This window comes from Zalophus californianus, chromosome 16, assembly GCF_009762305.2.
Source record: "Zalophus californianus isolate mZalCal1 chromosome 16, mZalCal1.pri.v2, whole genome shotgun sequence".
NCBI lineage: Eukaryota > Metazoa > Chordata > Mammalia > Carnivora > Otariidae > Zalophus > Zalophus californianus.
In genome coordinates this window covers 5,174,624-5,246,712 of record NC_045610.1, presented here as the reverse complement: position 1 = coordinate 5,246,712, position 72,089 = coordinate 5,174,624, and the positions used below count along the sequence as shown (strand labels likewise).

At 44.7% G+C, this 72,089-nt stretch overlaps 1 long non-coding RNA gene across 2 annotated transcripts; it reads right to left on the bottom strand.

Annotated features, from left to right (window-relative positions):
• Nucleotides 1-34,455: 34,455 nt before the first annotated feature.
• LOC113938992 lies at nucleotides 34,456-48,255 on the bottom strand. 2 transcript variants are annotated; one of them, XR_003525081.1, is made up of 4 exons: nucleotides 48,115-48,255; nucleotides 38,215-38,401; nucleotides 36,791-36,936; nucleotides 34,456-34,588 (listed from the first exon to the last, which is right to left on the bottom strand). It is a non-coding gene; the product is annotated as an uncharacterized LOC113938992 (long non-coding RNA). The 2 variants fall into 2 exon arrangements; XR_003525082.1 differs by lacking the exon at nucleotides 38,215-38,401.
• Between the last annotated feature and the right edge of the window lie 23,834 nt (nucleotides 48,256-72,089).

Sequence of the window (72,089 nt, the reverse complement as noted above, 5' to 3'; positions counted from 1 at the left end):
ACATGAAGACAGAAACCAGCCTGAATGGAGAACTGTTAGAGCCCTTGGCCCCCTGGCCAGGAGCTCGGAAGCAAGGAAGGGGACCAGTCCAACTACCAGAAATGTATTTTGGCAAAGTTTGACGGAGGTCCTATCACCCAGATTCGGAGATATTTTTCCTTGGAGATCCCATCCAGTACTCTTATCTTCTTGTCGTAGGGTTGTTAAAGATTTTATTTACTTATTTCAGAGAGGGAACGGGGGAGGGACAGAGGAGGAAGGATAGGAAGAAGGAGAGAATCTCAAGCAGATGCCATGCTGAGCATGGAGCCCGATGCAGGGCTTGATCTCGTGACCCTGAGATCATGACCTGAGCTGAAACCAAGAGTCCAATGCTTAACTGACTGAGCCACCCAGGTGCCCCTTGTTGTGGGTTTCTAAGGCACCTCAAGGCCTATGACAGCACCTGACTATGAGCCCTGGCAAAACCCAGATGGATCCAGAATCTTGGCACTGAGACTATTTGATGGATCCATGCATAATCTCCCAACAGCAAGCAACAAAAGACAGGGCAAATGCAAAGGACAGAAATCCTACTTATTAGGGGAATGGTGAAAGCAAATACTGTGACATCAGAAGAAATGCGGGCTAAAATCACCAGATAGCCCGTCTGTTACATACAGAAATGCAGAGTTTTCTTGAGCAGCAATGGGATCTAACCCAAAGGAAAAAGAGAAACAAAATACTAGCCAAGGGAGACTTGATTTCAGGCCGCTGCCCCTTAATGGGAGCCCAGGGTTGCTTACCCCAACTCAGTCCCAAATAGTCCCCAAAACACAGCATAGGCCCTGTGACTGCAAAGTTAAGGGCATTCACAGATCGCTATTTGAAATTTTACCTAAACCTTGTTAATCAGGCCTCTGAATTGGGAATAAAGTTTACACTTGCGTTCCCGGCAACGAAAGGTTTGCAAAGTAAAATGGATTGCATAAATCCTATTTAAGGGAATTACTAGAACAAACTGATTTTAAGGACTTTAGCACATTAATCATCGGAATAAAGATGGATACAACCAATTATCGTTGGGTTTCAGAGAGTTTCCAAAGTGGACCTCCAGGGCCTCCACTCAGAAACGCTTTGCCAGCAATTAATGTTGTGTGTGTGAAATCCGGTATAAGAAGCTAAGGGCTTTTTTGTTTGTTTGTTTGTTTGTTTGTTTTAAAGTAACTCAGGGGGTGCCTGGGTGGCTCAGTCGGTTAAGCGACTGACTCTTGATTTCAGCTCAGGCCATGATCTCTGGGTTGTGAGATTGAGCCCTGCGTCGGGCTCCACGCTGGGTATGGAGTCTTCTTGGGATTCTCTGTCTCCCTCCCTCTGCCCCCACCCCACGCTTGTGCTCTCTCTCTCAAGAAAAAAAAAAAGTAACTCAGATTAGCCCACCCCCAAAAAGAAGCTTATTCCACTTTAAACAAATCCAATCTATGGAGAAAATCTAGAATTATAAAACAAATAATATACCATTTAAAAATTGCTGTAACACTCCTGTAAACAGAAAGCTTCTCTACGGAATCTAAAATTTGACTCTTTCCATAAAATAAGCTTAAGGACAACTTCTTTGAAAGATGTCAGTTATATAGAGTGACCCATATCTACGGGGCAGATTTATGTCAGCAAGTCTGGGACATTTTATGCACTCTCCTGTGAGTCCTGCCTGGTGTGGACAAGAGTCTGAGGCTTTGTATGGGTGGCAGCTACCCTTGGTTTGTATGGGAAAAAAATGGCTCGTCCTGCTTGCTGCTAACTGGAGTATGTGAACTTCTGTAGGAATATTCACCCATTTCTATATCAGCAATATTGTATCGAGCACCTGTGATGCACATAATGTATTCTTGTACATCTATATGAATATATACCTGCAGCACATGGAGTGTTCAGCTAATGAGCTCCATCTTTAGGGACTCATAATGGACCTCTATTAACGTTTCTGGCTGATCGGTATCCGTTTCTATCTTCTGACAGTACCCTAATTTCCTTTTGAGGAGTCACCTCTTTCTTCTTAAGATTCCTCATGGAAGGACACAATCAGAATGTCTACCCTCTCCTGGTCAGGTATTGGGCTGGGCCAGTAGGGCTCTCCCTCTTTAACTTAACGGACTCTGTTGGCAATTCTGTGCCATCCAGATATGGCCATTTTGAACAGTCTCTCTCTACCACAGAATGGTAGCCATGCTTCTGCTCCCGATCTGTCCATACTGATGAGGCCAGCTCCTCAGCCTTTCCTCTTCTTGTGAGTCTCTAATAGTCTTTCAATACATTCCCTCTTGCTGAAGTTTGCTAGAACCAAGTTCTGTTGCTTACAACCAAATCACCACATGGTGCTAGATCTTGAACCACTATACTGTGCTTCAAAACCTCTCTCCAGCAAAGTAGCTAAGCCTCGCCCTCCAAAATCGGTGCATTTTCTAGCTGCCTTAAGTGACCTGATTTGGGCCTCCTTCCCTACAGTTTTAGAGAAAATAGTGTCCCCCCCCTCTTTCAAATTGATCCCTCCACTCAGTAGGGTGACCCAGGTTTGCCTGGGACATCCAGTTTTAGCAGTGAAAGTCTAACATTCTGGAAACTCCTGCAGTCTCAGCAAAGTGGATCGTTGGTTACCCTAACCTAGAGCTTTTCTCTCCTCTCTTTCTGCACAATGGTGGAAGCTTTTCCCTTCACCAACAAACCGATGTTTTGCTCTGATTACCTCTCACTCTTCCCATGCTCCCAGAGATCTCAGAGTCCCTCTAAAACTCCACATACCTAACCTTAAAACTTCACCCCATCTTCTCTCCAAACACCTCAAAGTATCCAAGTAGAGATGCTCTGTGCTGACTCTTCAGACTCAACATATTCTGAACTAGATCCATTCTCTGCTCGCAAACACTGCATCCCCATGTGGGTTGGCACTGCACTTCGGAGGCAACGTGTCCAAATGGCACTATGACCGTAAATACTGGAATTTAAAATACACATGCCACATTCAAATAGAGAAACACATGCGTGTGTGTACAGGAAGGAGGTATGAGGACGTTCTTTACACCATTGTTCATAATGGCAAAATGGAAACTGCCCAATAGTGTATCAATAGAGAGTAATATATACATAAACTAGGGTCAATCCCTACTGTGAAATCCCATGCAGCAATTGGAAAGAACAATAACTGTTATCTTGTACAGAGCTTATGATGTTGGGGTTCCATGCTCTCAAGTGGAAAGAGAAAGGTCTAGGGATGCCTGGGTGGCACAATCGGTTAAGCATATGACCCTTGATTTCAGCTCAGGTCCTGAGATCGAGCCCCACATTAGGGTCCATGCTCCACACGGAGTCTGCTTGAGATTCTCTCTCCTTCTCCCTCTGCCCCTGCCGCTTGTGCTCTCTCTAAAATAAATAAATAAATCTTAAAAAAAAGAGAAAAATACATATGAAAATAATAAAACTTTATCTCTAAGCAAGGAAGCGGGTTTGTTGGGAAGTTGTCAATAATGGTTGTGATGTTTTCATGTCTCAGTGAGGATAATATTTGCGTATATTATTTAAGTAATAATAATTCATTAATAAAAACATGATTATCCCACTCAATTTTCCATATTGGCTAATACTGCCATTCTTCTTTAATCACCCAGACTCAGATCCATAATATTAGCTTCTGACACTTCTCTTTATTTCTTCTCTGTAATCAATGAGTTCTCAAGACCCATCAAATCCTTCTTGAGATTGGTGTTGGAATCAATGTGTTGGAAATTGCTGTTAATAGGTAAATGTTACCTGAAAGGAGTAACAGATAAATGTGTAAACATGCAAATCAATAACAAATACCTTGGTTGGAATTAGTTTGTTTCATCAGTATCCACAGCTTCAGCAATGGAATGGAGGGACAGAAGCAGGTGGGAGATGAGGAGAGCAGCAGCCCCCGGCCCTGGGAACCTGATGGGGGTGGGAGTGGGGCTTCAGAAGGACAAAGATTGAGGAATGAGGGCTAAGAACAATTTTTGCTAAGCACCTGAAAGAAGACATTTATGTAGAAGAGATCCTATAGGAAATTCTCAGGAAGGTTTTCAAATCTCAGAACAGAACACAGAGTATGGGACTAAAAAGGTCTTAAGGCTGTCTAGTCTGACCCACCACTGGGTGCACAACTTGAAGCCAAGATTAGTGCTTTTTTTTTTCTTCTTGGTATCCCGAACGCTTGGCAAGGTCTGGCACAAAGAAGGGGTTCAACATACTTTAGTTAAACGGATGACATATACAGATAAGGAAACTGAGGCACAAGAGGTACAAGATCATTGGTCTCAGCTCAAAGAGCAGGGAAGGGCAGACCTGGAAATCAACCCTAGGTCTCCCCACTCCCTGATCCGAGCCCCCTCATTATATGGATCCATTTCCCCAGTTGCTGCCATACAAACCCTTGGCGGGCATGAGGCATGCCCACGTGATTCTTTTCTACTCCACTGTCTTAAGACTCATTTGTGAAGCATGAGTGTTCTCTACCCCTTTCAGTAGCCAAACACCAGGGCATCCGCTGCTCCACCCTGCTCCTAGCAGAGGGAGTGGGCAGCCTGCCTCCGTGATGCTTTATCAGTATAGAATGCCGTGCTTCCAGACTCCATATGACTCCCTCTGACTGCCCACAAGGTTCCCCAAGGGCCCGCAGGGTGACAGGAAATTAGAAAGTATATTCATTCAGTGAAATAAAATCTTCCCTCCCACCTTCTCTTGGGCTCTGGTTTCCAGGCATTGAGTAGAATCGAGGCTCTGTTTTAGGACCAGAGGCTCTGGCCATGTGGCAGGAGTCACACAGGCTCCCCAACAGAACATATAGTATGTTTTGGATTGTTCTCCCTGTTTCCAAACCTCACAAAGTCTCTCCTACCTGGGCCCACAGAGAGATCCCCATTCAGCCTTCAGGACTCCTCCCCTCCTAAGAAGCCCTCCCTGCTTCCCCTCAAAGCCAAATGCAACTGCTCTCTCCAGGCCATACTGAAGAAAATCTGGCTTTCCTGGAGGTAGGACCTCTGTCCTTCAACACTGAGGGTTCATCGTGGAACCCACCTGTGTCTTCCACGAGGTGCAGGTGGACAAAATTTTTTGAAAACATCCCCATGAGAGCTGAGCAGAAAATGCTGTATTATATTGACTCGCAGACAACAGAAATCACTGTGTAAAAGGCTCATTTCCTGCATAAAAGTAGTGGCTTTGACCCAAACAGTCTACTGTAGTCCCCCAAAAGACAGCTCCCCCTCGCAGGGGTAGAGCAAGAGACTCCAGGCCCCTCCCCATGGACAGGAGCTTCAAACCCTGCTCATCTTCACCTTCACTTCAGGGCAAAGCTTGAGGGGGGAGAGGGGATGGTGATGGGGAGAAGGCTATGGGCAGAACTCAGCATCTGGTGAGGCCATCAGAACAGTGTGGGCACCCCACTCCTGGTACCAGGTCACATCATTCAGTTCTCTGCTGCTGATCACCATGGTTGCACTCCTTAGGTGCCCTGAAACCTGCACCAGCCCTCAACCTCCAGGAAGAAACTCAGCTAAGGGCCAGGGAGAGAGCAGTCTACAGGCACTACTGAAAAGACAAATCTATAGTATAATGGCAGCTCGGACGCTGATTTAACAGGTATAATCAATACGTCAAGAATCCCAGACTTCAATATGCAAAAAAAAAAAAAAAAAAAAAAAAAAAAAGGAAAGAAAGGGGGGAAAGTAGCTTTTTTAATTCCTAGGGCTGACTTTAATTTCTAGGGCTCTGAAACCCCAGGCTGCCCACGAGCAGATACAAATAATACAGTCCGTTCAGAATTTTCACATTCCAGTGTGATTTATTTAAAAAAAAAAAAATGAAATCTAGGGTCACTAACTCTTTCCCGGTCTGATTTAAGAATGGTAACAATGTAACTGCCTTGATTTAGAAATGAGAACAATATAACTGCCTTGCATTTATCCCAACCCACTCTCAACTCCCTGGGGCTTGCATGGCCCCCGGCCGCAGGTAAGCAACAGTGGGTGGACCTTTGTGGTCAGTCCAGCACCGTGGGGATGAGGAGGAGGGGTGAGGCTTGGGCTCCTGCGAGCTGGTCCCTTCTTGGCATCCTGCCTGCCTACTCTTGTCTGCACTCTCAGCACTGGCCAGGGAGCTGGCTCTGGCCCCTGGAGTTCAGCAAGTTCTCCTGGGGCAGATTGGTTTCCATGGACCTCACCAGGTGAGACTCCCCCCACACGATACTGAAATGGAAAAAATTGTCTCCTTTCTTGCCTCACAACGCTTCTGGCACTAACCACCTGGAGTTAGCACGGACCCCACAGGTGAAGGGCTTTATTCCATAAGACTGTCCCCAATTCAGATGCCAATGGCAAGTCTGGGTCTTTCAGACTTTGGAGTGACTGGCTGTGAATCCAAGTTCCCACGAGCCCCTCGTGGCATTTGAAAATGTGCTAGAATGGCACACGGGCCTAAGAATATGTTTCATCTACCAGCATCAGCTTATCATAAAAGATACAACTCAGGAAGAGCCAAATAGGAGAAACGCACAGGTAAGGTATGGAGAAAGGCATACACGTGGCCTCCATTCCCTCTCTGTGCACTATACCTCCCAGCATCTCCCTGCCCTCCTCAACCCAGACGCTCTCTGAACTCCTTTGCTGAAGAAGGTTCCATTACAGTAGGCATGATTGATTGGATCCTTGGCCGGCAGTGATTAGCTCAATCCCAGCACCTCAACCCTCCCACCCACTCTCTATCACGTGGTTGGTTCCTCTGGCAACCAGCCCCATCCTCCAAGAGCCATCTCATGAGCATAAACTCAGGTGTAGTTGAAAGGGGCTTATTATGAATAACAAAGATGCTCCCCTCCTGCCCACTGTCCCTCAGGAAATTCCAAGGATTTTCGGAGTTCTGGGACAGAGACCACATCTATATTTCTCAATATATCACAACATTACAACCTCCCTCCAACTCCAAGAGATTTGGGGGTACCTTCCATCCTTTCTATGTGACTCTGGCTACATGCACCTTGAATGCCCCTGTTGCATGGCTCTTAACAGACTCTCTTCTCAGTTACCCTTCGGATTCCTCAACTCACAACCGAGAGAAATTTTGATAAACCTGCAAACCTAAGAAGGGGTCGAGGTCCCAGATACTCCCACATGCCCCACTCCACCCGGACCACCCAGACTCCTCGTTTCAGAGTCAAGAGGTAACCTGCTACACTCCCTTGTTCTCTTATATCACACAGGACTAGAGAGGCAGGGAGTGGGGCAGGCAAAGATTATCTACCAAGGCGTCTTTACCATGATATGAACAAAGTTTAAGCTTCAATGCCCATCGCCCGCAGAGGACCCCTCTGAGTTCCTGGGAGGGACCTGGGAACATTTTCCCACAGTGGTCACTTGCTATCGTAAAGGTTGCAAAAGTCAAATATTTTCATCTTGGTTGGTTAGGACCACTGTTTCTTTCTACCCCAACTTCTTCTCCACCACACCTCCTCCTGTACTCGATGGCACTGGGATGACCATGAATATGTGAGGGATATAGTTGAGGGTAAGTTGAGTTGGGAATCCAGCGAGGGTTTAATGGGGTATAATTAGGGGGTTCACAGTCACGTGCACATATAGCAAAGTTGTGGCTTTCAGGAAGATCCCTATATGTCCACTGTGCCCATCACCCAGGTCTTGACTTTGTACAAGAGACAAGCCAGAGTCATGGCACTGTATGAATGTGCCCTGCACCTCACAGCAGATGAAATAGAAACACTACGAAGGAAAATAACACCTGGAATGTTTGGAGCCAGAAGCCTGTCTGTGGAACGTTCTTCCCATCCCATCAGACAAATAACTTTGTAAGTGGAAGATTTGCTTCCCATCAATCCTTAGTCAAGACAGAGGTCCTCTGCAATCAGAAATATAATCTGGGGGTGCCTGGGTGGCTCAGTAGGTTGAGGGTCTGACTCTTGGTTTTGGTTCAGGTCATGACCTCATGGGTTGTGGGATGGAGCCCCACACTGGGCTCCGTGCTCACAGGGAGTCTGCTTGAGATTCTCTCCCTCTGCCCCTCCCCCCACTCATTCTCTCTGACCCTCTCTCTCAAATAAATAAATCTTAAAAAAAAAAAAGAAAGAAATAGAACATGAATAAAGGAAACTACATTTCCTTGTAGGAGAATACATTCTCTCCCCTAAAGTGGTCCTCCCAACTTTAGGTCCCTAGCTCGTTCCTGCTCTGCAGTGTGTCTTTTCCTCTTCTGCTTTTCTCCATCTCTCCCATCCTAAATTCCCCTTCTTCCCACCCTCCAGCTTTCTTATAGATCAGGGTGTCTCAGCCTTGCCACTACTGACATCTTGGGCCAGATGATTCTTTGTTGCCGGGCTGCCCTGGGCATTGTGGGATGACTAGCAGCATCCCTGGACTCGACCCGCTAGATGCCAGATGCACACTTGTCACAACCCCCACCTCCTATTGCCACAACCAAAAATGTCACCTGACATTGCTCAATGCTCCTGTGAGGGCAAAATGCCCCTCATTGAGAACCACTGACCTAGACCATAGGAGCATAAAAGTAGTTCTATCTAAACACACAAATCTTGGAATCTTTTCTGAGAGATAGCAGAGTCTGGTGTCTTTGCGGTTGGTGATGGGCTGGCCCTGGATTGGCGAAAGTCCCTCCTATCTTTTTGGAACAGGAGAGGGTCAGCAGCTATACCACGTCAGGTGGGAAATGGAATATTTACTAATACTTTGAAATGCCATCCCACCACATCAGGAATGAAAAACGAGAAAGTCCCTTCCCATCTCTAGATCTCTGTTTCCTCATCTCTAAAATAAGAGGGTTAAAATAATTCAAGTCCAAGTTGACTCACAGTATTCAATGCTTCTGCTCTCACTTTAAGCCCCGCTGCGGGAAGGCAGAACCCCAGATCTGGGGGGAAGGGGGACAAATTCTCCAAGATACCCATTGGGTCCAAACATGTGTTAGGGTTCCTACCACCACATGCTCACTCCAGTGGCTGGCTTTCTGCTTCTGTGGTTTGGTCTCCCTGTCTATTCAAGAACCACGCCGTACTGCTCTAAAATAGACTTTAAAACCTGGTCGTGCTTTTCCTTTCCAGAATTGTCCTGGATATTCTTACTTATTTATTTTTCCATATGAACTTTCAAATCAAATAAGCTAATAAATGGATTAATAGATTTGATTTTAATTCTGATCTTAAGCATGAAATTTAACCTCTCTTAACACTGACTCATATCATCCATAAACAGAGATCGGAATGTTACTCTTGCAAGGTTATCTCGAGAATCACGTGACCTAATGTAGTGAAGCATCCACGCAGAACTTGGCATATATTAGATGCTCAATAAACAAAAATTAGTATGACTATTTCTTTGATGTCCAAATAAACAAAACCTAAATTATCAAACATGCAGTTAATTTCACCTAAAAGCAAGTCACTTCTAAGACATAGTTTCCACATCTGTACTGTATGCAAAAGTGGGATTTCCTGCACCATTAAATGTGGATAAATATGGAGGGGCGGAGCAAGATGGCGGAGGAGTAGGAGACCTGGATTTCGTCTGGTCTCAGGAATTCAGCTGAATGGGGATCAAACCATTCTGAACACCTACGAACTCAACGGGAGACCGAAGATAAGAATAGCAACAACTCTCTGAACAGAAAAGTGACCACTTTCTGGAAGGTAGGACGTGCGGAGACGTGAACCCGAGGTGATATTCGGGAGGATAGACAGTGGGGGAGGGGGCCTCCGTCGGCCGCTTCTGGCAAGTGCTAGAGCCGCGGAGCACAAAATCGGACCTTTTAGAAGTTGGCTCCGCGGAGGGACGTCGCTCCAGTGGCTAAGCGGGGGGTGGAACCCTCATGGGACAGTGTGGTCTCAGGACCCTCGGGGTCACAGGAAGACCGGGGGAGCCTGAGTGCGGCAGAGCTCCCAGGGATCGGAGCGGGGAAGCCGGCTGCAGAGACGGAGCCGAGGCGCGGGCTCTCAGCTCGGGGTTGCCATGAACTGTGATCCGCGGCCCAGTCGGGCCACTGCTCCTCCAGCAGGGACCCAACAAGCGGCAGAGCCGGGGAGACTCCCCTTCCTCCACCGGGAGGAGCGGCGCGGGAGTGCACCGCAGGGATCTGCTGGGTTTGGAGACTCCACACGGGGTCGGGGGCCAGAGATAGAAACGCTCGGTCACAGGCCGGGTGAGCACGGAGTGCAGCCGGAGACCGGGGACACGGGAGTGACTGCTTTTCTCTGGGGGCGAACTGAGGAGCGGGGCCCCGAGTTCTCAGCTCCTCAGGGTGGAGATTGGGAGGCCACCATTTTCACCCTGGTCCTCCAAAGCTGTACCGAGAGCTTGCAGGGAACAAAAGCTCCCTAGAGCAAACCCGAGCAGCTTCCTTAGCCCGGACCGACAAGGGCGGGGCAATTCCGCCTCCGGCAAAGACATTTGGGAACCACGGCAACAGGCCCCTCCCCCAGGAGATCAGCACGAACAGCCAGCAAGCCAAGACCAAGTTTACCGATCAAGGAGAACGGGAGAACTCCAGCGCTAGGGGAATTCTGCACATAGAATTCATGGCTTTTTTACCATAATTCATTAGTTTTTCAAAGTTATTTTTTTTAACTGTTTTTTTTGAATTTTTCGTTTTCCCTTTTTCAACCAACATCTTATCAATCCCTTTCTAAAAAAAAACATTTTTTATTTTCCATTTTTAGAGTCATATTTTTATCCCTTCATAGTAGTTACCCTTATTTTTGGCGTATATATATAAGTTGTTCTCTCTTTAAAATTTTGAGATACAATTTCTTCTAACAGATCAAAATATACCCTAAATCAAGAGTGTATGACTTTGTTCTAGTCTCCCGCCTGATCACATTCTCTCCCTTTTTTTTCTTTCTTTTCTTTTTCTTTTTAAATCTTCTTTCTTTTTAAAAAACAACTTCTTATCTTATCAATTCCTTTTATAAAATCTTTTATAATTTTCATCTTTACGATCATCTGCCATCCCTTCATTGTATCAACCCTTATTTTGTACATATATAAGTCTTTCTTCCTTTAAAATTTTAGCAGGCACTTTCTTCTAACACACCAAAATATGCCCAAAAGCTAGTGTGTGGCACTGATCTATGCACTAGCCTGATCATATTTGATCATATTCTGGTTTTTCTTGTTTTCTTCTGTTTTTGTTTGTTTTTATCTTTTTCTTTTTCCTTTTTTTTTTTCTCTTCTTTCTTTCCCTTTCTTGTCCCCTGGTTTCAGGTCTTTTCTGATTTGTATAGAGTATATTTGCTGGGGACGTTCTTAACCTGTTAGCATTCTGTTCCCTCATTCATCTGTTCTCCTCTGGACAAAATGACAAGACGAAAAAAAATCACCTCAGCAAAAAGAACAACAGGTAGTAACGTCTGCCAAGGACCTACTCAATACTGACATTAGTACGACGTCAGACCTAGAGTTCAGAATCATGACTTTAAAGATACTAGCAGGGCTTGAAAAAAGTGTGGAAGTTATTAGAGAAACGCTTTCTGGAAAAATAAAAGAACTAAAATCTAACCAAGTCGAAATCAAAAAGGCTATTAATGAGGTGCAATCAAAAATGGGGGCACTAACTGCTAGGATAAATGAGGCAGAAGAAAGAATCAGCGATATAGAAGACCAAATGATGGAAAATGAAGAGGCTTAGAAAAAGAGAGATAAAAAACCAGAGGATCATGAGGGCAGAATTCAGGAGATAAGCGATACGATAAGACAAAACATTAGAATAATTGGGATCCCAGAAGAAGAAGAAAGAGAGAGAGGGGCAGAAGGTATATTGGAGCAAATAATAGCAGAGAACTTCCCTAATGTGGGGAAGAAAACAGGCATCAAAATCCAGGAGGCACGGAGAACCCCTCTCAAAATCAATAAAAATAGGTCAACACCCTGACATCTAATAGTAAAACTTACGAGTCCCAGAGACAAAGAGAAAATCCTGAAAGCAGCTCGGGAGAAGAGATATGTAACCTCCAATGGTAGAAACATTAGATTGGCAACAAGCCTATTCACAGAGACCTGGCAGGCCAGAAAGGACTGGCATGATATCTTCAGAGCAATAAATGAGAAAAATATGCAGCCAAAAATACTATATCCAGCTAGGCTCTCATTGAAAATAAAAGGAGAGATAAAAAACTTCCAGAACAAACAAAAACTAAAGGAATTTGCAAACACAAAACCAGCCCTACAAGAAATATTGAAAGGGGTCCTCTAAGCAAAGAGAGAGCCTAAAAGCAGCATAGATCAGAAAGGAACACAGACAATATACAGTCACAGTCACCTTACAGGCAATACAATGGCACTAAATTCATACCCCTCAATAGTTACCCTGAATGTAAATGGCCTCAATGCCCCAATCAAAAGACACAGGCTATCAGATTGGATTAAAAAACAAGACCCATCCATATGCTGTCTGCAAGAGACTCATTTTAGACCCAAAGACACCCCCAGATTGAAAGTGAGGGGGTGGAAAACCATTTACCATGCTAATGGACACCAAAAGAAAGCTGCGGTGGCAATCCTTATATCAGACAAACTAGATTTTAAAACAAAGACTGTAATAAGAGATGAAGAAGGACACTATATCCTACTTAAAGGGTCTATCCAACAAGAAGATCTAACAATTGTAAATATCTATGCCCCTAACGTGGGAGCAGCCAATTATATAAGGTAATTAATAACAAAAGCAAAGAAACACATTGACAACAATACAATAATAGTAGGGACTTTAACACCCCCCCCTGACTAAAATGGACAGATCATCTAAGCAAAAGATCAACAAGGAAATAGACTTTAAATGAAACACTGGACCAAATGGACTTTATAGACATATTCAGAACATTCCATCCCAAAGCAATGGAATACACATTCTTCTCTAGTGCCCATGCAACATTCTCCAGAATTGATCCCATCCTAGGTCACAAATCAGGTCTCAACCGGTACCAAAAGATTGGGATTATTCCCTGCATATTTTCAGACCACAATGCTTTGAAACAAGAACTCAGTCACAAGAGGAAAGTCAGAAAGAACTCAAATACATGGAGGCTAAAGAGCATCCTACTGAAGAATGAATGGGTCAACCAGGAAATTAAAGAAGAATTAAAAAAATTCATGGAAACCAATGAAAATGAAAACACAACTGTTCAAAATCTTTGGGATACAGCAAAGGCAGTCCTGAAAGTATATAGTAATACAAGACTTTCTGAAGAAACAAGAAAGGTCTCAAATACACAACCTAACCCTACACCTAAAGGAGCTAGAGAAAAACCAGCAAATAAAGCCTAAACCCAGCAGGAGAAGAGAAATAATAAAGATCAGAGCAGAAATCAATGAACTAGAAACCAAAAGAACAGTAGAACAGATCAACGAAACTAGGAGCTGGTTCTTTGAAAGAATTAACATGATTGATAAACCCCTGGCCAGACTTATCAAAAAGAAAAGAGAAATGACCCAAATCAACAAAATCATGAATGAAAGAGGAGAGATCACAAGCAACACCAAAGAAATACAAACAATTATAAGAACATATTATGAGCAACTCTATGCCAGCAAATTAGATAACCTGGAAGAAATGGGTGCATTCCTGGAGATGTATCAACTACCAAAATTGAACCAGGAAGAAATAGTAAACCTGAACAGACCTATAACCACTAAGGAAATTGAAGCAGTCATCAAAAATCTCCCAACAAACAAAAGCCCAGGGCCAGATGGCTTCCCAGGGGAATTCTATCAGACATTTAAAGAAGAATTAATACCTATTCTCCTGAAATTCTTCCAAGAAATAGAAATGGAAGGAAAACTCCCGAACTCATTTTATGAGGCCACCATTACCTTGATCCCAAAACCAGACAAAGACTCCATCAAAAAGGAGAATTACAGACCAATATCCTTGATGAACATGGATGCAAAAATTCTCACCAAAATACTAGCCAATAGGGTCCAATAGTACATTAAAAGGATTATTCACCATGACAAGTGGGATTTATCCCTGGGCTGCAAGGCTGGTTCAACATCCGCAAATCAATCAACGTGATACAATACATTAACAAAAGAAAGAACAAGAATCATATGATCCTCTCAATAGATGCAGAAAAAGCATTTGACAAAGTACAGCATCCTTTCTTGATCAAAACTCTTCAGAGTGTAGGGATAGAGGGTACCTACCTCAATATCATAAAAGCCATCTATGAAAAACCTACAGCAAATATCATTCTCAATGGGGAAAAGCTGAGAGCTTTTCCCCTAAGGTCAGGAATGCGGCAGGGATGTCCACTCTCACCACTGCTATTCACCATAGTATTAGAAGTCCTAGCCACAGCAATCAGACAACAAAAAGAAATCAAAGGCATCCAAATCGGCAAAGAGGAAGTCAAACTCTCACTCTTTGCAGATGATGTGATACCGTATGTGGAAAACCCAAAAGACTCCACCCCAAAACTACTAGAACTCATACAGGAATTCAGTCAAGTGGCAGGATATAAAGTCAATGCACAGAAATCAGTGGCATTCCTATACACCAACAACAAGACAGAAGAGAGACAAATCACGGAGTCGATCCCATTTACAATTGCACCCAAAACCATAAGATACCTAGGAATAAATTTAACCAAAGAGGCAAAGGATCTGTACTCAGAAAACTAGAAAATACTCATAAAAGAAATTGAAGAAGACACAAAGAAATGGAAAAACGTTCCATGCTCATGGATTGGAAGAACAAACATTGTGAAGATGTCAGTGCTACCTAGAGCAATCTACACATTCAGTGCAATCCCCATCAAAATACCATCACCTTTTTCAAAGAAAGGGAACAAATAATCCTAAAATTTGTATGGAACCAGAAGAGACCCCGAATAGCCAGAGGAATATTGAAAGAGAAAAGCAAAGCCGGCGGCATCACAATTCCGGACTTCCAGCTCTATTACAAAGCTGTCATCATCAAGACAGTATGGTTCTGGCACAAAAACAGACACATAGATCAATGGAACAGAATCGAGAGCCCAGAAATGGACCCTCAACTCTATGGTCAACTCATCTTTGACAAAGCAGGAAAGAATGTCCAATGGAAAAAAGACAGTCTCTTCAACAAATGGTGTTGGGAAAATTGGACAGCCACATGCAGAAGAATGAAACTGGGCCATTTCCTTACACCACACACAAAAATAGACTCCAAATGGTTGAAAGACCTAAACGTGAGACAGGAGTCCATCAAAATCCTAAAGGGGAACACAGGCAGCAACCTCTTCGACCTCAGCCGCAGCAACTTCTTCCGAGAAACATCGCCAAAGGCAAGGGAAGCCAGGGCAAAAATGAACTATTGGGATTTCATCAAGATAAAAAGCTTTTGCACAGCAAAAGAAACAGTCCACAAAACCAAAAGACAACCGACAGAATGGGAGAAAATATTTGCAAATGACATATCAGATAAAGGGCTAGTTTCCAAAATCTATAAAGAACTTATCAAACTGAACACCCAAAGAACAAATAATCCAATCAAGAAATGGGCAGAAGACATGAACAGACATTTTTCCAAAGAAGACATCCAAATGGCCAACGGACACATGAAAAAGTGCTCCACATCGCTCGGCATCAGGGAAATCCAAATCAAAACCTCAACGAGATACCACCTCACACCCGTCAGAATGGCTAAAATTAACAAGTCAGGGAACGACAGATGTTGGCGGGGATGTGGAGAAAGGGGAACCCTCCTACACTGTTGGTGGGAATGCAAGCTGGTGCAGCCACTCTGGAAAACAGTATGGAGGTTCCTCAAACAGTTGAAAATAGAGTTACCCTACGATCCAGCAATTGCACTACTGGGTATTTACCACAAAGATACAAATGTAGGGATCCGAAGGGGTACGTGTACCCCAATGTGTATAGCAGCAATGTCCACAATAGCCAAACTGTGGAAAGAGCTAAGATGTCCATCGACAGATGAATGGATAAAGAAGAGGTGGTATATATACACAATGGAATATTATGTAGCCATCAAAAGGAATGAGATCTTGCCATTTGCAAGACGTGGATGCAATTGGAGGGTGTTATGTGTGAAATAAGTCAATCAGAGAAAGACATGTATCATATGACCTCACTGATATGAGGAATTCTTAATCTCAGGAAACAAACTGAGGGTTGCTGGAGTGGTGGGGGGTGGGAGGGATTGGGTGGCTGGGTGATAGACATTGGGGAGGGTATGTGCTATGGTGAGCACTGTGAATTGTACAAGACTGTTGAATCACCGATCTGTACTTCTGAAACAAGTAATGCAATATATGTTAAGAAAAAAAAAAAGAAAAAGAAGATAGCAGGAGGGGAAGAATGAAGGGGAGTAAGTCGGAGGGCGAGACGAACCATGAAAGATGATGGACTCTGAAAAACAAACTGAGGGTTCTAGAGGGGAGGGGGGGTGGGGGGATGGGTTAGCCTGGTGATGGGTATTAAGGAGGGCACATTCTGCATGGAGCACTGGGTGTTATGCACAAACAATGAATCATGGAACACTACATCAAAAACTAATGATGTAATGTATGATGATTAACATAACAATAAAAAAATTATTTAAAAAAATGTGGATAAATATGATGGCCCAGTAGAAACACTGAACCATGGGGAAGAAATGCAGAAAAACCTTCTGGGGATATGTTTGAAATTCCAGGCACAGGAGGAAGGGACAGAAAATTGTCCTTACATTTCCTTTTATTCAGAAAAATATGAGCTAAAGCAGGAAGCTTAGCTCCCATTGTTGAGAACAGCAGGGAATTATAGGGGCTGTGTGTCCTGAATATATTTTTTACATATTATCTTGTAAAGAGCAGCAAATTTGGCTTATAACAGTGAGATCAAGCATGGCAAATTTACTTAAATTCTTGGAGTGCATAACTGAATCACACAGCCTTTCTATGTATTTCACCCCTAGAAAAGGATTTAATAACCTCTCTGCTGCGTTCTTTGTCTGGGTAAAAAGCAAGGGAAAAGAGTATGAGGGGATTTGATGAATTACAACTTGTCTTGGGCATAGGACAAAGCTCATTTGGCTATTGCAAAAGCAGAAAATTGGCAACTCCTATGAGTGAAAAAGCTGGTGGAGCTTAGGAAAACAGGTATGCTTTCCCTCTTGCTCTCTGAAGCCTTGAGAACCCTGCCTGTGGGCTCCAGTGCTCACCAGGACAGGTGCCTGCAGGACAAGAAAGTGGGGACTGTCCTGTTTAAGCTGAAGGAAGAAAGACAAATGTCTGACCCTTGACTTTGAGTGACTGTAGGGCACAGGTGGGGACCCAGGTCAACAGTTCTTTGATTCACTGGGGCTTAGAATTGGTTAGGTTGTATAGGATAATGCTGAACCTTTATATCTTCTCCCAGGGAACCTTAACCCAGCAGGATTGAAGCCAATTCCCAATCCCCAGGACATCACCTTCAGCCTCTCTCCCGATGATGTCTAAGTGAGGACCAGGATGTAGGCAGACATTGGGAATATTGGCTCAGAACACTCTTCACAGAGACTTGCACATGGCAGAACCCAATCCTCTGGGAACTCACTGCCGACATTTACTGGAACCTCCACCCTAACTCTATAGGGAGCAATACTGCCCTTTTTAGGGGTGGGGGGATATGCTCCTAAGCAGCCAGAGGCCAAGGGGGCCCACCAGACAAGGCCAGATAATCATCGCCCCAGTCTTCCCTGAGTTTGTCCATTCTGGCAAAGGATGTGTCAGCTTATCCTACAGCTGGAAGAATCTGGAATTTAAGAAAAAGTTACTTTCTACAACACTATTGAAAACATCTCTAGATTGACAGGTATTTCCTGTTTATGGAGAATTGGTTATTTAACTCGGTGAAGGTTAATGGCTCACAAGGCTGGAGTGTGCCTAGATGAGTAGTTCACAGTCCTGACTATCCATTAGAAACTCCTGGGGGAGCTTTTTAAAAATGTCAGTGCCTGCGGTGGTCCACCACTGGAGATTCTAATTTAGATGGACTGAGGCGGGGTCCAGGGCATCTGTTGCTTTTGAAAGCTCTGCAGGTGTTTCTGATGTGCAGTGAGTTGCTAGAGAGCTTTTAGAAGGACAAGGAGGGGAGTATTTCTAGACACATGTATAAACACTAGCCCAGCAGTCCCTGAACTGCAGAGTCATGGAGATCAGTTTATTTTGCAGCTAATGAAGGCAAATAGACATTCCCTGAAATTCTTACTTGGAAGCCCTGAGTGTCCCCATCTACTCAGAACCAACTAGTGCTACTTTAAGCGTGTGGCCTAAGGTAAAGACTGACCACAGAGGAAGGAGCGTCAGAAAGGAATGCCATAGACTTGTAGGTTGGAGAGATTCACTAAGTAGACCCGTGCCCAGCCCAGCTGCATTAGTGGGCTCAAAATACAAATGGCGCCCCCATACTTACCAAGAAAACTTCCAAGTTCCCTTAGGCAGCAAGCTCTCCTATAGTCCACATAGACTAGTTCAAACCGCTTCTCCTGGTCTTCCTTCTACTCCCTTGGCTATACTTTCTCCAACTCTGTTGTGTTTCTTTTCTCTTCCTGAACCTTCCGTGTTGTGTTCTCTGGAGTTCTGTCTTCCATGATCTCCTTCTCCCATACTACATGCTCTTCCTCGGACATCTCACCCTTCAGATGAAGTTGACGACTCCCAATATCCATTACCTCCAGCCCGGATCTGTCTTCAAGATCCACATCCCCTTAGCTTAATTACCAAGCAAGCATCATCATTTGGAAATCCCACCGATGCTTATATTCAGTAGTGCCAATGGAACTCATCATCTTCCTGTCAAATCTTGTTTCCTTCAGGTTTCCTACTTTGATGAAAGGTACCCCATCCATCCAGGACCCAAGCTAGAACCCTGGGGGTCATCAAAGACTCCTTTATTAGGCTTCCCCTGCCTAGTTACTCACTCACCAAGCTCTCTGGATTTTACCAGCTAAAAGTCGCCAAATGCAACAACTTTTATCTCTGCCGATATCCTACTTCAGGCCACCATTGTCACACCCAGAATAATTTCAACAGTCTCCTAAAACATTCCCGTCTTCCAAACATTCCCATCCCCCTCCAACCTCTTCACATTACAGGTCAGAGCAATCTTTCTAAATATGATCAATTCACTCATTCACTCCCTTCCTTAAAACCCTCACCCGGCCCCCATCGTTCTCAAGATAAAATCCAAACTCCTCCACAAAGACCCATATGGTCCTCTCTTCCCTGGTCTCTGCTTGTCTCCTGCTGTTCCCCACCTCCCGCCACACATATTCCAACCATGCTGATGGTTAATGCTCAATGGTTAGTTACCTTCTGATTCAACTTCAGATCTCCCTCTTTCCCACTCACCTCCACACGCACCAGGGAGGGAAGCAGAGCAAGGCATTTACTACATGGAGAAACGAGAACGCGCACAAATCAGGATCCATGCGGGAAGCAGGAAGGGCTACACAGGCAAGATTCCTTTCTCCAGTTTTAGCATTTGGGTTAGTCACTCCTCCTCCCTGAAGAAGAAACTGCAATAAGGTTGGAAAGAAAGATGGAAGTTTTCCTCCTCAGAGAAGAGGGAGTAATGGTCCCTCTCTACAGCATGTGTTGTGTTCATTGTGGTTTGCCCAGAGGACTGCGTGGGGGGGGGCCTATGGAAGATACCCCCAAAAGGCTCACTGGATGAACAGAAAGAGCAAATTACTGAAGGATTTACATGAGAAGAAAAGATCTTGACACTCTCCTTCCTGGGGCAAAATGGCGGCCCCTTCTCCAGATGGAGAGGATGCATCAGACTAGCAACCATGCAATCAATGTTTCCGGAGATGCTGTACCCATCTTAGTGAGATGAAGTGGAGGGAACCTGGTCTTCACTGTGCTTTGAGGTCAGCAGCCAGGGCAATGCATGCCCTTTGTTCATTCAGCTCTAGAAACATCACCTTTGGGGAGCTGCGGTAACCCTGGGGAACCAATGTCCACTGCAATTCAGAGAAACCCAACTTCACAGCACCCACTGGTTGGCAGTTCGGTACGACTGGTCACCAGCAGTTCTGCCTCCTTCTCTGCGTTTAAAAGCTGGCAAAATATTAACTATACCCTTAATATGATCATTTGGGGCCTTAAATTACACGGTCATTCTTACCAAATTGTTTCATGTTTCTGTTCATAAATTACTTCTCTGGCTGCAAATGGAAACTGCCACATTGCTAAAGCCATTTCTCTCCAGATGGGAGGGAAAGCTTTATATTTTAGCGGAAAGAAAACTGCCTAATTGCCCAGCAGTAAAAAAAAAAATAAGAAATAATTAAAAAATTAAAAAATAAATCTGTGCTGTGAAGGTTTCCCCCTCCTCCTTTCTCTGGGTCATCTGCATAAGAGAAAGGCCTGACCAGGTCTTCCATACACGCCACTCCACCCCCCAAAATGAAATTGTCTTTATCATACACAGCACAAGGCTTCACATACAGGGTCGACTCCCGTAGACACCCCTCTTTCTCCTCCCCTCCTGCTCTCCTTTCCAACTCCTTTTTCCTTTCTTTCTTCCGTCCATTCAACAATACTTTTGCACCCCTACTATGTGCCAGCCACCCTGCTGGACCTCGTGATTTCACAGACACTATTCCTGACCTCGTGGAGGTTCCATTTTGGGACCAGAGACTCAGCTTCTCAGCAACTTCATCAATGCCTTACGGTTCTCTTTCCTTAAAAGAGAAGAGCAGTTTGGAGACTAGGGGCACCCCCACCCCCTCGCCGAAAACCAGTGTGCAATCAGTTTCCTCCCACAAGTTAAAGCAAACTCTCAAGGGCAGGTTGAGTCCTGAGTCCCAGCTGATGTGTTGGTGACAGGAGAGCAGAGGTGTGGAGAAGGGGAGGGAAGCCAGGTAAATGTCCAGTGTCCCCCAGCCCCATTCTCTGTTTCTGTGACTCTAGCTGAAGTGAGTTGGCCCTTGTTGGTCTTCAGATCCTGGCTGAAGCTGGCAGCTGGACTCCCTGCCTCCCTCAGCATCTTCTCATTCTCAGTCCCTTCTTCCCTCCTCCGACCTGAAGGCCACCTCTTGGCAATGTAGGAAGCTTTCCCTCCCAGGCACCTCTGATAGTGAGAGTGAAGCCTGCTTTTTAAAAAATTTTTAAGATTTTATTACTTTTTATGTAATCTATACCCAATGTGGGGCTCAAACTCACAACCCCGAGATCAAGAATCGCATGCTCTCCCCCAACTGAGCCAGCCAGATGCCCCGGGTGAGACCTGTTTTTAAGGGCATGCTGCTGAAACACTCCCTGGAAGAGAAGCAGAGTGGGGTCACATAGACACACAGAGCTGGAAAGACAGGGAGGAAGCCATCTGGGGAATCACTCATCCAGAGGTAAGGAGAGCCAGTCAGCACCATGTCTGCCGAGGGACAGAACTCAGCTTGCAGTTGTATTTTGTTTATCATGCGAAGTGTTTCTGAAGGTTTTGAATTACTTTTTAGTATTTAAAAATCAAGAAGTTTCCCCTAAGATGTGAATTTCCAGCTTCTTTGGAAAACTCAGAAGATGGGTCGTGGCTGGGCAGAGGTGGTTTTTTGCCCTCTTGCTGACAAACACTACAGTCCCCACCCAGCCCTCTTTCCCTCCCCTGATTGGTTCCGGCCCCAGCTCGCACTTAGCTTGAATGCAGTAATGCAGTTTTCAACTGCAGGGAGTGTCCTGACCCCTTGTGAAGTGGGGACGCTAGTAATAAGTTGCTAATGAGGGTTAGATCATCAATATTTGCAAGTGATTGACTTCAAAAAACTAATCAGAGCAGCACCAAAGTTATCCTTGGAATAACTTTGTGTTCTTATCAGTTATTTATATTCTGATATGCGTTCTGCACCGGGGTGGGGAGGCGGGTGGAGAGGTAAAGCCGGGATGTAGGCTGGGCATGGGTGTGTGGACATCATCTGTCTGTGTTGCAGAAGGAGCAGGGTTGAGACCTATGGGTGTAGACAGCTGGCCCCACTCCTTGGATGGAGAAAAATACCCCACAAATCCAAGAGACAACCTTGGAGGACAGGCAGAGTTGCTTGGTTGGTCCCCCACGGGAGGCCTCCGGAGGCAAGCTAGGAACACATGATTGGAGCCCTGGGGGCTGGATGAAGCGGGTTGCTCCACCTCACACAGGTGCAGGTCTACCCCCAGGTGAGTCCCACCCATGGTCTGCCTGAGATCCTGTCCAGCTCAGGTGAGGTTAAAAAAGACACCAGGTGGGGGACTCAAGAATGCAAAGAAACAACAAGAGATCCAGCTTGGTTGTGATTTGGGGCTTTTCTTCAACAGCCACGTTCAACGGTGTGGTTGCTGGCACGGAGCAGTGAAGAGTGAAACCAAGTGACATGACAAAGGGGGTTGGGGGGCACACATGAGGGCGTCAAAATAATGCCCAGCTGCAGAATTGAAGCTGGATGAAGAGGGAAACAGTAGCATCAGGGAAAGGCGACTGGATCAAGGCATGGGGTGTCCGAGTGAGACCAATGGATTGCTAGAGCTGCATCCTAGATGGAGTGAGCAGAGACAGGAGGTGGTGGTCAGAGACACCTGCACAGAATAGGGATTTGGGAGAGTTGCAATTACTGGTTAATGAGACAGTCTAGGATAAAAGCATGCAAATGAAGGGCCAAAGTAAAGTGGGACTATAGAGCAGGGACCGATGGCCTGATGATGTGAAGTGAAATGGTGGTTTCCGTGAAGGCAGGAGGAAGGGTCTGGAAGCAGGAGCTAGGGGAAAAAAGACAAGTCATCATGCAAGAGGGCCGCAGAGGAAACCGTTCTCAGGGACAGCCAGGTTCCCATTAGAGCAAGAAGGAAAAAGGAAAGGCGGAGAAGTTGCTGAGGTCATAGAGGATTTTGCTGATGATGCCGACCAAGAATTCCGGAAGTCACAGTAGCCAGTTTCCATGAGTTAGGGAAGGAGTAGGAGATACAGTAGGGATGTGGGGTGCCTTTCAGTATTTAATGAACCAGAGCCGAGGTGATCTGGGAATCTGGGGCTTTGTGGGCAGGGGAAATGAACAGAGATAAAGGGAAAAACAAGATTTGTCATGAAGGACTCAAGGCACTTAGCAGTCCCATGGGGCCAAAAGTGTTGAAAGAGAGAAAAGTGGGCGTTTGGGGCTTCCTCTGGATTCTGTCACTGGAGGTGAGGAGGTGTGGGGAAGCTAAGTACTCCTCCAACAGTCTGGAGCATCTGCAGGCTCCTTTCTGATTCCTGTCAATGCTGATGGGTTTCCTGACAAGGTGAGTTCTTAGACATACTTGCATGGGGTTCACTCTTGACCCCTGTCCAGGAAGAGAATGGCCTTGCCTCAGTTTCCTTGCGTGAAAAACGAGGCATAATTAGAACCACCCCCCTAAAGCTGTTGTAAGGATAAATGCAAAAGAGAATGAATATAAAAAGCTTGGCACGTGTTGAAGGTTCTCTTTCTTCCCAACCACAACTCCACCACAAGGATGTGCTATTCATGGAGGGCGGAGTTATGTTTAGAGAGGAAAATGCAGAGCTGAGTAGAGACTGTGCTAATTGCCTACTTTTCCTAGGTATACATTTGGAAAGCCTAACAGCTGGGTCTCTATCAACAGGCTACTGTTCTCCAAATGGAAACTAATCAAAGGGCCCAGGAGGAATTAATCAGTCTCCATAGGACTGGTCTAAGAACCCACACTTTTTAAGTGACATAAATTCTAACTGGTAGCTTACTAAATCTTGTTGATTGATTGGGAAGGCAGTGAGGGGCTGGAGCCCGGCTGATGGTTCTCTATTGATCGCAGCTTTTAGCCAAGTTATTAAGTGGTTGGAGATAGGGGGTTATATGGCAGAGTCCCACATTCTCTCTGCACCCTCCCCTTCTCCAACATTTCAGCTTAAATCACAGCATTTCCCAAAAGGGTATTAGCTCTTGTGGACAAAGGGGCTGACTGCATTAAGCAAGAAAGGCTTTATAGCACACATCAAATTTTCATGTGCTGAGTAGGGTGCCAGGGTTCATCCTCAGAGCAGCTCACCCCTCACCAAGAAACCCGAGAGGAGTCCAGCAGCCCATGCGGCTTGAGCATTTTGGGAAAGAGCAAAGAAGTCACCTTCAGAAAGTCCTCGGTGGTGGTTTGGCCTCCTGGAGCCAGGAAACTAGGATGTGCAAAATGCAGCCCCTTGCTCCAGAGATTCCCTCTTTCTGGGTCAAGTGGAAATAAATTAACCCATGGGATTTTCCCCTGAGCAGAGCCAGCTTCTGTCTGCCTAGCATTGATCAAATCAATCAGCCTATTGAGAAATAAATAGAGGAAGGGACCAGCATTATTGAGTGTGAGCTAATGGCTGGGATTGGCCTGGACGCTTTGCACATACAGTCTGTCAGCTTTGGTCTCTGCATTAGTCTGTAAAAAACTAGTCAACCTCACACTTCTCCTCCTGTTAAAACTCTGTAAGTCTGTTATTTTGCCGCTATCAGGTCATTCTGGTTTCTCTGGACAGAGGAGGACATATCCAGATCTTCTCCCATAGGAGCCATTGGACCAGTAGGTCCAATATCTAGACTAGCAGACGTGTAAATGCATCTTGCCCAGTGGAGGTCCTCTTGGAGACGGAGACCGTGCTGCACAAAATTTCTTCTTTTGCTGCGTCTCTGTATGTTGGGACAATGTGAATGTGACCCCCCCATCCAGGACTGTATATGGTACCCTTCCCAAGGCCCTTCCTCTCTGTCCCAGTTGAAAGACTCTTTGACCTTCAAATGTAGAATGGTCACTTAGAGGTAAATCCTAGCTCCCCCCCTTCTCATGCTGAGTACAACCCTTGGGGACAATTTTGCAGATCCAGAGGACGGGGTGGGAGAGCAGTGATGGCAGGAAACTCCAGACTCTATGACCAGGGAAAGAGCTGGGACCAAATGGAAGGTGGGAGTTGGTGATTCAGTCTTAACTATTCCAACTGTGTCATCTGTCCTTTTGCTTCCTTTCTGTGGGATTCCCATTTATTCATAGCTTCTCAAGGCTCTAGGAGTCAAGGATGTTGGGGACAAAACTTCAGAAGACCAAACTCCAGAACAATTAAGTAACTGGGTCCAAAAGATTGGAAGAGGGGATAGTGTATCCACAAAAGCTTTCAGGACAGATGGCATTGAGCCATGGATGTCCACAGTTGGCCAAATGCCCACCCAACCTCCAACCTTCTTTCACGTCAAGTGGTCTAATATCAGAGGCAACTTTGCAGTTCTTCCAAGAGAATAAGAACTAGAAGAACAGAGATCTCCAGGAAATCTATGGAAAAATCTGGGTCATCCGAATCATAAGAATGGGTATTTTTCCATGGGTCTTAATAAAAGTTTTCATTTTTCATTGCTTTTTTTTTAAAATGTGGCCGCTGAGTCGGGCCTGTGCCAACAGGTTGTTCATTGGTGAAGGAATTCATGAAGAAAAGTTGGGGTTTGAATTCAGATCTACCTGGACCCCAACTTCACACATCTTCTTCTCAGCAATTCCTGAAGGAGCTTGTACACTTAATATATGCACGCAAGTAGAAAGAATTTTTAAGCGATAAGAGAATTTTTCCATTTGTGTAATTCTTTTCCGATTACAAAGCACCTCCACGTAATTCTTATGAACACAAGTGTCTCTTCAAATCGGTATTATTTCCAGATTTCTTAATTCTTTCAAAGTAGCATTTGATAAATGCTTGTTTAATTCATTCAGAAAGTATTTATCAAGGGATCCCAATGTTCCAGGCATTATGCCATGCTTTGTGGACACAAAGGAAATACTCTCTACCTTCAAGTAGATCATAGTCTAAAGGATAAAAACCAATGAACATGTGGGAAAACATCATGATGAATGTTCTGTCCAGTTTGCTATAGAAACACACCAGAGGGAGGCCCATTCAAGTTTGAGGTTAGTCTCAATGAGAATTGATGTATGAATATATGAATGAATGGATCAAAAATGTTTTACCTTTAAGGTAATATCCCACCTCCTTAACCAGAAGGAACAAAGACGGGCTCCTTCATTACCTGAATTCCAGTAATTGCTTCAATTCCATGTAAATCACTGTATATTGAGCATCAGTTATGGGCCAGGCATTACACTAGAATCTATATGTTTGGGGCCATGCTAATGAATTAGATTAAGAATCAGTGAGTTTTCTGGGAATTTTGGATCGTAAACATTTTTGGCTTTGCTCGCCATAGTTTCAACTCTGCAATCGTGCAAAAGCAGCTGTAGACAATGGATCATCAAATGGGTGTGGTTGTGTTCCAATAAAACTTTATTTACAAAAACATCTGGCTCCTGGGCTATAGTTTGCCAACCCCCTGAGTTAGATGCACAAAGTTCCCAACCTAAGCGAGCTGACAACCTCACCCCATCCTACTTCTAAATCAACTTGTTGCTGCCTTTCTACTTGTGCTCCATTCTCTTTCACATTCATGCCCCCTGCTGCTTCATCTGCTTGGAATGATGTCTCTACCATCTACTTCTTTGGCATCCCCCAAAGGATCCCCCCAACCTCAACCCCTACCCACAGCACACTGATAACTATGAATTCAGAAAGACTTTCTTGAACAAAATGAAAAAAAAAAAATCTTGAGCATAACAAAATATTTAACTATAAAAAATATATTTTTCAAAATTCTCCACGTAGTAAAATACCAACAAATGAACTGGCAAAAATATTTCCAAGAGTGGACTTAAGATTACTAACCACAATACATAAAGAGTCCCCATAAATCAATAAGAAAAAGGAAAAAAAAAAAAAACCCCACCCAGAATAAAAATAAGCAGAAAATATGGAAGGGACATTCATGAAGATAAATGTAAATGACAACCAATAAATATCTGAAACATTGCTCATTCTTTAATGAGTAAGTGTATAAAATGAAAATTGAAACAATAATGCAGTATCGTTGTTTGGCCAAAAGTTAAAGAGATAAATAATATTCTATAAAAATTAAAGATGATAAGTAATGTCCTGCATTATACAAAATGGATGGAAATAGGTACTTTCATAAATAGGTAATAGAAGTGTACTTCTGTAAAGATTGTTGGAAGCATAAATGGTAGTACCTAAACAATCATAAATGTGTACTTTATTTTTATTTTTTAGTGTACATACTTTTAGTTCAGAAATTCTTCTTTTAAGAAGCCTCCCTCAACAAATGCTTACATATGTGTACAAATGTGCATGCTTAAGAATCTTTGAAATAATGAAAATTTGAAATCAATCTAAATGTCCAAGTTAAATTTTAATGCATAGAGTATACAAAAATAGGCAGCAATTAAGAAAAATAAGCTTAATCTATGTCAAGTATTGTAATGCAAAAATATTTAAGGTATATTGATAACTGAAAAAAGAAAATCATAGGGCAATAAATATTGTATGATTCTACTTTTTTAAAAAGGATATTTTTTATAAAAAGATGTATCTGTATATGTGTGCCATATATATTTAATGGAAGATCCACAAGACTTTGCAAATTACAAAAGGTGCCCTTTCTTCAAGATAGTTTACTTCCAGCTGTCAGAAAATTCTAATAACATTCTGATTTTGTTAGCACAAGACATTTCTAACCACCTGCTAACTAACTGCCATGATAACTACACAAATCTACGATATCTACATTGTGTCACACTGTGCAGTTGATTGCCTGCAAAACCACACATGTCAATGCTTAGAAAAAAGTCTGGAAGCAACCCACAGAACCATCAGCATCCCGTATCTCTGAAGGAAAAAGAGGTGGAGTGAAGTTAAGGGACGGCATTCACAGGTTACCTTCTCTCTGTATTTTTATTGTTTGAATCTTTTATGATGTGTTGCTTGGATAAAACAAAAGGCAATTTAAAAGAATCAGTAAAAATTATTAACAAAGACTCTAGTTAAATATTTATAAAATTGTCTTCTTTCTTATAAATCAGAAATAAATATTTAGAAAATGGAATGGAAATCCACCCTATATATGACGGTAACAACAGTTATAAAATTGGAAATAAACATAACAGGAACTTTGATCAGACCCCTACCCTACTATGCAGTTACTTGGTTAGTAGGTGTTTACTCAAGGAAAGTGTAAACATGTGTCCTCAAAAAAACTTGCATCAGTACGTTTATAGCAACTTTATTCACAAAATGAAAGAACCCAAATATCCATCCGCAGGAGAATGTACAAAAAATATTGTGGAATAGTCATAATGTGACATCATAAGAAATATATATTTGGTCTTTAGCCCACCTTCCTAACGCAGAGTTCCTAAAACCCTTGTAGCTTCCTGAGTGGTAGGGGTGCTCAGACCATCTTTTGTTCTAATATTTGGGGTTTGACCCGGATTCCCTACAGAGAGCTCCTAAATCCCTTGGAATTTTCTGGGTGATAGGACCACCAGGAAATGAGGCGACAGTTGGTGAGCTTCTGAATAGTTTCAGGATGGGAGCTGGTCACCAGAAAGACCAAGCCATGATTAGAAGCCATGATAGAAACTTTCAGCCCACCCTCCCCATTCTCTGGGGGAGAGGGGTGCGGCTGGGGATTGAGTTAATAATTTATTGTGTCTACCTGATGGAAGCCTCCACAAAAATCTCTGAACTACAGCGTTCTGAGAGCTTCTGGGTTTTGAACATCCACATGACAAAAGGGTGGTGCACCCCAACTCCAAGGGGACAGAACCTCAAGGCTTCCAGAACTCTCCCCATGTACCTATTCATCTCACTGTTCATCTGAATCTTTTATAACAATTTAAAATAATAAACCAGTGAACGTAAGTACGCGTTTCCCTGAGTTCTGTGAGCCACTCTAGCAAATTACCAGACCCAAGCAGGGGGTCATGGGAACCCCTGATTTTATAGCTGGTTGATCAAAAGTATCGGTGACAACCAGGACTTGTGACTGGTGTCTGAACAGGGCAGGGGGAAGGGGGGTGTCCCTGTGGGACTGAGCTCTGTGGTTTGTACTAACACTGGGTGCTTGGCGTCAGAATTGCTTAATGTAGGGGGAGAGCCCACACATTTGGTGAAAGAAGCAGTTCGTGGGTAGAGAAAGAGTTCTCTGTTTAAGTAGTATTCCACGATAAAAATATTGTAGAATAGCACTTCGCAATAAAGAGAACAAACCACTCACATACACAATGACATGAGTGAGCAGAAGAAGCCAGGCACAAAGGAATGCACGAGGCAGGATTACAAAGGACGATTGCTTTTATGCAGAGCTCTCTAACCGGCCACACAGATCTCTGCTGATAGAAATCAGAGCGGTGATTGCTTTCGAGGCATGGAGATTGAATGGAATGAGGCACAAAGAACTGGCTGGCAAGAAGGAAATGTTCTGTCTTGCTGGGGTGTTGGTTACATGAGTAGATACATTTGTTAAAATCTATCAAAGTGTAAGGTTAAGATCTGTGCATTCACTGTAAATTTCATCTCAGTCATTAAATTTCATCTCCGTCAAACATAAAATAAAAAAAGAATTGTGAAGATCTACGTGATGGGGAAATATTTGACATTTCCTTGAAGAAATGTCAAGATTTCTAGTTAGTTACAGTAGCTGGAGAGGCAGAGACACTGGAGAATTTCCCTGCCTGTCTGCCTAGTTTGTTTCAGTTCTGTGTAAGGGGAAGGCTCTTGGAGCTCTGTAATAATCGCTTTCCTGGTAACCATCCTGCACTGATTAGCAGGAACTGTTAGAGGCTTATGCAAATCTGGTTCACGGGGCATCAACCAATTCCTGAGACACATCCACACCACTACTGCCTAATGATGGCAGATGGCATTCGGCTGATCAAAGTGGAAGGCGTCAAGACAGAAACTGCCACATTGTATATAATCTGTCCAGGAATTTGTAAAGTAAATAAATGAGCAACAACAACATCAATAGAACAAAATTTAAGTAGACATGCCTTGTTTTTTACAGTAATTCCCTGGCAGCAGGGAAGTGAGACGAGAAAGAAGATGATTTAAAAGCCAGTGCAAATGCACCTCCATATCTACATAGCACAGCCCACGCCTCGCCCCGAGGACCCTGGGCGGGGAAGGGCAGGGGCTCCTTCCTATTCTCCCATGGCTCCGGAGCGGCTCAGGAAGACTGAACCAAATGCCCGCTGCTTGGGCTCTGCTCCGCATCCTGGCCTCATCCCGGTGCCGTGCTCAAAGGCTGGAATTGGGATAATGATACCATGACCCTGTCCGTAAGCCAAGCTCAGATGGAAATTAATCTTACTTTAAAAAACAAACAAACAAAAAGAACATTTTGAGAAAAGTATAAACGTGCACTTTGTCCCTAGGAAACCTACTGACCTGGTGAGCTTGCTCAGTGAATCGGCCGGAGCAGAGCATCTGAAGACAGAAGACAGTAGGGGATCTCTTCCCTCTGAGGCCCCAGTCTCCTGTGTCACCTTCACATCCTACAGGAGTCTCCACGACATTCCAAGATGAAGCCTTCATTCCTTATTCCTGAACTATCTTCCAATGTTATATAGGTAACTGCTGCTTATAAATCACAGTCTCGGAGATGAATGGATAAAGAAGAGGTGGTATATATACACAATGGAATATTATGCAGCCATCAAAAGGAATGAGGTCTTGCCACTTGCAAGGACGTGAATGGAACTGGAGGGTGTTATGCTGAGCGAAATAAGTCAATCAGAGAAAGACATGTATCATATGACCTCACTGATATGAGGAATTCTTAATCTCAGGAAACAAACTGAGGGTTGCTAGAGTGGGGGGGGGCTGGGAGGGATGGGGTGGCTGGGTGATAGACATTGGGGAGGCTATGTGCTATGGTGAGCGCTGTGCATTGTGCAAGACTGTTGAATCACAGATCTGTACTTCTGAAACAAACAAATATATGTTAAGAAAAAAAAAAGAAGAAGCTAGCAGGAGGGAAGAATGAAGGGGGGAAATCAGAGGGGGAGACGAACCATGAGAGACGATGGACTTTGAAAAACAAACTGAGGGTTCTAGAGGGGAGGGGGGTGGGGGGATGGGTTAGCCTGGTGATGGGTATTAAGGAGGGCACGTTCTGCGTGGAGCACTGGGTGTTATGCACAAACAATGAATCATGGAACACTACATCACAAACTAATGATGTAATGTATGGTGATTAACATAACAATAAAAAATTTAAAGGGAAAAAAATAAAAAATAAAACACGGTCCCGGCTCTGAAGGCTGACTAAAGTACATATATTCGAGGAATTTCTAAGAACCAAGGCAGCTTGAGCATAAACATCTAACTGTATAGCTCCTCTCCTCCCCACCGCATTTCTGACCTCCCAAATCACAACTACAATTAACAAGGAGATGTTAAAGTACATGGAAATCACCTGTGGAAGTTGAGAAAGAATGTCACCCACATGCCCTTCACTCCGTAAGTTCCAGGCACTATACTAGGTGCTGTGCCATGTATTATAAATGTTAGATATTTCTGCTAGATATAGAGAATGATGCATGAGCTTGATGGATATGCCTTTGAAATGAAAACAGTCTTCCTGAGACCCTCTAATGAACAGCTAGTCTGACACCCTTTCATCCACCATGACCTCCCCAGGAAGCACTGTGAGCACACATGCCTACGTGGTCTCTACTAATGTTTTTCCTGTCTCGTTTTAAAAAATAAATGAAAATAATTGAAAGGTGGGACTCAATCGGATATTTCTACACCCACATTCACAGCAGTGGTATTCACGTAGTCAAACATGGAAGTAACCCAGGCGCCCATTGATGGAGGAATGGATAAACAAAATGTGGTTGGAGACACACAATGGACTATTTTTCAGCCTTGACAAGGTAGTACATTCCAACACCTGCTACAACATGGGTCAACCAGGAAGACATTGTGCTAAGGGAAATAAGCCAGACATGCAGGACAGACATTGTCTGATTCCACTTACAGGAAGCACTCAGAAGAGCCAGATTCGTAGACCAAGAAAACAGAATAACGGTCACCATGGTCTGGGTGAAGAGGGAAATGGGGAGTTATGGTTTAAGAGTTATGGAATTTTAGTTTGGGATGATGGGAAAGTCCTGGAGACAGACAGTGGTGATGGTTGCCTGACCCTATGAAGATATTAAGTTCTACTGAATTGTATACTGAAAAAAAAATAGTTAAAATGGTGTATTTTATATTCTGTATATTTTACCACAATAAAAAATGCCCAGCAGATGATAACCAGACACTTGAGAAAGGCCTCTAACAGAAAAAGAGCAAAACAAGTCAATATAAATAAGGGGCCTGGATTATACAGAGATGACTCAAGGAGCAGAAGAAAAATGTATAAATAGAATGTTCAGTGGAGTGAAAGAAGATATTGCCCCTACAGAACACAAATTACAAAAAGAACAGCATACTATACAAATGATCATTTCAAAAAGAAAGAACATTTGGAAATTAAAACATCTGATAACAAAAATTCAGTAATAGAATATAAAGATGAGGAAACATTCCAGAAATGGACCAAAAGATCAAGAGGTAGAAAATAGCAGAAGAACAAAAGAGTATTTTTTTCAGAAATTACAATATCAGAATAATTGGACTTCCAAACGACAGAGAAAATAAAGAAAAGGAAATCATCAAAGGAAATAATAGGAAAACATTTTTTCAGAACTGAAAGGCGTAAGTGTCTAGATTGAAGGGGCCCATAAAGTACCCTGCAAGATGAATAATAAAAAGCCAAATAAGGCACATCATTTTGAATTTTCAGAACCCTAGGGATAAAGAAAGGGTTCTAAAAATATCCAGAGAGGAAAAAACAATAGGTCATACGCTAAGGATAAGAAATCAGAAACACAAGCCATTTATAAACAACAGTAGATACTGGAATATAATAGAGCGAAACCTTCAGCATTCTAGGGGAAAACTCATTGCCAACCTGGAACTTTATACCTATATAAACTATAAGTTGAGTGTGAGAAAAAATACAGATGTTTTAGGGTATATATAAGGACTCAGAACTTTTTCTTGCTGTTCAATTTCTCTTAGGAACCTACCCAGAATAGAAGGTAAACAGTAAATGTGAAAGGAAGAATTTCCAAGACAGCAGCTTTGCTTTATAGTCTAATGCAGACTTAAATTCTGCAAATGGGCTTTGATGTCCTTATTTCTCTTGACATCTAAGCAGCAAACACTTGCGTTGTCTCATCTTGCCTTCCCAACGAACCCTACAAAGTAGATATGATTTTTAACTTTGCACGGTTAAAGGTTAGATAGGCTATATGTCAGGGGAAGGAACAAGTTCTGGGAAGGTAAGAACCTATTTTTGATATATTGAACTTGACGACAGTTGGATATATGGATCTGAAGCTTAGGACAGAAAGTCTGGGCTGGAGATACAGATTCTAAGGGGAAAATGAAATTATGGGAAGGGATGAAATCACCTATGGAAGTCAACATATTTTAAAAAGCAAAGAGTTGACATAAGAGAACAGACCAAAACAATTAGAATAGAAACACTAGGGGAGCCTGGGTGGCTTAGGCAGTTAAGTGTCTGACTCTTGATTGCAGCTCAGGTCATGATCTCAGGGTCCTGAGTTCGAGCCCTGCCTCAGGCTCTGTGCTTGAGATTCTCTCTACCTCTGCCCCTCCCCCTGCTCATCCGCATGCTCTCTCTCTAAATAAATAAATAAAATCTAAAAAAAAAAATAGAAACAGTAATCAAAGCTGTGTCGCAAGAAAGAATCCATGTCTTGTAGAAATACCAAAAGCTACCAATGAAAAGGTTTTTCCCATGTAGCTGGAAAAATTAATGAAAAGAGACCAAGGTCAAGAGCTGTCTTAGTTAAGTTTGTTATATTAGAGAGAGAGAAACAAATTACCAGATAGAAAATGCTGGTTACTATTAAGGGAACCAAACTCCTTGCTAGTCTCATGCTTCCATGAAGAGAAACTTCCACGAGAACAACACTCCTACCTTTTCTCTCCACCTCTACTAATTTCTCCCCATAAAAAGAGCAGTGATTTATCTGGTATTTGTATTTGAGAGAAGGAAACGAGCATGCCTGGCCCAGGCCCCTACTCCTGTCCCTCTTGCCAAATCCATCAGCCATAAAAAGCAAACATCTTATCTCCTAACCTCCTAGGTGTTGGGGATCCAGCCCTCAAGGTGGAGACACACAGTTGTAACCTGACTCTGTCCATGGTTCTGCCAAAATTGAAAGGTAGAAATTAACAAGCCCCTTTGGCGGCAGAGCTAAAACCCACCTTCTCCAATCAGCCTCAAAACAATACAACTGACATTTTGATCTTGCTTTTCCTATCTTTCCGTTCTCAAGATAATCCCAAAGTTTTTAGCCTACGTGAGCCATAACTTGAGGGGAAGAGGGCATAAATTAAAATACCAGTGGTGACCCACAAAAGACCACCCATCACATTAAATTCAAGAAGACAATGGTAAAGCCCACAAACTGCTAGTTTTTAGGTAAAATATAGCCCAGGTATAGGTATTGTTGGGTGACTTTATTTGGCATATACAGTGCTTTGTACGGCAGCATAATTACGCAGGTATAATATTCGCTTACAACGCATCTCCCTCCAGAGCTGCCTCACGCTCTGCATAACTTCTGTAGAATTTGAGTCTGCTACTCCTGCAAGAAAGCAGTGATTACTGAAGTTAAATAGAATGCTGTAGATCTATCTATAAGTACCAATATGGCTAGACCTCCAAGCCCACCGTAGACTGAAAAAGCAAGGTGCAGGGATGCACCTTGGGTTGTTCAGTCGGTTAAGCGTCTGCCTTCAGCTCAGGTCATGATCCCCACATCAGGCTCCCTGAGCCTACTTTTTCCTCTCCCACCTGCTCTTGCTATCTCTCTCTCTTAAATAAACAAAATCTAAAAACAAAACAAAACAAAACAGGGTGCAGAATAATACATACCTAGGATATTATTTATACATATTTAAATACAACATATTTTCTGATTCCCAGTCCCTCAGATGAAAGTATCTTTTTTTCCTCTCTCGAGCACTTTGTAGGATTTTTTTCTGTACACTCATGTTCTGAATTTCCTGATAATATGTCTTATGAACATGAGAGACAAAGATCCTGACCTCACTGAGCTTACATTCCAATGGGAAGTAAACAACAAATAAATGAATACATATGTAACATGGACAGGAACTTATGACTTAGAAAGAATAAATCATAGCAAGGGAGCCCCCCTTTTCCCAAGGCTGTGGCTAAGCTTCTGGTGATTTGCACAGGGCAGAACCACCATATTTGGGGCAGGGGAGAGGTGCGTTGCTGGGTGGCATTGTGACAAACTTGCAAACTGCCTTTCCACATGGCCATACTGATTTATAATCCCACCCACAGTAGGATGATCTCTCCCCCCGCCAACCCCACTTCATTGGTGAAAAATATTATATCAATTTTCATTTCCTTGATTAATTTGTGATTTGCCTCTTGGTGTTGGTTTTCTATTAGGTTGTCCAGCTGATTCATAGTTCTCCTTGACACACCCAGTTTCTGGCTCCAAGTTTCTTAGTGTCCCCACAGTGCTCTGACTGCAGAGTCCTTCCTGGAAGGAGTGCATGATTCAATCACCCAGTTTGTATTTAATTCCTGCTCTGGGCCGGATCGGGTGATTCACCACCAGTATCTTATGTAGACCCCACCACATGCTGAAAGGTAAGTAGAAAGTATCTTCATTGTGCAGATAATCAAAAAGACTAAAAAAAAAAAAAAAAAAGATAAATTACTTATTTCAAGTTCCCATAGCACATAATCCCAGAGGCGGGGACTCAAACCCATGTCTGTGGGTTTCTGAAGCCTGTGCTCATCTCCCTTAAATATTCCTGTTGTCAGATTTTAGGAGCAAAAGCTACCCTGCTATAGGGTTGGCTATTTCAAAGTTCAACCAAAAATTCAGGTCGGCACTTACCATAGTTCCCATAAATAAAGCTCCATAGTCACCTGCAGACCTGTTTAGCCCATCTTCCACGTCAATCCAGTTCAAAAGCTGTTTCATCCCCAAACTGCAAGATCTTCCTTCCCACTCAGGTTCTAGGTCCTCCCTCTCAATTCTGGGTCTTATTTTTTTTTAAAGATTTAAAAATTTTATTTGAGAGAGAGATAGCAAGAGTGGGATTAGGTGCAGAGGGAGAGAGAGAAGCAGACTCCCTGGGACTCGATCCCAGGACCCTGAGATCACGACCTGAGCTGAAGGCAGATGCTTAACCAACTGAGCCACCCATGTCCCCTCAGTTCTGGGTCTTAAATTGCTGTCAGTACTGTCCGACAGTGGCCAGAATGCTCCCATAAAATATTCTTCAATTGTTGCTTCTTTTAAATGCTGTAAAAGCAGGAAAAATGTCTAAGAGGGATTTTTCTACATCATTTTCTTCTGCACATCATCTTCTGAACAAACACGTAGATAAACGTCAACATGTCTCCTGCCAAATTACACGTCCGTTACTCAAGTCCTAGGCACATGGTGATTTTTGTTACATCAGGTAAAATTTAAGTTCGTGGAATCCTAAAACATTGAAGTTGGAAGGAATCACAGCATTCACCCCACCCAAAGGTGACCAGTAGCATCCATAGCTGGAAGCGGCCACCGGGCACAAGGTGTCAGGGAAGCTGGAGTCCCGTGTGGGCTCTGCAGGAAGGAGCATGGTGATCCATTAGCAATGTCTGCCCTGGACCACTGCGGGAACTCCAGGCCTCTCTGGGGGATGCTTGGAAAGGCTGACCCAAAAGGAACATGGAAACATCACTGGGATGAACCAACAAATGTCATTTGTCCCACTCCCAGTGGGCCACACTCTGAAATGAAAAATTTAAAAACCTGTCTCTGCTGGGGGCTTCTTACAACTTTCTCATGAGGTCCCAGTGAGCGAAAATTCTCCACCAAAGTATCTCGTGATAGAGTGCCTTCTTCTCAGAAGAGGAAATTTATTTTATTATAGATGTTGTTAAGTGGACTAAAGAAGCCTGAAGAGAAGACAAGAACACGCAAAAAAAGGGAATGTTTTAGAGAATGTTTCAGGGGTTCTGCTTTGCCTTGTTGAAGTAAATTAGCAAACAATTTTTGTTAGTGTTAATAATAATAATAATAATAATAAAAACAGTTGCTTTTGACTTCTCCCTCCTCCCCAGCCAATAAATATTGGGAAAAAAAATGTGTAAAGAATATTGGTTTGGGTGAGGGCCAATTAGGCCTGGGATGTCCATACATCACCACCTGGCTTGGCTGCCTGACGTGCAAAAAGAAATATGCATATCATACATTTGTGACCTCTAATCTTGCCTAAAGCATTCATTTTATGGGGGAGGAAACTGGAGCCCGGAGAGATCGAGCTATTTCTCTATAAACATACTAGTGTCAAGATGCCCACAGCCTAACAGGAAGCTATGCAAACCAACCACAGAGGACTCGGCTTTCTTGAGGAATGCATGGGCAGGTTTTTCAAACCCCCAAACTCACACAGACACTTGCTATTAATTAGACCTGTTCACTACCCCGACCAGCACTGACAGTCCCCTTCCTTTCTGAAGGTTTTTTTTTTTTAAAAATAAACATATATTTTTAAAGATATATTTATTTGAGAGAGAGAATGAGTCGGGGTAGAGGCAAATAGAGAAACAGACTCCCCGCTGAGCAGGGAGCTGGACGTGGGGCTCAATCCCAGGACCCTGGGATCATGACCTGAGCCAAAGGCAGATGCCTAACCAACTGAGCCACCCAGGTGCCCCAAGAAGCATATTTTTAACACTTCATGGTAGTTATAGAGGGGACCAAACATAACCAGAGCTCTTTCCTACCTTATAGCGTCCGCACTTACTATTCCCTCTGGCAGGAATGTCCCCCCCCCCCCCCCCCCCCCCGCTTCTGGTGTGCTGACTCCTTTTTATTACACATCTCCCTTCTTTTTTAAAATTGTGGTAAAATATACATAACTTGCAATTTGCCATTTTTACCTTTTTTTTAGCATACCATTCAGTGACCTTCAGTGCATTCACAATGTCGTGCAAACCCTCCACGAGATCTCTTTCCAAAACTTTTTTGTCACCCCAAAGGGAAACTCTACCCATTAAGCAACGACTCTCCATTGCCGCCTCTTACAGCACCCCTCCCCTGTAACCTCTGATCCACTTTCTTCCTCCACGAATGTGCCCATTCTAGAGACTTTGTGGAAATGGTGTCATACAATATTTACCCTCTTGTGTTGGCTTATTTCATGTGGCATAACATTTTCAAGATTCACTCACGTTGTAATGTGTGTCCAAATTCCGTTCCTTTTTTATGGCAGAATAATAGTCCACTTCATGAATACACTACACTTTGTTTTTCCAGTCGTCTGTGGATGGACACATGGGTTGTTTCCATCTTGTGCCTACCGTGAGTAGGGCTGTGGTGGTTCTAATGTTGACCTCTCTCTTCCTTTCACGTCACCTGCTTTATTTATTTTTTTATCGAACATATCACCACATAAAATTAATTTTTTTCACTTATTTATATCCTATCTGCCCCCCTCTCCCCCCCAAATCACAATCCACAGTGGAGAACCCTTGCCTTCACCACTTTTTCTCCAACCTGGCATCCCAACACAGGGGCAGGCATATAGTAGATCCTTGAAATATCTATTTGTAGAATGTGTGGAGAAAGCCACAGTGAAATGCGGAGGCTGGGCGGGTGACCACGCTTGTTAATTTGCTCACTAAGCCCTGCCCTCCCTCCCCTCATAGGTTGAGTCGTGCCCGTTCATACCTTAACCAGATAACAAATTCCTACTTGCTATGGGTCTTTGGGATATGATGCATAAAGTAGAAAGCATTCATGCTAAATCCTCAATGCCAAATATCCACAACATTATAGGATTGAAACTTGCTATCATGGTGATGGGGGCAAAAAAAAAAAATCAAGGTCAAAGAAATGCCAGTGGGTACAAAGAAGGGGGAAGAGAAGAGGAAAGAATGTTGAGTAGCTTTGTGCCTTGAAGAAAGGGCTGTGAATGTCTTTCTTACCCAAGGTGGAGTCTTATTTACCATAATTGGCCAGTGAGGTGTGTGAGGATGTAATCTAACCTGGGGCCTCTGGCACCACCTTCTGCCCTGCAGCTCCCCAGACTGTCACCTGACCTGACAGGTCTCTTCTCATCCCCAAGTTTGGGGCCCACGGGACTCTCCTTGATCTCCTCCTGGGAGGCTGTGAAGAATTTCAGTCAGGGCACGTTGATCTCATTATGCTTACTACATGGCTATTTCCTGGGGCAGGGAGATAATCCAATTCACCTCCTTCCCAGCAGACGGGCATAAAAACATAATGTATAACATATTATGTCAGACGCAGGCTCTCTCCAGCTCAGCATTCTGTCCCTGACACCAAGAGCAGGGAATAGTTTGTGAGCACATCTAGTAAGTGTTGCATGGAACACAATGCCAAATCCTGCTCAATGTCTCTCCACAAAGTCTCATTGCATCCCAGCTTCCTGCTCTTCCCTTCTCTCTGGACCACATGCACATTGGCAGATGTCCCTCGTCCCCTAACCAGGCTAGATTTACTCACCCATCCCTACAAATGTTCCCTATGTTGGGTACTAGAGATGAAAAGATGCATGAGCCACACCCCTTGGCCTCAAGCGGTTTACCATTATGTAAGGGAGGCAGAAAATACATCAACAACCATTAAACTCTTGGGTAAATGCTCAATTAGAGTTTACTATAAAGCTCTATGAGAATACGAATGAGTGCAGCATGCCAGGGAGACCTGATATTTCATCTGGGCCTTGAAGGTGAGTGAGAAGGTCACAAGACAGATAGAAGAATAGACCGGAGTCCAGGAACGAGCAAGTATCAAGGCACAGAGGGATAAAAATACGTTCAGTGAACAGTGTGCATCTCTGTGGTGAAATTGAAATGCAGGGTGTGGCTGGAAATGGGGCTGAAAAGCAATTACAACCAAGTTGTGATGGGTCTTCAAATGCAGGCCAAGGAGTTTAGACTTTATCTTGTTGCCAACCGAGACCTAGCAGAGTGAGACTGTTGACAAATGTTATTAGCCAGTTAGATGAAGGTATGACAAGGGGAGATATATCAATGTAGTTTGGCCAATTTAATGAGTACAGGAGGATGTTGGCCACATTGATGGAGAAGGACCAGAGAAGACAAAAAAAAAAAGAGAGGGGGAGATGTGAGTGAATGATATTACCACTGAATAATGTATACAGAGGAATCAGATGGATAAGGGCAGAGGTATGGGTATGCCAACAGAGCTAGGAGAGTGGTGGTCAACCTTCGTCTAGGATGAGAAATGAATGTGGGGAATTAAAAGCTCCCCCAAAAGATTTCACTGGTCAGCAAAAGGAAGGACCACTTGACAGGAGCAAGCAGGTACTCCTTAGGCAGTGAAGACCTAGAGGGCAGGTCTTGAAAGGGAAGCAAAGTAGAAAAAAGAGGAAAAAGGATGGAGGAGAGAGAGAATATAGATATACTGGGAAGAAAAGCCTGGAGGGAGAGAGAAAGAGATGAAGGAAGGAGTTAAATTTTACCTAGAGAAGAAAACAGGAAACAAGAGAGCCAGGAGTCACTGACAAGAAGGTTAACTTGCACAATGAGTAACATCTTCTTCGGATAGAATCAGGGAAGAAGTAAATATAGGTGAACATCTAGCTAGCTTTAGAAGAACAAGGGGTACACGTGAGATCAGTCACCTCTGATGGTCTCTGTTTTCTCTGTAGAGCTTCTGCTGGCCACGGGCTGGGAATTAGGAGGGTGATGGTGGGTTGGATGGGGCGAGTCAGGGTCAGGGGTAGCTGCTGAAGGGAAAGTGGGAAAAAGTCAACTAGAGCTCATTAAAAGGTGGCTGAGCAGCACTGGCAGCCCAGCAGAGGTCGGGAAACTCATAAACGTGTAATGGAGCCAATTCAGCATGGTTCTGTGATTTTTCTCTAGCGCTGTCCAGCAGCCTCGGAACAGGGAGAGAGGAAACAAGCAGTGGCACCCACACAGCTCTGGGAATGGAAGGGAGGCATAACCATGGAAGGACAACAAGGAGATGAGGGAGATGAGGGCTTGGGTGAGAGTGCCCTGACAGAGATGGGTGATTAATCTAGCCTTGGGAGGGGAGAAGGGCAACGTCAAGAGAGGTCTGACAGTCTGCAGAATCAGGTGTCAAATATAGAGAGCCTGGATTTAAGCGTAAGGCTTTGTATTTGTCAAGATGCTCCAGAGAAAAAGAACCAATTCTTTGTAAATCTCACTATAAGGAATCGACTCATGTGATGGCAACTGTGGAGGGTGGGGAGTCCCCCGATCCGCCATCTTCAAGCTGGAGAGTTAGGAAAGCCGGTAGTTCGGGTCCAAGTCTGAAAGCCTGAGACCCAGGAGAGCTGACGTTGTAAACCCCAGTCCAAGGGCAGGAGAAGACCAGTGTCTCAGCTTAAGTAGACAGGCAGAGAAAGAAAAAAATGAGTCTTCCTCTGCCTTTTTGTTCTATCCAGACCCTCAGTGGATTAGATGATGCCCACCCACATTGGGAGAGCCATCTGCTTTCCTGAGTCCACCAATTCAAATGCTAATCTTTTCTGGAAACACCCTCACAGACAGAAATGATGTTTAACCAGATATCTGGGCATCCCATGGCCCAGTCAAGTTGGCACATAAAATTATCCATTACAAGCCTGGTAATAGTAGCCCTTACCACAATCCCTGGCATGTATGCCCCGGGCATTATGCTAAGAGCTTTACACGTAAGGTTTCATTCAGTCCTCTCTCGTTTTACTGGAAAGTAACTGCAGTTACTTTTAAATTAATTTAAATTTAAATTTAAATTAAATCACTCTGGACTTCTCTGACTGTAAGGCTCATGCCCCTAAACGTCTGGCTCTGTGGGGTTGTAGGGCTCGATTTCTGAGCATATGGTTTTGTAGGTTGAGCTATCCCAAGTGAGGAACAAGGTATAGGAGGAAACAGTGGGTGAGGATTGCCAAAGTAAATGGAAGTAGAGTAACTGGCACTGAGGAAGTCAGAGCATTCTGTGACTGGAGCATTGGATAGTCTCAGAACAAGGATGCTGAAGTTTGGGGGGAGAGAAGGAGTCAGGGACCTCAAAGATCACAAAGAAAGTTTAACTTTCCAGAAGGGTTTATGTGAAGAAGAACCAGCCCTAAGCCAACACTGGGGCAGAAATTGTAATAGCCAGGCAAACTCCAAAATTTGGCAAGAGGTGGCACTTTGTAGTGTTTCCAATTGGGTCAGGGGTCCCCAAGAACACCCCAGGTTCAGTGATTCACCAAAAGGACTCAAAACTCAGTGAAGCTGTCATACAAATGGTTATGGTTTATGACAGTGAAAGAATACAGATTCAAATTTGCAAAGGAATATGGTGTATAGGGAAGAGTCAAGGGAGACCAGGTGTGAGCATCCAGCTGCCCTCTCTCCATAGAGGAGCACAGACAAGACAAAATTCTCCCAGTAATGATGCATAACAACACATAGGAAGTGTTGGGAAACAGGGAAGCTTACCTGAACCCTTGTGTCCCGGGTTTTCATTGGAGGTCAGACACGTGGGCATGGAGCCTCCATATGACTGACCTTAGCTACTCACACTTAGGCCCTTCCAGAGTTGAAGCGGATATAGCATGGCCCAGGGCTCCAGGTGAACAAAAGCAGGCATTCACCATAAATTACACTGTGGCCATAAACTATTTGAGGTGGCCCAAGGCCTGAGATATACAAAGACTCTCTTATCAAACAGAAAACTCTGAGGGCTTAGAAGTTCTCCCTGATCAGAGGGTCAGTCCTTTCTTTCAAATGTGTAGGGTTTGAGTGTCCCAAGACCTCTGAGCTAACCCATGCCAGAGACCTGAATAAACAGATTTGTAATGCCTAAGAGCCATTCTGATGCGAAACACCAGAGAGACTTCCAAGGACCAAGGATGTCCTAGTCACTTGAAGGTGACTTTTCATTCAAACTTTTAAATTTTTCAAACTTTTCATTCAAAGCTAGAATGTCATCCTTTGAGTTTGGGGCTCATGATGAGCTCAGTCTCTGAGGCTAATGGAAGGATTTAGATACTGTGGAGAGTCTATGCTATCTCTGCTCAAGGCAGCTCAACTCTCCCAGTTAACATTAGAAGAAGCAAGCCAACAAATAAACAGACAACTTTAATGCCCAACCTTGGAAAGAGAGATCAGAAGTCCCTGATACCCATTAGGCCTTTATAAACACAGCACAATAAGGACCAGGAGATTTCCTCTTTATGCCATATGTTGGAATCGTGTTCCTGGGAGCTCCATGGCTTGAATCTTCCAGATCCAAACAACCAGGAAGCTACTAGTGTGCTTTGGTCTAACTTTGCAGTGAGTTCACTGGACAGAACTTAGGTTACCATCCTTTTGCACTTAGAGGACACGGTAAGCAACAGCCATCACTTTCTCCTGGGTGCACAGGCTTGTAAAGAGTATATATATGGAGAGAGAGAGAGAGAGGGAGAGAGAGAGGGAGGGAGAGGGGAAGGGAGGGGAGGGGAGGGAGATTAAAGTGGATGTTTTTGTTAGCATAGCATTTCCATCACTCACTTGCATTCTGATACACCTTCTCAGTAGGGAGGAAAGTAAACAGGCCCTAGTTTCTAGACTAGTACCACCTAGTACTCTAAACTATGGGCAGCATGGACTATATTTATGGACATATGTCATGGTCACATGGACTATGGACTCTACTCCCCCTCTTTCTACTACAGCCCACTCTGAGACCCAACAGTGCTGCCTGTTTATTACTCAAAATGAGTAACATTTTGGGGGGAAGAATATTCTATCCCTGAGAATTTTGCCTGGATACTCCTTTATTCCCACCTTCCATCAGCCAACAGTGAGACTGTTCTGTTCCAACTGCCCTTGGGGAAGGTTGTTTCTTGTTACAGCAATAAAATAAATAAATAAATAAATAAATAAAGTCATGCTCAGCTTTTGTATTTCAAAATGAATGTTTGAACCTGTGGCCAAGGGGTAGTTTGAGAGAAAGGGGTACTGGAGTTCCCAAAGCAGAACCCATAAAGACCCCAAGCAGAAAGTTTATTTCCAAAAAAAGTAGGCAAAAAGAACCCATGATCAGTTAGAGCTGGTTTTAATGAACACTTATATTAGATTAAAATCTCCTAAAATGGAAAAAGGGTGAAGTGATGAGTGGTCCTATGAGTGGTCTGCTCTGTGTCCTGTTCCTTTGGGGTCAGGTCTGTAGGGCTGGGGGAGAATCATAAGGCCAAGAGCCTTCCTTCTCTCATTCCAAGAAGGAATCATAGTTCACCTGCTAAGCAGGGCCTAGGAAAGTGAATAAGGCCTTAGGGTTCTCCCATGGAGAACCCACCATGGAGCCAGAGTGATAGAGAAACTGAGTCAAGGGTCTTACCACGTGGTGAGGTAAGAGGTCAAATGCTTTCCATTCAATATTTGGTGTCTCCAGGTCCTCTTGTGGAGATAAGAGTGGGCTTTATGAACCAACCACCAGGGAAAAGATGAGGGATCAGACAACCCAAAGGAGGCCAGCAAAGGAGGGCAGAGACAACTGAGCAGTAGTGGTAGAAGCTAAGAGAAGATGTGATGACGAAGAGCCAGATGCCACTCCCAAATCTTGACGGACAGCCCTCGAGCCTCCTGGAAGTTAGGTGCAATCATGGAGGGAATAGGAGAGGGGGAACTGACTGAGAAACCCTTGAATTGGTTCAGTTAATCCTGATATAACCAAGATTAAGTTTCCCCTGCCAGTGGCATGAGCTGAAGATAGAAATCAGATCGAGTTTTGGCAAAACAAAGCACATTACCCATGATTTTGCAAACCTGAGTTGGAAGTCTATGAAATGGGCACTTGACATATCTGAAATCCCTAAAAGCTCAGAGATATGAGGATGGGTTCATTGGTGGTGGCAGCACTAGGAGCAGAAGCAGTGGGCCATTTTTATGTTATATACGTGAATTCTAATTTGTCCAAACAAAAATTTGGGTTACATTGTTCTGACCATGGAACACGTGTAAAAGGGACTGTCCCTGAAAATGTAAAGTGTGTGTGTTAAGGAACATGGACTATGTCATCCAGGTAACAACTACGTTGACCGTGCATTTCAAAAGGGGAGCTATGTGGTCAATTCTGGGTATGCAAAGTTGTCTCAGAGATGCAGGCTGGGCCCCCAAATGTTGGGGTATCTGAAATAATTTAAGGCTCAAGTTCAAACTCCTCAGTACAGCAAACAAAGCCCTACGTGATGGTGGGAGTTCCCAACAGCACTCTGGTCTTGATGAGCACTGGTGGACTCTTAAACCCGCCATATTGCCTTGCCCCTGGCTCTTTGCACAAGCTGCTCCCTGTTTCTGAATTGTCCTCTCCCTCCTTGTTGGCCTGAAAACCCCTATTTATCCTTCAGGTCTCAATTTGAACTTACCTCTTCCAGAAAGACTTCCCAAATCTCTCCAAAGTGATTTTGTTGCCCTTCCCATGAACTCCCATGGCATCCTGAGTATACCCCAGTTGTAGTGCTTGTCACACTGTATTTAGCATCTGTTTACTTATCCACATCCTCCCCTAGACTGTCAGCTACTTGAGGGCAGAGGCACGTCTTTGATCGTTGCATCCCAAAAACCTAATGCAGTGCCTGGCAATTAAAAGGTGCACAGTGAATGCTTGTTACCTCAACAAGGTTAATGACCAATGGAGAAGGAATAGCTTAGCTTTGGGCTGTTTTAGAAAATCCAGGCTGACTGGCCTGCCTGCCTCCCTGGGGAAATGGCCCCAAGAAATAGACATCAGAGCCAGAGAGTTGTGGCCAAAGAATTTTTCCTTGCATGTTCCCCAGGGGCAAGTATTGTTTTGAGCAGAAATGTTATAAACCTGGTTCTTGAAGGAAGAGAAGTCTCCCAGAGCGGGTAACTCAGACCAGCAGATGAACAGCCACCCTCTCTCCAGACTGGGCTGGTTCCATGAGGCAGGACTTCAGCCCCCTTCTCCCCATCTTTCTCAGAGATTCCTTGTGTGGGCCTCTCCCAGGGGGTCTCCCTTGGCTCGGGGTCTTTCCTTATGAATGCCATGAACAGAAAGATTCAGTGGAAAGCTTCTCAGTGGCAAGCTCTGTGCCAGGCACTTTTATGTAGACCGTTGATTTAATCCTCACAAAAACACTGTAAGATAAAACTGTTACTTTCAGATTTATAGAGGTGAAAACCGAGGTTTGTGGAGGTTAAACAATTCACCCAAGATCACAGCTAGTCAGGGCCTGAGTTGTTCTTGGGGGAAAAAAATAAATAACCTCGGTCACGAGATTGTTCAGTTTTTTTTTTTTTTTGCACTGCTCACACACACAAAAAATGCAGTACTCCACGACTTGTTTCCGAAGTGACAAAATCCATGAAGAGTCCAGCAGGTGATAATTGGTGTTGTTTCAATACGAAGGAGTAAAGAGAACTGTGAAATTCTCCACTATGCTGGGAAGGAATCAGGCATTTTTCTACTTTGATAACCACGGTGTTCTCAAACATATTACGCAATAGTTTCCCATGCTCCTGATTTAAGTTTAAAATTTCCAGGAAGAGCAGAATGTGTCAATTAGTTAGGTCTTTGCTTTTTTTTTTCTTTTTAGAGATTATATAAGTTGTTTACTCTCACAAACAGCCAGAAAGGGTCCAAGTGCCGTTCTGTGGCCGGCACATCAATATTCCATATAGTCATTAATCCTTCACGGATTACTTTACACTCTGCACATGCCCTCAAATGCCCCTCTATTTAGGTTGGGCAGCTCAAGTTTTAAATGCCAGTGCCCAATGAGAAGCAGACCCACAATATAAATGTTAGAGTCACAAGGAGCATGCATGGAGGGGTCTCTACTGACTCAGAGAGCCAGTGCTCTGCCTGCAGGGGGCGTCATGACTCACCTCCAGCTAAGAGTTGCCATGTAGGATCCCAGAGTCAGTGTGGCTGAGCCTTTTGATTTCCCCAAAAAGCCATAAATCTGGAATTTTACACAAAATGTTCTGATTTCTAAGACAGTATGTGAGCCAAACAGCATATGACTGTGGGTAATTTTCCATCCAGTCTACGACCCCCAGATTACTGTCTGCAACATGTTGTCTCCTAGGACCCAGGTCCTCGATGAGCTCATCAGAGCTCATCAGCACGGCCCATAACCCAAGAGCAGACGGCCACAGCAGGTAAGGATGGGCAGCCATGGGGGACAGCAGCAGGATGGCTTCATGTCACAAAATCTTGAGCACTGAGCCAAGGAAAAAAGAAACTATCTGTCCCATCAGAAAAAGACAAGGCTCAACAAGTCCTTCTGGTTTCAATTTCAACATTTTTGGTTATTCCGCAGCAGTAGCATCTGCTCAGGCAATGTGAAACCCAGCTTTGGGAACATTGTATGACACCTTTTATCTCAACTCTGGGTGAGGTGAGCTGCAAGGACAACTATTTTACAGGCAAGACCATCACAGGTACAGAGGTGTACCAGGATGCCTGGTGCAGTTCAGAAAGAATCTGACCAAGGGATTAGACAGATTTCCAAAAAAGGTAGTGTGAAGTGTTAGCAGAGGCCGAGATGATGGGGAGCTCATGACAGTGTGTTCATCTCCAGAAGCATCTTTCATTACTTTAGCAGGGATGTTGTGGGGCTCTCCTTGTGCCAAGCACCATGCTAGACACCAGGGATATAGCTGCAAACCACACTAACCATGTCCATTGGCAGACGTGAAGAGGGAGCCCCCAAGTTCCAGGCAAGATGGCCCTTCACCCAGCCTTGCCTTTCCAGCAGCAGACCTGAAGGGAAATGCAGGGCTCCCTGCCCCTCACAACACTGTCCTCCCTTCCCTTCTTACCTGAGATACCAACAGGACTGATTCCATCTTGCTCTTCATCTCTGCTCATTTCTGCTTAAGAAGCCTTAAGACTCCCTCAGCTCATCTCATATCATCCCTTAGACCTAACCTGGCTACCCTTAACTACTCAGATCCTCCGATTGGATCCTCTGGAACCCATAGTCCATTATCAGCAAAATCCCTATACCTTCAGTTGCATCCCTAAATGGTCCCTTCCCCTTTCTGTCCCAACAGAATAAGGAACCCACCAGGAGCGGAATATTAATTTTAAAAATAATAGTATTAATAGCAGGAACTAATATGCGCACTTACCATGTTCTAGGCACCATTCCAAGCACTGTGCTTATATTGATTCCATTAATCTTCACAACAACCCCATAATTAAGCCCATTATTACCCCTGTGTTTCTGATGACGAAACTGAAGCACAGAAAGTTTAATCAATTAGCCTAAGTTCACAGAGTTAATAAGGAGTGGAGCAAGAATGCAGGTTTGGTTTGAATCAAGGCAGTCGGACTTCAAAGCCTGTGTGATGCTAACCACTGTAATATATTGCGTCATAGAAGGGTTTGTGGCCAAAGAGAAGACAGTTGAGGAAGGGGCCACATGACTGCAGCAGGGAGGCAGCTCTTGGAGGAGGCCAGATCCCTATGGGTCTAGAACCCACCTTAAAAAAAAAAAAAAATCTCAAAGCTCTACCTCTGCTGTCCTCTCAAGAACTCGCTGTTCTTTTCATTCTCCTACTCCTTGTTCCCACTGGGCTTAGAGGTGGGGTAAGAATCTTCCCTGCTCTTTATCAATCTCCCATACCTCTACCCCTAACCCCACAACACTCTTGGCTTCCAAGGTCATGCTGCCAGACCAAACTCTCTGGTTAGGGAGCCATCTATAGACCCCTCGGACATTCCCCTCATTCTTAATAAGAGCTGAGCACCTGGCTCATTGTCTCCTTCTCCAGTAGTTTTTCAGGTTGGGTTCTCAGTGAATTCTCTTTCCACAGAGAAAACCCCTGTAATGTCCTGGATGCACCGTTCCATGACTGCCTTCAGTCCCTTTCTAACTCATCCTAACTCAGCCACTCCCTCCCATGGCCATACTCCAGACCTCTTCATACGGGTAATTCACTACGCCATCATCTTAATTTGGAAGATCCTACTCTGCAACCACTGTCTTTTATCTTTAGTTAGTCAGTTCCAAAAGTTACTGACCCCTCTGTAATCTAAACACAATGGTGGTTACCCCTTGCTTACTATCCCTTAATCCCTTTATTTCCTTGTTTTTCTTCTTACCTTGCTTATATTAGATATGTATTGTTATCACTACTCTCTAGTATATGCTCCAAATCCTTTCTTCCTCTTTCCCTAACACACGTCTGGAGAAAAACACAACCCTTACCAAATCTCACTTTCTTAACCATTCTAAGCCTTCATCCAAGCGGCTGAACCTGGTGGGAGAAAAATACGCAAGCATTCTGACTGGCTCCCTTGGAAGGCGTGACAACCAAGCTCAATGGGCCCAAACGCTCTCTGCGATCCTACCACATTTCCCAAGTCATTCATTCATCAACTTTCCTGCCCGGTGTAATTTTGAGGAAATCCAATCTGAGAACTAAACAATCGTGTTATAACTTCTCTTGCCTGCTCCTCACTCTCAGCTAAGAAAGTAAAAGCAATCAGAAGAGAATTCTGCAGACTCCCAACAACACATCTACTAGCCTTGGGGCATCTGGCCTATATACTCTGCCTTCCCTCCCACTACCATAGATGAACCAAAAAGCTCCTGTCTAAAGCCAACCCCTCTGCTTAAACCTGTATCATCCTCATTCTCTTTTTCAATACCCAAGTCATTGATCAGCCAATCACTCCCTCCCATTGCATCATCACATTTTCCCCTCTCTTCTTGATCATTCCTATCATATGGGGGGCGGGGCGAGAGCCTTCCTGACTCTTCACTCCCTTCCATTTCCTACCATTTCTCTGCTCCCCTTTCCTCTTGAACCCAATCTTCCCAGACTGGCTTGCCCATTGCTCCACCAAAACAGTTCTTATCCAGGTCCTCAATAACTTCTGGGTTGCCAAATCCCATGGTCTGTTCTCAGTCTTCATCTTACTTAATCCCAGAAACATTCAACAAAGTTTGTCCCTCCTTTCTGAAACCCTCCTATGATTTGCCTCCAGAATGTTGTTTTTTGTTTCCTCTCTAACTTTTCCTTCTACATGACTGGCTACTGCTTTGTGGTCTTTTCTCCTGGTCCTGGCTCGTATCCCAGACTTCTAAACTTTGGAGGGACCCAGACTCAGCCCTCAGCTTCCTTGTACCTATTTGCCTTCTTGTCGAGGGATCTCATCTAGTCTAGGGGCATTAAAACTCACGTACAGCTAGACCTCTCCTCTGAATTCCAGACAACTCAACTTTGCAAAACTCAACTTTGCATCTCAGTGAGATTTCTAATAGGCACCTCAAACTTCACAGGAACAAAACCCAACTCCTGATCACCCCCATGCACACACACACATGCACACACATGCACCCCTCCACAGTCTTCAGTAACCAGTACCTCAAGTTTTCCAACTAAAAGCCTTGGAGTCCTTCTTGCCTCCTCCCCCTCAGTCCCAACACTCAAGCAACCAGTCCTACAGACTGTTGGGAAAGGCAAGTTCATGCAGTCTTTCTACCCCCACTTGGTTTCAAAGAATGGGCTTTGGGTCTGGAATGCTTCCTTACCAAGAGATTACAGAGTCCACACAGCCTGTGCAGGCTTACCATTTCTCATGTGGGCATAGCTTTCCCTGTTTCAGGCACAGTGAGTGTTCCCTTATTCTGCTTAAGTGTGTATATCAATGGTCCTCAGGCATGCCCCCAGCTTCCATTATTTCCAGCTCCATGGGAGAGAGGTTGAAGTCCTTCCAATGCAGCAGTACACGGGTGTGCATAGGCAATTGTCCTGTGCTGGCTGTTGGGGGGCCCTGCTTGCCATGAGGGACCGATCCACACTATTGGAGCTGATTTTGCTCTGCCTCTTGTCTCCATAAGTAAAGCATCATTCCCCGCAGTGCTAGACTGTGTTGTGTCTTCCTTGGTGATTTCAAAACCAAGATGCCCAAGTGGGCAGAAGTGTTTGGAGTTCTTCCCCGGGATTGATAACTGGTACATGGTACTCTGCTCAACATTCTTCCTGCAGGATACGTAGACCATCTGCTTCTTACCATCCTAGTCTGAGCCACACTGACCTGGATTGTGTAATAGGAAATAAGTCCCTGCCTCCGCTCATGGCAGTCTGTTCACATGGCAGCCAAAGGAGTCCTTGAAATGTTCATCAGATCATGCTACCAATTCTGCTCAAAAACAGCTTCCCCTCTGGCTCAGCATAATAGCCAGGGGCACCTGCTACTTTTATGATTTCATCTTCTACCACTCTAGAACTGGGTCATTCTGCATCAACCACATTGGTCTCCCTGCTATTTCTTGGACATACCAAGCATGTTCCAGCCTCAAGGCCTTTGCACTTCCCATTCCCTCTCCCCAAATGCTCTTCCTCCAGATATCCTCATGACACGGTCCCTCACATCTTTCAGAAATCTTCTTGAATGCCACCCAACCACCATATTAAGTAGTAGTAATACCATTTATTCCCATCCTTGGAATGAGACGGAAAGTTCTATGAGGCAAAGTGCATCTTCAGGGCTCAGAACAGTGCCTGGAATGTATATAGGTGGATTGAAGCTATTTGTAGTATGAATGATCCCTGCCCTCCTGGAGCTTACACTCCATTGAACAGACAAACATTGAGCAATTCATGATATATCATCTGTCACATTGTTGATAAAAGTTGCAAAGAGTAAGGATGAATTAAGGGTGTATTACTAGCATGTTCAAGGTCCCAAGATAAGAAGGAACATGGCTTCTAGATCCTAAGTTATGTTAACTCCTTAAGGATCAGATTTATGTCTTACTTAGCTCTGGGGAAAAAATATGTTGTAGTCATGCCCAAATTAATTTGTCCTCGGAATTTCATATTCTCAAGCATTCTCTTTCTCAAATCGCTTTGCCTCTGCTTTTACCTACATGTAAGGCAACCTCAGGGTAGATGGTGAAGGGCAGGGGAGATCCACTTTCAGTTTGCCCTGATACAACCATGTCTCCCCCAGACCTAGGGCGGCTGGGACAGGAAAGCTTCCAGCATCCTGGGCCTGGAATAAATCTTTCCTGTGTCAGCTTGGAGATGCAAGTAGACACATGGGAGAGGAGAAATGCAAATCCCATGCCATTTGTCTAAATTAAAACCTCAAAACTAGAAAGTATGTGCCTTGTACAGTACAGCACATAGTGAGAGCTTGATCAAGGATGGATGGATGGATGGATAGATGATTGATAGATAGATAGATAGATATAGCAAATTGGGAAGGCATCAGATGGTCTTCCTCTTTCCCCCCTACTTCCTTAGGTTCCTTGTTATGCCCTGTGGAACAAGAAGGAAAATTCAAGAAGGACCTATGTCAGTTTAGTGATTAGACTCTCAATTCCCATACCTTGGAGTCAGAACACTAGAGAAAAGAATTTTCCACAAACACCCTCATCAGCCAGCTTCCTTCAGCTTCTTCTTAAACCACAGTGGTTGGGACATCATCTTGGATAGACTTCCCAAAGGTTCTGGAGTGCAGAACCAGCTCATTATGCCGTTGGTCATCATCATCACTTTGATGATATAGTGCTTATGGAGCGTTTACTCTACGCAGACAGGTGGATGTGTATGTAATATAGATCATCTCATTTAATTTAATGTCATCTTCCTCTTGCCTTATGAGTATTTATCACTTCTGTTTACAGATTAGGAAACAGAGACCCACAGAAAATAAGCAAATTGCCCAAAGTCACAGCTAAAAATTGACAGAACCTAGATTCAAACCCAAATCTGACCTTTACTCATTCCAAACCAGCACACTATCACCCCAACAAGCATAATCTCTGTGCCTGATACTGTGTGCCATGCATTAAACACATTATCTCAAGTGGTTTAATTCTCATGTCAACTCTCAGCCACTTTTTCCCGATGAAAAAACTGAGTCTCAGGGAGGTATTTATAAATTACCTGCTCAAGGTCATTGTGCAAGTGAATCTCACCTAGGGCTGGCTATCTGCAATGCCAAACTTCCTCATTTTATTTAAAAAAGAAGAAGAAGAAGAAGAAGAGGGGCACCTGGGTGGCTCAATCAGTTGAGTGTCCGACTCCTGGTTTCAGCTCGGGTCATATCTCATGGGTCATTGGATAGAGCCCCACATGGGACTCTGCACTCAGCAGGGTGTTTGTTTGAAGAGTCTTTCCCTCTGCCCCTCTCCGACTTGATCTCTCTCTCTCTAAAATAAATAAATAAATCTTTTTTAAAAAAGAAAGTAAAAGAAGGAAGAAATGTAAAGTGAAATGCTGAAGGTCAATATCACTAATTACTGAGAAAGGCGGGGGCTTGGCTCAAAGTTGGCAACTTCTCAAGGGCATCATCTGCCCTCTAAGCAGGGAGTCCCGCGTCCAGCCCCCTGACCCCTGCGCAGTGAGTGCAAAGCAGTTACGGAAGAGCCTGGGGCTGAGCCAGGTTTCCAGTGGGCGATCAAACCTTGGTCATTCGCTCTCCAAGACTGGGTCCAAGTCAAGCAGATATGGAAGCAGGAAAGGTCGAGCAGAGGGGATTCTGCTCTGCTTTTGGATCATGCTTCTTCCCAACAAGATAGCAAGAAGGAAGCAACCGAAAGGCAGCATCCATCCGCACAGCACTTGACCCAGCTGTCGTTCTGTTTGTCTGGGGGATGGAGTATAAAATATCTGCTGGATGCTCACCACATTTATCTTGTTCTCTGTGCCCCAGAGTGTGCTGTTTACTTTTTCACTGGAGGTGCAATTATTTAACGACGTGCCAAAGCCTGGGGAAGATTGCACATTTTAATCAAAGCACCAAATGAGTGCTTCTAGATGACTTTACAAAATCTATCTGAGGCGAATTTTGCACAGCAATGTCTGAGTATCAGGTAATTAAGTGAACAGGAAATAAGTTCCCAAGGGGTGTAAACAAACACACCAAGTCAGTCCCATTTCGGTGTTGTGCTGAGTGGGGAAAATGGATTTCCGAGTGGACTGCAACCTAGGGTTCCTCCTTCAATGTCAAGTTGGGCTTTGTTGGGTGGGGAGTCAGGGGCTGAGCTGTGGGGCCATGGCGCCTCCTGCAGGTTGAAAGAAGAAAAATCAACTCTTGGAAAGAGCCTTATCAAATGCTCCCCCCAGTTAATAGAGAAAAGGAAGGAAGCCTGGTGACTTTCTCAAGGGCACACGGCCCCCGGGGCACAGCCGAGACTAGACACCGGCTTTCTGATTCCCAGTCCTGTGTGACTTCCAGCCCACCGAGCCAGTGCTCCTCAGATGTTGGCTATTAATAACAAGAAAAGCAATGATAATAATAATAGTGTTATTATATAATAATAGTATTATTATTATACTTAATAAACCAGGGATAGCTGACATGCATGAGTATATGTGCCCGGTGCTATGCTTTGCCTTCTTGCTAAACTCTTCCTAGGACCTCGGGGAGGCACTACTCTTATCCCCAGCTTAGAGGAGAGAAAACAGAGGCAGAGAATTGAAGAAGTCAGCCCACAGTTATGCAAGCAGAGAATGTCATAGAGCGTCCATCAGACACAGACTGACACACCATCTAGCTGAGCTTGGGCCAGTCCTGGGCTCCACAGTGTCTGGGTGTCCTAAGCCTTCCCCAGGTTCCAAAGATGAGCCTAGGCACGTCCGCCTCAAAGCTCCTGCTTCCAAGTCTGCTGTATCTGTTTGGGACCACACTGATCCTACCGAGTAACTCAATCTTTTCCCCAATTCCTATAGCAGCATAACAAAAACAACCAACAAAGCTAGGACAAACAAAATGCAGGATGCATTTGAGAGTGCCATAAACTTGGGGTCACAAAACACAGAACATGTCCCAGCCATACCCTGAAAAACACTTATTAGACATTTTCTGCAAAGACCCAGGCATTGTTTACCAGTTTTCTTACTCTTTTCTCCTATGTGGGTCTCAGCTGTGATTTACTACCCCAGATTTTATCTCCTCCCTTACCCCATGCTCTTCTATCCCTTTTTCTGTCTCCTTCTGTGTGAGGAGAAAACAAACAATTCATTGTACTGGACAGCCATGGCTTTGGGTGAGGGGGGGGGTCTCACCTTCTGCCCTGAGCAGCATATCAAGATATTTTCCTGGACTGAGCCAATTTCCTCCTCTGAGAGTCAGGAGTCTAGAAGGAGCTGCTAAGAAAATTCATTATTCACTTCTGACACCAATAAATATAAGGTCTCCACTTGCATTTTTTTAAGCCCATGTATATGTTTATTTGCCTAGTGTATGGTTTCTGTATGATAACCCATGCTGGCGCCCGAAGAAGTCAAGTGTATTCATTTATTCTGTCTCCTCCAGGGATAATAATCTTTCCTTGACTTCCACCCCTAAGGTCTCCTAATGATGCACACTTTATTCTGGCCGAGGCTGAGGGGCTGTCCACCCACCTCCTGACTTCAAATCCCATCCAAAGACTCTCTCGGAAGCTCCTTGAGGGTAAAAGCCTCCTATGGTTCAATTCTCTATCCCCTGAATTTCGTATAGGGTGTGCATACAGAAGGCACTTACTCATTCATTCATTCATTCATTCACTACTCATTCATTCAACAAATAGCTGTTCGGTACCTACTATGCTCCAGGTTTTACTCTAGGCTTTAAAGACAAAAATTAAGTCAATGAGAATCCTGAATTCGAGGATGAGTAGATACCGGAAGTTCTCGAAATCCAGGGGATGTGGGTCACAGCGAAAAATTAGCGAAAACCTTAGACCATCTTTCCCAGAAATTATACGGTATTTTGGCATATAATCCTTGGTAGACAGCAGCACCGGCCCTAATCCTTCCCTTTTTTTTTTTTTTCCTGCATCATGCCCTCGGCCATGTAGCTTGGCAAGACCTGCCCCTACCACTTTGCTTTGAGCTAGCTTATTTGCAGAACTTGCTTTGTGAGTGGGGTATTAGTAGGAATGACTGAGGCTGAAGGTTGAAACGAGCCTGCACTTTGGGGCTTTATATCTCGTCCTTCCACTGTCACTGCGAGAAGGACAAGCCTGGGCTAGCTGTCTCGCCCAGAAGGGAGATGAGAAACATGGGGAACGGAGCCCAGCTTCCCCAGCAAAGGCCAACCTAGATCAGCCAACAGCCAGGCAGCCCAAGATTTAAACAAGCCCAATCAAGTTAAGCAGAACCCTTGAAAGAACCCCTAGTAATAATCACTTAGCGTGGGAGGCCATTGAGGTATTGTGGTTGTTTGGATCTACTATTATTGTGGCAGTTGGTAAATATTTCAAAATGTTAGGGGCTTTATGGATGGCCTAAAGGTCTGTAGATCTCAAATTAAGGAACTTTCATCCCTTAGGGGACACAGGGAAGGACACAGGAATAACAGCATAGCGTATTAAACACTACAATGGGGGTAAATTTGGGTGCTTTAGGAGCACCCAAGGGCTTGCTTTGCAGAAGAGCTGATGTCCAGTCCGAGATCAGAAGAACAGACAGGAGTTAGCCAGCCCAGGGGCGAGGAAAGAGTTTCAGAAGAGGGAATTTGTGAGGACAAAAACCACAGGATGAGTGAAAACATGACCAGTCAGTCATTCTGCTGGGACTGCAAGCGTTTTAGTTGAAGTTCTTCAAAGATTGAGAGAACAGCACTGGACACTTCCAAGTCTTGAAGATGCTGATATAATTTAAAAAAGAAGAAGAAGAAGAAGAAGAAGGTACGCTAAAAGAGAGTACAAAATAATGGTATAATTGAAGTATTTCTCATGGAACAGATGAACAGTTTTGACACCAGGAGAAATACAACGATCCTAGGTACAGCCTAATTTGGATGTAACATTAAATGCCTAAGCAGGCCTTCCTTGGACATGAGTGGAGCCCAGTGGCCTTCCTGCCCTCCTGCCCAACCTTGTCTGAAATAGAGAGAGGGAAACGGAGAGCTGTTGGCCAGAGCTGAGACTCCATAGTTCCTTGATAAACTGAATTAAAATGATGAATTAAAATGAAGGGACTCAATTTCAGACGTCAGCAAGAAGATGCTCTCCGGCTCAGCGAGGGCCCTTTCAAAAGGCCCCCTCGTGGGCATACACTGGAAACCCCAACTTTCAGGGCTCAGTGCCTGGGCCCCCCTATCTTGGCCATGGTGGTCACCAAGAGGCTCCCAACCATCTGGCCAGCCCCTCGTTGCTCACTACCCCAAGGCGAGGTACAGAGGTGAGGATGGTGTCGCACCGCCACCTCGTGGCCACTCCTGAGAAACCATCTTCTTCACCTCTGGGATTTGTGAGCCCAGACCGGGTTGGGTGTTCGCGTGGGGAAAAACTGCTGGGGACAGGATGTACAGTTTCTGTATCATAGGTACATCAGAGTCAACATAAAGTCCCTGGCCCAGAGCCTGGCGCATTACGCTCCACGCATAGCGACTGCAATTATTAATAACATCATTATTATTGCCATGATGCTGTAGAAATACTTGAGTCTCTAAAATTAACTGGGCTGTGGGAAAATGAAATTTTTGAAGATAATTAAGAATCCACTCCCCCTTTACTTTCATTCAATAAACACGTACTAAATGTTTAACAGATGCCAGAACCATGCCACGTAACCAGGACAGAGTGAGGAAGACATAAAAACGGCTGAGATGTGGTCCCTACTGTCATTGACTCCCAGTCTGAAGGAGAGGTGGGCACGTACGTAGGCAGCTCTCATGCACTAAGCATAGGCACAGCTGGAGCGCTGGCTACGAATGCACAAAAGTAGCAAAGATTCATTTGGACGCCTGTGGTTTCCCTTAACTCGGAATAAAATCGTGGTCTGTAGGGTGATCCTATGCTGTCTGGCCCCAGCTGCCTCTATCCAGGGCTTCTGAGGCTCTCTCCAGAGCCTTGGAGAGCTCCTGGCCTCCAGTGGGTGATGGGATGATTCATGGAGTTGCAGGAGAGGCAGATGGCCAGACAGGGTTGGGAGCACTGTTTCTGGAGTCAAGGTGCAAGCTGGATGACCTTGGGCAAGGTACTTGACCTCTCTGTGTCTTATTTCTCTCATGGGAGAGAAGGAAACTGTTAACAACCACACCTGCCCCGTGGGGCTGTTGCAATGGTTGAGTGAGTTTATTATATAAGGCACTTCAAACCCTCCATGTTTTTACTGTTTTACTCTTCATGAGATCCGGGTCAAATTTTGTGGGCTTTGGGGCATTTTTCATTATTAAAGTTCGGTCCAACCCCATTTAAAACTTCACTCTAATATCTAATTCAGCCTCCCCCAACCATTTAGGGCACTAGGAACTGGGAAGGGGGTGGGTAGAAGGGGGCATCTGGTCAGCTTGTTTCTTTCTTATCTCCTGGAATTTGCTCCTCCATCACCCTGTGTGACTCGAAATCCTAAAAGGGGCTCTTGCTGGTCCGTGGTCTGGCAGCAAGGACAGGAGGAAAAAAGATTCCACTCACGTTACTCACGTTTAACACAGGATGTGGTTTGGCAGAAGGGAAGGGATTATATCTGAATCGTCGAGATGCTGGTGGTCTCTGTGAAGGCAGGGTCTGGGCACAGGTCGTGTTCACGGCTGCCATGGAAAGCCTCACACTGTCTACGCCCAACTCCTTCCCGGAGGATGTCTCTGAGAGCGAGCCACGGAGCCTGTTGGCCCCAGTTCACATCCCACCTCCTTCTCCAGGTTGCTTCTTATCACCTGGTCTGCTAGACCACGGGGTGCCCTCTGGCAGAGGTTACTATGGTCACTGGTGTGGTACCAGTTCTGGACACAGTGCCTGGCATATGTGGGTCTACGTGGTGTGTGTCATATTTTTCCCTTCTCCGGAACAGGAAACAGATGGGATCCGTATCTGTGACCACTGACTGGTGTTCTTAAACAAAGTAATGAAAGGGACAAGTGCATCTTCCAAAAGGCACACTGTGCATCCTCCAGGGAGAGGAGCATATGTATCACCTGCAAGTCCCTGCTGAGGGCCTCGGTGCTCAGAGAGGCTGCTTGTTGTCTCTTCCGATAAATATGCCTCTACACATACGTTGGGAAGAAATTAATTTCTTTGTACCTTAATGAAGCAAAACGAAGTATAGGAGGGGATTAAAACGAGACTTTTCCTGTCTCAGAGTTCTAGCTGAGGCCCCAGAGCTGAGAACAATGGGTGCCAGGTAGAGCCACATGGAGGAGCTGGGCTATCTACGCGGGCCTGGTGCCTACCGCCCAGAGCTACTTCCGTTAGGCCATCGTTGTCTCCAAGCTATGTGGGAGGAAGTCAAGAGTCACGGGAGGGTGAGGGGACGAGGAGTGATGGGGATCTCTGAGGAGAGGTATGGACGTTCTGCGTGGGCTGCTTCCCACCTGTGGGTGGGACAAAGTTGAAAGGTGCTTCGCGGCCACCTCCTCAAGACGGACAAAGGGTGCGGGCTTTGGAAGAGCTACTCACGGCACTTCAAGCTTCCAGATGGCTGGACGGGAGCCAGGCTCACAATAAAAGAGTCCACAGTCAGGAGGCTACAGCCGAATCAAAGGGCAAACTGCACTTTCATTGAGGGTGAAACAAAAAGCCTGTGACCGTTGAGCGGTCCACACGGAAGCCTGGAGGAAGGAGCCAGCCATGGACCTTCTCGAAGGAGACCCTGTCTCATTATGTCAGATGGTAAGAATTTTTCAGTTTTATTGAGATGTAAGTGACCTCAATAAGCTGCACATATTTAAGGATGCAACTGGTTACACACAGGAAACCGCCTCCACAGTCAAGACAATGAACATATCCATCACCCCCAAATGTCTCCTTCTGCTCAATTGGAGTCCAACCCTCCTGCCCTCCCTACCTCCCTCCTGAAAAACAATCACTGATCTGCTTTCTGTCACCATGAAATAGTTTGTACTTTCAAGTATTTTATATAAACAGAATCATACAGTATGCACCCTTTTTATTATTGTCTGCTTTCTCTCACTCGGCATAATTATCTTTAGATTCATTCGTGTTGCTGTGTGCTTCCTTCTTACGGTGGAGCGTACTCCAGTCCCACAATTTGTGTCTCCATTCATCGATTTGGGTTGTAGGTTGAAGGAGTTTGACTAATTATCTTCGGCTCCATGGTTTTTAGAAATAGTCTGTTGTTGAGTGTATTGCTTTTGTAATTGGGGGCACAAGTAAATTTTTTTTTTTTTTAAGTGAAGAGGAAGAAAGTCAGCTCTGCCACAAGGGCTACCTGGCAGGGGTGGTGACCTCAGTTGAGGAGCTGAGGGTGTGCCAAGAGGCACAGAGATGTTGAGGGAAGTGATTCCCAAGCAGCCATCTATGGTGGCTTCACCAGCTTTCGAGGGGGCTGCAGCCAGAGGGCTCGCTGAGGAACTCACAAAAGTGTCCTTTGGAGAACGTCATCTGTGCACGCCTCCAGCCCCCAGCTGCAACTGTCACGATAAACCTTTCTTCTTCTCCTCCCGGCCTCTAGCCCCCACACAGGATGCTCCTGCATTGCCTGCTCAGAGGTCGGGGGAGGTAAGGTGGGAATGAGAGAAGAAGCAATGACAATGCTTGCCCCCAATGCTGATTTCTGGACACCAAATAGGCCAAAGGGATGGAAGGAAAGTAGGGGGTTTATTTATTAGCCTGGATTAGGTTTTCTACGACCTGAAACTAGCCTAATAACTTTTTTCCTTATTGTTGTCTAAGAGTGACCAGAAAGCTATTGCATTGACCTAAAATGTTATCCAGGGGCAGAGAGCAGGGAAAACATAGAAAGATGTGGGGCACCTGGATATAACTTGGTTGAGTGTCCGACTCTCGGTTTTGGCTCAGGTCATGATCTCAGGGCAATGAGATTGAGCCCAGCTTAGGGCTCCATGCTCAGCAAGACATCTGCTTGGGATTCTCTTTCTCTCCTTCTGCCCTTTCCCCTGCTTTCTCACTCTCTCTCAAATAAAATAAATGAATAAAATCTTTAAAAAAAAAAACATGGAAAGATGTAAGAGTGAAGCTGCCTTCTGCTTGAGTCTAGCTCATTCAAGAAACCAGTTGCCAAGTTCTTACCAAATGGTACCAGGAGGCCACAATTTCTTCTCTAAGGAAGATCAAAATGTGGGCATACACACGCATGCTCACAGCTTAAAAGCAAACCTGCTTTGCTGGAAGTCATCTCTTGATACCTTCAGGGGCTCAACTCAAGGCCATGGACAAAGCCTCTCTGTATCACCAAGCATTCCGTGGAAGGTCAAGACTGTTTAGAACATGGCAAGAGTGTCCAGATTATCCCCCACTGCTGATTTCCAAACCTGGAATAGGCCAAGGTGATGGAAGGGACAGTCTGGGGTTTACAGATTAGACTGGATTCGATTTTGCACAAAATAGATTCTCGGTCTATAATGGAATGAAAGATCCATACTTGATCACCATTCCCCATCTGGTAAGTCCCTCTCGATGCCCAGGACAATCGTACCTAAGAGTCTTGTCACTTCCTCCCTTGCAACAGCCCTGGGACGTAGCCTATATTACAGATGGAGAAGCTGGTGTTCAGAAATGTTAAATTATATGCCCAGGTTCACGTAGACAGAAACCAGAAGGGATGGAATCAAACCCAGGACTGTCCGGCTCCAAATCCCAGATTCCTTCTGCCAGGTAACACTGCCACTGTGAGCTCTTACTGAGTGACATGGGGGAGTACAGTTAGTACTGAAATTCAAAACTCTGTCTCTTCTGAAATGCCAAAGGGTTGTCACCAAGAGGAGAGGCCAACAGACTGTCTTCCAAGACGTCTCCTAAACAGGTGTTTCTTACCTTGGGGAATTTCCCATGATCCTGGGTCTGACATCTGACGCTGAGATGCAACATTCTGAAGAGGGATTCACCTCTCAGTGGAGACACTTGAACCCTGACCTATAAAAACCCAAATGCCAATTCCTTCATTCACAGTATGAAATGATTGACATCAAGACCTAAACTCTCGGATTCCATGGAATTAGTCCATCCTCACCTCCCAGACAGACTCCCAGAGGAGCCAAACCACCATCTGGAAGTTTCTGGAGAGCCCGGAATCAGAACAAGGGGAGTTTGATAATTCAGTGCTTAAGGCATCCAGTTGACCTAGCTTGATGTTTCCATCTCACAAGAGGCCTTGTCCATGGGACCAGAGATATTTAAAGTGTGTGAGCTCCACAGTCTGCCTCCATGGAACCAGAACTCTTCCGGGCACTGGTTAAGTCTCCCTGTTTCCTAGGATGGACCCTGCCAACATTTGCCTCTCCTGCTCTTTGCTTTCAATGTTAACCAGTCCTTCCTCTGATGGACACATCCTTTCTTTGTGGTAATGCCTTCATCTGGTGACCGTGGGGGCTTGCCCGCCTGGGAACTGTGCCCTCTCTTGCAGCTGACTTTGCATATCTTTTCTGTTACCCCACAGTTTCACTCCCACGGGGCAGTCTTACTTCCTTCATTTCCAGATCTGGAAAGGCAAATGCCTACCCCCTCCGGGAAGAATGACAGAGGGAGAGGTGGGTACGGTCTCTGTCTCCGAAGCATCTTCCATTCCTGAATATTAGACTTTTGAGAGACAGAGCTAGTTTTGGGGGGACCAGACAAGTGGGGAGAGGAAGAGTAGGGGAGGGACAAGCAGACTCCATGCTGAGCACAGAGCCCGACGTGGGGTTTGATCTCACAACCCTGAGATCGTGACCTGAGCCAAAATCAAGAGTCGGACATTTAATTGACTGAACCACCCACGCACCCCCAGACAGAGCTAGTTTCAATTAAAGCACATACAACCATTGGGTGCAAAGGACCCACAAAGGAACGGTGAATATGAACTCCCAAATGCTTAATAATGGTCCGGTTCTGTGTGAGGGGCTTTTAATCAGCAGGACAATCCTGTGAAATAGTATCAGTGCTCCCATGTCACAGCTGAGACAAAGGAGACTCAGACCAAGCGACTGATAGTTTCACGAAAGCTGGGATTTCTACACTGGTCTGTCTGAATCTGAGATTCCACGCGGAACTCAAAAGTCAGCAAAAGTGCCAACCTGCGTGACAATGTTTTGTGAGCTGTCACAGAGGTCTACATGGGTACTGTGTCTGAAATCGAAAGGAAAGGAAGGTTTGAAAGGAACCACACTTCCCAATTAGCACACTGCTTTTTCAGCTAAAACAGGAGTAACTTTCCAGAATGTTTTGCAAAGAGTCTCTGATATCTGAGCGGCCTGCATTTCCATAAGGGCATCATTTAAATCCAGCCAGATTGAGTCTCCCTACTACAAACCAGCTTAGCACGTCCTTCACTTAACTCCATCCTGAATGACTAAGGCGATGAAGCCAAAGGCTTCCAAGTTCCTTCAAACATAAAAGAAGAAAATGTCCCCGTGAGAAGCCCGTGACTGTCACTATAGCCAAGCACAGAGCTTGCCCACACTGGTAGACAGCGAATACTTTAAAGAAATAATAAGCTGCTCAAAGGGTACAAGGACGAAGCTTGTTCTAGGTCATGGCCAGGAAGCAATCCATTGGGAATTCTCCAATACCCCCATCACTCAGGCCCTGAGGATCACTGTCCTGGCAGCTCCCTTATTAAGCATTTGGGAGTTCATATTCATCGTTCCTTTGTGGGTCCTTTGCACCCAATGGCTGCCTACTTGGCAGCCCCCAACACATCCCATACTTGGCTCTCTGACCCTTGTCATTTTATGTTGCAAGAAAAGAAAGACAGAAAGAAACCCTGCAGGGGTTCCCACTCTCAGATATAAAAAGATCCCATATATGGGGGAGGGAAAGAAGCAAGAGATGATTATGAGTTGCCATCATGGCACAAGGCTTGTTTCAGAGTCCTGGCCCCAGGGCACTTCCGCAGCCAAGACTCAGTGAGCGCTCCCTCGCTTAGAAGAATCCCTAGTATATCGAGTTCAGGCTTCCAGGCCACCATGACAGGAACGAAAAGGAGAAGAGAAAGGGAAAGAGGAAAAAAACAGGTGTTGATCAAGTTTTGAAAAAAAAAAATTGATTTCATTTAATCCCCGAAACAATACTACTATCTGCATTTTATGGAGGAGGAAGCTAGATGCACCCAAGTCCTAGACGTGGTAGGAGGGAGTCCAAACCCGGAGGACTGGAAAACCCATTTTCCTTCCACCAAAGTGTGGGTTCACATTTTCTACAGAACTGCAGGTAAAAAAGGTGTATTGTTTTAAGTCACTACATCTGTGTTAATTTTTGTCCAGCAGCAACGGAAAAACAATAGAGCACATGAAAACCAGATCATTGTGCGGTGAGGTGCTAGCTTTCGTGGTGCGGGAGAGCAACGGCGGGCTGTCCATCTTAGAAGCAGAGCAGGGCTTGCTTGGGGCGCCTGGGTGGCTCAGTCGGTTAAGCATCCAACTCTTGGTTTTGGCTCAGGTCATGATCTCGCAGTCATGGGATCAAGTTCTGCATCAGGCTATGCGCTCAGCGCGGAGTCGGCTTCAGATTCTCTCTCCCTCTCCCTCCTGCTCATGCTCTCTCTATCCACCCACCCCACCCACAGCAGGATGACCTTGCCAGAGAGAACTGAAATAGGCAAGTCTGTTAGCTAAAGTTCCATCTTAGTTAGGACGGTTTGGTTGCATGGACCTATCCCTGCCCACTGAGGCTCAAGTTAGAAAGGAAGGCTATTTAGAAGCAGAGGTAGGCTCATAGAGCCAGAAAAATCAGTGGCTTTCTCCCCATCTCTGTCTCTTTCTCTGCCCCACGTCTCTCCACCCCACCTCTCTCCACTCTTCCACACATCATATTTTTTCTCTTTTTGCAGACACATCTTTGCTAAACCCTCTGTTTGCACAAGGCTTCAGCATGGCCATCCCAAGAGGACAGCCTCTGTCCTGGTGACCTTCCCAACTTCCAGCTCGGGGCCCCCCACAGCCAACTGATTCAGTCTCCCCATCCGTGCTCCATATGGTCAGAACGATCAAGTGATAAGCTGGGCTCTAATCTGGGCTTCACTTCCAACTCGATCACTCATGGTCAGCGTGGAGGGGCTGGGAGCAAGGGCGTTCGTACAAAGGCCTGCCACATCTCGGGCTGCCGATTTGGGTGGCATCTTTCAGAAGGCATCGGGGAGCAGGGAGGAAATGATTGGCATCTTCAGGACATCGACGCACTCTAGGGATGGCCTTATCTTTGGAAACAGAGATGCGGCACTTCTGTTGGCTAAGCCCCCATTTGCCCATGTGACAACTTTTCCAGTTCCCCCATTCTGTGATTGACGTACTCTTTTTAAATATGTTAATATATTCAGCCAAGTTACATTCAGATGCTGCTGGTCTGGGAACCATTCTGTATATTTCTGGTGACTTTGCATACAGCACCATTTAACTCTCAAAGGCAAAGAATGATTGCCTGATTCTTGAAGGAAGGAGCCACCTCGCTGTGGACCCCAAGATCTGATGATTACAATAATTAGCAATGATGATGATGATGATAAATTTCAGAGGTCCAGAAATGCACTCCTGACAATAATCGAATGTGGGAGAGAAGGTAAGTGATAACACAGATCATGAAAATGAGGTTCTAAGAGTTGAAATGATTTATGCAAGGCCCCATAGCATTATGGAATTGATCTTAAAAAAAAAAAAAAAGATTGTTTTCATTTATTGGAAAGTAATGCCGGCCACTTGATATTTGCTATTTCTAATCTTCACTCTAGTCCTTCCAGGTAGAGTCCCACAGTTATAGGAGCATCTGACTTAAAAGCCCAGGCCCATCCCCAAGGGTCCCATCTATGTCCCTAAATCCCTAAGGAGTGAGTGTCTCAGATGAGAGCCTCCTATTCCATCCTTCAAAGCTCACCTCAGACACCAGCCCCTTTGTAAAACCTTCCCCAGCGATCCATATGCAGTCTTTGCAGCTCCTTCTCCAAAGTCCCGCCAGTGATCAATTCACTCACAGACATATTTTGATGGCCATCCACGTGCCAGGCCCCACACTGGTAGAGGAGCATATAGCTGGATGATGGAATGAAGCAGACATGGCTCCTGCCCTCAGCGCTAAAGCGTGGAAGGCGGGGGGGAGGTGTAGGGAGCAGTACAAAGAAATACAGAGAGGCAGAAGCCCAGCTTGGAAGGCCAGACAGCTGGCTTCCTGAGGAGTCTGCTTTTATGGTGAGGCCTGAAGGAGGAGCATAGCACCAGTAGGTGGGGAGAAGACCAGGGGGCATTCCAGGCAGGAGTGTGGTGGGACGGAGACAGAAGAGAGCATGGCATGACCGGGAACTGGGAGTTTTCTGGGGTGCCTGGAGCATGGGGAACAAAGGGGTTTGAGGCCAAAAGAAGGTTGGAATGATAGTCCAAGCCTTTGGGCTGGCTTAGGAATTGGGGTTGTATCTTAAAGTCAAGGGGAGCCTAGGGGGTGGAGGGCATTGACATGACGGTATGAGCTAAAACCGTTCGGCTGGAGGAATAGAAATGGGCTCAAGGCAGCTTACATGCATGATAAACAAGACAAAAATCCCCAAAATGGCATCGCTGATGCTAAGCCCACATCACCAAACCAAGACTTAATTACTGTCTCGGCTCTGCCAGAAATGGAATCTTAAACCAGTCGATCGGGAGTCACCTGGTCCGCACTAGTGCAGTGATGTCCCTGATTGACCCCGGCCGTCCCCCAAAGGGAGTGAGGCTGCAGTAACAACCCACGCTTTGCTTTCTCTGCTTCTCCAAAAATAGGGTAGACAACAGCCCCCTTACAGCCCTCAGGTTATAAATTATCGTCCTAGCCCTATAGAGAGACACAAAATGGTGCTTGTTCATCCCAATTCACAATTCCCAGAGAAGGAATTCAACTGAGTCAGCTTGGATCAGAGCGTTTACTCCTAATTCAATGAGCGGGGGATCTCATTATACAAACGTGGCTTCCGGGAGATGGGACGGGGGTCTTTGAGAAGGAGGCACGCTGACTCATAGGCACAGCAGACCTCACATGGTGGCTATTATAGACGCACTCGGATCCAAATCGGACACAGATCACCACATCCGCCCTGCAGAGGTGTGCTGGTGGTGCTAGAGACACCAACAAGTTACCCCATCCAGGCAAGAGAAGGTGAGGACCGACTTCAGGTGGTGGCTGCGGAACTGGGAAAATGCTCAAGAAATGCTGAGGGGGTATGGGTAACTTGCGGGACCTGAAGTGCAAGGGAGAAGATTGCCAGGTGATTGTCAGGTTCCCAGCTTGACCAACTGGATGGACAGTCACGTCATTTATAAAACATGGGGGACATTGGAACAGAAGCAGGTTGGGGTGGGCACAGTTTGGAGAACAATGAATGCTGTTTGGGACATGCTGAGTTTGAGACATCCAAGTGGGGATGGCCATGAGCTGTTGGATATATAGGTCCAGAAGAAAGGGCTGCCCTTAAGAGACTGGCAGAGAGGTGGTAATTAGAATGACAAAAGTGAAAGAAACGATCTGGGAAGAGCACAGAGCATGAGGAGAGAAAGGGGCTAAGGACAGGTGCCAAGGGTCTCCAGCTTCTAATTGTCCGAGTAGAGGAAAAGGAGCCCACAGAATAGACTAAGAAGGAGCAGCCAAGAGACACAAGGAAAAGCAGTGGGGTCCTGCTAAGTGGGTTTCGGGAAGAATGGAAATGCAAGAGGCCAGGGGAAGTGACCGAAAAGTGTCCCTTAATACAGCTTGCTTACTGCATCCTATTTTTTGTTAGTGTGTCTCTTTCTCTCCTAGACTGGAAGCTCCTTTAGTGAAGAGGCTTTTATGCCTTTATTCCAGCCCTTAGCCCAGACGCCCGGCACAAGAGTAAAGTCTCAATAACTGTTGAATGAATGACGAGTATGTCCTAGGCATTCAAAGATATTAAAAAATCATTTCTGGGTGAGAGAGAAAACCTATCACGAGTCTTCAGTAATTCACCATTAATAAACAGGGCTGCCAATAGGATTTGTGAAAAGAAGTGTAGTGTTACCCTGCCCTTTACATGGATAAAGTATAGCTTGCGGGGGACTGTCTAGCTATCATCATCATCACTTCGATGGCCACCTCTAAAGAGCGACTTGGATGCTTGAAAAAAATTTTATTTATCAGCTTTTAGGATTCAAATTGTATTTGCATCATTAAATCTCATTATCTCCAAAGTCAAGGTCATCTTCATTCTAATCCTTGCTTGAATTATCCAAACTCTGCCATTAATAGGATGTTCTTCTCTTTATGAGGTGCAGGTACAATGTGTGTATCAATAGACACAGCCGGAAATCAATGCTCAACCCCAGCTGGCTCAAACCAAAGAGACAGTTGGAAAACTCTGAAAATCACTTTTCTTTCTGTTTGCTGGAAATGCAAACAGCCACTGATTCATAACGTGGGTAATGCTCTTCTCTGAGTACGTCGCTACCATCAGAGATAATATGTAAGTTATTTAGCCATGGGCATGGTGGAGGTACAGAGGACTCAAGTAAAGACCCTGACAACGATGTGTCATGTCAGGAGGTCCCTGCTGGACCAGATATTAAACCTTACTGGATGCATGATGGGGAGATCCAGGTGAGGGAACCCGCAGCCAGAGCAGTGGAGAGACTGTGGGTGAGGGGTGTTGGCAGGAGGCTTTGAGTGGTGGGTAACCCCACTTGTACAAAAGCGTTCCTGCATTTTTTTTTGATTTTATTTTTTTAATTATTTTAGAAAGAGAGAGAGGGAGCCAGGGGAGGAAGCAGAGGGAAAGTGACAAGTAGACTCCACACTGAGCCCGGAGCCAGACTCCGGGCTCGATCCCATAATCCCAGAGCTGAAACTAAGAGTTGGACGCTCCACCGACTGAGCCACCCAGATGCCCCACTTTCCTGCATTTTATCAAAAGACCATGATGTCTATATCTCCTTGTACTCGCTGACCACTGCCCAAAGCCTACCAACTCATTCTTTGAAAATCCCACCTGTTTCACAGATAAAGAAACTAAGGTTCAAAGAGGAAAAGTTGGAACCAAGGTTCATAAGCCAGTGGCAGGAGACCTGGCATTAAACTCAAGTCTCCTTATTCTCAAACCCAAAGCTTGATTCTTTGTCATCACCTCTAAATTTTCCCTATGACTGTTATGGAACACAAACACTTGTCACTGAGGGGTATACTAAACTGGGCTTTGTTCAGCAATTGTACCATTATAACCATTATAATTATACCATTATAACAATTGTACCAATTGTACCATATGGCTAGCAAGAGGTGTTTTCCTTCATGGAAAACCCACTTGGAATTCTTTTTATTATAGAATATGCGTCCTCATGAAGACCATTTCAAGGATCTCCCAAGAGACAAATTCTGACCTATCCTCCCAGGGTGAACCCCACTGAGGGTGATCTGTCTGTTTCATGACAAGGAGGACCCACCTCAGTGACTTTTTCATGCACCTGATAGTCTAGCTACGAGACGCGATAATTAACTGCATGTTTTTATAAACTGGGTGACAATTAAAGCTGAGGTTGCTAAGCAGTTCTGAGAACACTCACCTTACAAGATGTAGTTTTCATATTTTGTGACAATGGTCTGAAAAAGACGCACATAATGTTTCCTTATGTGGATGAGGCTGCTGCTGGTTATGTTTTAATTAATAACCCAATTATAAGAGCAGAGCAATAGGTGGTAATTTAGCTCCTTTGCTGCCAGTTAATTCTTGCTTCCTCACCACCAGGCTGGGGAGCTCTTCAGAAACAATGTAAGGAATTTGTTCTAGAATATATCCAGCTACAACACGGTCCCACCTCCCTGGGTCCCTAACCTCATGTTCCTAAAACTTTGCGGCAGGAATGGGTTGGAGGGTGGTCAGGAATGAGGCAGTGAGTCTTGGTAAACTGTCATGATTTGGCTGCAGTAGGATGAGGCAGAATTGGTCCAGGTGGGGACCGGCCGTGAAGGTAAGGCTGGGTGTGTCAAGCACAGTGTTCGTACAATGAGGTGAACTCAATCTCAGTTCCAGATATTTGGGGGGACGATGGAAAGGGTGAATAATTTGCTTGGATTGGGGGGATTTTTCTCGACTGCCCATTTAAGAGATGGGAATGCGCATGGTTTCAATGGTTCATTTTCCTCTCCTATTGCCTTTCTAGAGTTTTCCATGGTCTTACTTCTCAGGCAAGGCCACTCCATTTCGCTCAGGATGATGGTGGAGTTTACTTGCTGTGATACTTCTCTGATTTATGAGTGCTAAACCTAGCACATGATGATGGAAGGAAAGAAGGGGCATCACGGAGGAGTTGTGACCCAGGGAAAATAGACCGTGGGGCTCTTCCCTGGAGAATGGGAATGTGGTCTGCTTCATAGGTGGTTCCCGGAGCCATGTGGAGCCCAGTCTGCAGGACTGGACACTGAAGCCAAGATTGGGAGGAAAGGTGGAGGCATGCAGCCATTGCTGATATATTTAGTACCTCAGTTAACGTTGGTTTAAAAAAAATGGGATGGGGGGCGTGCCTGGGTGGCTCAGCTGGTTGAGTGTCCGACTCTTGATTTCAGCTCAGGTCCTGATCTGAGGGTTGTGAGATCAAGCCCCATGTTGGGCTCCACACTTAATGGGGAGTCAGCTTGGGATTCTCTCTGTCTCTCTCCCTCTGCCCCTCCCCCTGCTTGCACCCTCTCTGTCTCTCTCTCTCTCTCTAAAATAAATAAATAAATAAAATCTTTTTAAAAAAATGGGGTGGCCTCTGGAAAACAGTATGGAGGTTCCTTAAACAGTTGAAATTAGAGCTACCGTTCGATCCAGCAATTGCACTACTGGGTATTTACCCCAAAGATACAAATGTAGGGACCCGAAGGGGTACGTGTACCCCAATGTTTATAGCAGCAATGTCCACCATAGCCAAACTGGAAAGAGCCAAGATGCCCATCGACAGATGAATGGATAAAGAAGATGTGGTATATATACACAATGGAATATTATGCAGCCATCAAAAGGAATGAGATCTTGCCATTTGCAACGACGTGGATGGAACTGGAGGGTGTTATGCTGAGTGAAATAAGTCAATCAGAGAAAGACATGTATCCTATGACCTCACTGATATGAGGAATTCTTAATCTCAGGAAAGAAACTGAGTGTTACTGGAGTGGTCGGGGGTGGGAGGGATGGGGTGGCTGGGTGATAGACACTGGGGAGGGTATGTGCTATGGTGAGCGCTGTGAATTGTGCAAGACTGTTGAATCACAGTTCTGTACTTCTGAAACAAATAACGCAACATATTTTAAGAAAAAAGAAAAAGAAGAAGATAACAGGAGAGGAAGAAAAGGGGAGTATGTCAGAGGGGGAGATGAACCATGAGAGATGATGGACTCTTAAAAACAAACTGAGGGTTCTAGAGGGGAGGGGGGTAGGGGGATGGGTTAGCCTGGTGATGGGTATTGAGGAGGGCACGTTCTGCATGGAGCACTGGGTGTTATGCACAAACAATGAATCATGGAACACTGCACCAAAAACTAATGATGTAATATATGGTGATTAACATAACAATAAAAAATTTTTTTAAAAGAATAATAAAAAAATGGGGTGGCATTGGACATTTGCATTTGTGGCTTTTGTAAATACAAATGTACATCGATATGTGCACGTTTAGAAAATGCTGATCATTCCTATACCTTTTACCATTCTGTAGTTGTGTTTTCTTTCATTTAACAGTATATCATGAGCTTCTCTGTTCCGACGTTTTTTTGTTTGGCCAACCAGTGCATGCACAGTCTTGAAAGGTATTCCATTAATCTTCTATGGTGGGGCATATGTTTCAAATTTTTGCTATGGGCTGAACATCTGTCTTCTGCTCTGATAGGCATTTGCTATCACATACTACATTCCCGTAGATAACATGGGTTTGTTCTAGACTCCGTTCTGTTCCGTTCATCTCTCCAGCTATTTATACATCAATCCCATATTGTTTTACTTATCATAACTTTGTTACATATCTCTAGCACTCCAAACCCCTAATTCTTATTTTAAAATGTCCAGGCTGTTCTTGTACATTTTCTATTTCAGATGGGTTATTTCCCCTCAGTTTGAAAAATTCCGTGAAAAATCCCGTGAGCTCTTATTGAAATGGCTTTGTGTCTGAGAGACGAGGGACTCTGAAAAACAAACTGAGGGTTCTAGAGGGGAGGGGGGTGGGGGGATGGGTTAGCCTGGTGATGGGTATTAAGGAGGGCACGTTGTGCACGGAGCACTGGGTGTTATGCACAAACAATGAATCGTGGAACACTACATCA